General features: G+C 35.6%; 6 protein-coding genes, 2 long non-coding RNA genes and 1 pseudogene across 10 annotated transcripts; 2 read left to right on the top strand and 7 right to left on the bottom strand.

The window, feature by feature from the left end:
* Window positions 1–3,401: 3,401 nt before the first annotated feature.
* Window positions 3,402–4,048, top strand: LOC133834389 (uncharacterized). The gene is made up of 2 exons (XM_062263988.1): window positions 3,402–3,489; window positions 3,645–4,048. The coding sequence occupies exons 1-2, from the start codon at window positions 3,460–3,462 to the stop codon at window positions 3,954–3,956; spliced, it is 342 nt and encodes a 113-aa protein (XP_062119972.1). The 5' UTR covers window positions 3,402–3,459; the 3' UTR covers window positions 3,957–4,048.
* Window positions 4,049–12,997: 8,949 nt separating this feature from the next.
* LOC133834388 (uncharacterized) lies at window positions 12,998–19,266 on the bottom strand. The gene is made up of 5 exons (XR_009893347.1): window positions 18,280–19,266; window positions 18,089–18,170; window positions 17,801–17,914; window positions 17,649–17,685; window positions 12,998–15,220 (listed from the first exon to the last, which is right to left on the bottom strand). It is a non-coding gene; the product is annotated as an uncharacterized LOC133834388 (long non-coding RNA).
* Window positions 19,267–20,838: 1,572 nt separating this feature from the next.
* On the bottom strand, window positions 20,839–22,867 carry LOC133778830 (calcineurin B-like protein 9). The gene is made up of 4 exons (XM_062218851.1): window positions 22,769–22,867; window positions 22,080–22,124; window positions 21,082–21,141; window positions 20,839–20,952 (listed from the first exon to the last, which is right to left on the bottom strand). Exons 1-4 carry the CDS (start codon window positions 22,865–22,867, stop codon window positions 20,839–20,841), a joined length of 318 nt encoding a protein of 105 aa, XP_062074835.1.
* A 2,145-nt stretch (window positions 22,868–25,012) lies between these two features.
* On the bottom strand, window positions 25,013–27,032 carry LOC133834391 (calcineurin B-like protein 9; annotated as a pseudogene).
* A 4,877-nt stretch (window positions 27,033–31,909) lies between these two features.
* Window positions 31,910–32,556, top strand: LOC133834387 (uncharacterized). Its single transcript, XM_062263987.1, has 2 exons — window positions 31,910–31,997; window positions 32,153–32,556. Exons 1-2 carry the CDS (start codon window positions 31,968–31,970, stop codon window positions 32,462–32,464), a joined length of 342 nt encoding a protein of 113 aa, XP_062119971.1. The 5' UTR covers window positions 31,910–31,967; the 3' UTR covers window positions 32,465–32,556.
* An 8,934-nt stretch (window positions 32,557–41,490) lies between these two features.
* Window positions 41,491–47,770, bottom strand: LOC133834386 (uncharacterized). Its single transcript, XR_009893346.1, has 5 exons — window positions 46,784–47,770; window positions 46,593–46,674; window positions 46,305–46,418; window positions 46,153–46,189; window positions 41,491–43,724 (listed from the first exon to the last, which is right to left on the bottom strand). It is a non-coding gene; the product is annotated as an uncharacterized LOC133834386 (long non-coding RNA).
* A 1,572-nt stretch (window positions 47,771–49,342) lies between these two features.
* On the bottom strand, window positions 49,343–51,371 carry LOC133778829 (calcineurin B-like protein 9). Its single transcript, XM_062218850.1, has 4 exons — window positions 51,273–51,371; window positions 50,584–50,628; window positions 49,586–49,645; window positions 49,343–49,456 (listed from the first exon to the last, which is right to left on the bottom strand). The coding sequence occupies exons 1-4, from the start codon at window positions 51,369–51,371 to the stop codon at window positions 49,343–49,345; spliced, it is 318 nt and encodes a 105-aa protein (XP_062074834.1).
* A 564-nt stretch (window positions 51,372–51,935) lies between these two features.
* LOC133834393 (calcineurin B-like protein 9) lies at window positions 51,936–55,555 on the bottom strand. Of its 2 annotated transcripts, XR_009893348.1 has the most exons (11): window positions 55,419–55,555; window positions 55,258–55,323; window positions 55,040–55,122; window positions 54,660–54,719; window positions 54,422–54,530; window positions 54,283–54,335; window positions 54,124–54,204; window positions 53,932–54,050; window positions 53,692–53,849; window positions 52,468–52,568; window positions 51,936–52,169 (listed from the first exon to the last, which is right to left on the bottom strand). XR_009893348.1 is itself a non-coding variant. In XM_062263991.1 (9 exons), the coding sequence occupies exons 2-9, from the start codon at window positions 55,295–55,297 to the stop codon at window positions 53,792–53,794; spliced, it is 603 nt and encodes a 200-aa protein (XP_062119975.1). In that variant the 5' UTR covers window positions 55,298–55,323; window positions 55,419–55,555; the 3' UTR covers window positions 53,517–53,791. The 2 variants fall into 2 exon arrangements, 1 of the variants encoding a protein (XP_062119975.1); XM_062263991.1 differs by lacking the exons at window positions 51,936–52,169; window positions 52,468–52,568 and having other exon boundaries at window positions 53,517–53,849.
* Window positions 55,556–56,927: 1,372 nt separating this feature from the next.
* LOC133834390 (uncharacterized) lies at window positions 56,928–59,445 on the bottom strand. Of its 2 annotated transcripts, none has more exons than XM_062263989.1 (6): window positions 58,850–59,445; window positions 58,346–58,511; window positions 58,064–58,240; window positions 57,891–57,974; window positions 57,702–57,783; window positions 56,928–57,607 (listed from the first exon to the last, which is right to left on the bottom strand). In XM_062263989.1, the coding sequence occupies exons 1-6, from the start codon at window positions 59,128–59,130 to the stop codon at window positions 57,144–57,146; spliced, it is 1,254 nt and encodes a 417-aa protein (XP_062119973.1). In that variant the 5' UTR covers window positions 59,131–59,445; the 3' UTR covers window positions 56,928–57,143. The 2 variants fall into 2 exon arrangements, with proteins under 2 accessions (XP_062119973.1, XP_062119974.1); XM_062263990.1 differs by having other exon boundaries at window positions 58,346–58,508; window positions 58,850–59,444.
* Between the last annotated feature and the right edge of the window lie 12,135 nt (window positions 59,446–71,580).

The following is a 71,580-nucleotide window of genomic DNA, read 5'->3' as shown; positions in this document are numbered from 1 at the left end:
TTATCTGAATTCATTTCTGGATTTTTTTGTTAATTTTCGTACTCTCTAAGTATGGTCGAGGGTAGAAAATAAAAATCTTGGAGAGGTTATTGCTTATTTTCTATTTTTAGAAAATTCTTATTTGACTCAGGTATAAGTTGTCCCCGCAATTTTCATCAATAAAGAATATCATCAAATATTCTTGCTTTTATTGTGAATTCTTTCTTAGCCCTTCAGAGCATGAAATTGTTTCTACAAATAGGCTACTAGAGCTTTGAGAAAAATTGAACTCCTTGGTGTATTGTTTTGTTGAGTGAATTGTAATATTTGTGAGAGTTCATAGTTTGTATTCAAGGTCACACTGTTCACGTGATCTTGTAGTATATTGAGTGCTTAGTTTACGGTGTGTCTATGTCACATTCATCGTGAGCGAATACCGTTTGTAATTTGAACACAATTCTTAAGGTCTTCGAGAGGAGATTTTTCTAACTATTTAATAATAATATTAGCCAACAAAAAATCATAGTCAACTTCTATAAATAATAGGTAAAAGATGAATAATTTTTTTGTTTTAATTTAGATAATAATTGAATAAAAAAATTAATTGTAAGGTCAAATTTATAATAGAAGTAAAATTTTAGGATAAAACTAAAATATGTTTATCATCTAAGTGATATTTGGTTTTAGACAAAAAGTTTGTGGATAAATTTATATTAAGAAAATTAGTTATGAGGTAAAAGAAGACTAACTTTGTCATTTATGAGGCATTTGAAGACAATGTCAAAAATGATTTGACAAAATCATATTACTAACAAAAATGAGGAAGTAAATTGACTAATTGTTCTTCTATCTTTTATTGGTTGTTTTTTTAGCGGCTAATGAATTGATTTGTATGCCCTTTGGCTAAATAATCTTTTTAACTGGTTGTACTTTATCATTTCAATTTGATCACTTATATATATAAAAAAAGTTCATGTCAATTTTGCTTTAAATGTGTTAATAGTTTTATTTATTATGTTTTTATGTGATACAAAATAGAAATGTAACTTTGTTCCACATTAATAAGAGAGTAAACTTTTCTCACCGTTCTCTCTTATTTCTTTCTCATTTTGGGAATGGATGTAACTATTCCTTTTCTCATTAATTATTAAATAAAAATTATAAATTAATATAATGTTTGCTAATATGTTATAGATTAGTTTGTGTGCACTTCAATACAATGTCCCTATCCAAAAGAATAAAGCAGCAAAAATATGCTTGTGGAAACAGCCGTCCAACTGACGTGGCATTCATTTGTTTTTCAAAATTAAAAATATTGTATTTTGATTTATTAAGATTCTCATCTTTTTCTTTCCAAAGGTCAGATAACAAAAGCATCCATAAAAACTTTTTCTTCTATTCATATACACATCACCCAAAAAAAAATAAAAGTGACCCTTAAAAGAAAAAATAGACCATAGTATTCAAAATATCTGTTATCTAAGTATCTAACAGGTACCGTCCATCTGAAATAAAACTCAGCACAAAAGTATTTATCTCATGTTTATTATGCTCAACAAGATGTAATTATTTACCAATTTCGTTTCATATGCCACATCAATGATATGAACACATATATGTTACAATATTATTCGTCTTGTGGACCTTATACTCTTTCTTTCTTACTTACTAATTCTTGTTTCTTGCAAATGGTTGTCGCTATTGTTAAACAATCTAAAGAAACAACAGAAAAATCAAAGATAAATGAAAATTAGGATTTCTTATATATTGAAATATCATAATACAATCACCAACAATATTGAAATATCATTATGCAATCACATGTAATTAAAGTTCACAAAAATAAATTATATATTAGCCTAATAAAAGTAAATAATTTTAAATATCTAAAACTAAATAACCATGAATATCTTTGTTAAGGCATAATACAGGAGACTAATTAATATATATAAATTAGCAGTCTATTTGTCTAGGACAAGCCAGTAAGGGTGACCACGATTGTATGCTTTTTCCTTTTTTCACCTTTCTGTTTTGCCTTGTTATTTGTGCTTTCTATTACATAGCCGTTTGGCTCATTGCCACACGTCAGTAGGCTAGAGGCCTTCTCCTTGGTTGTAATGATTGTATTCCTCATACAAAGATATATATATACAGAGTACTCTGGCTCTCAATTCTTTGAGCTGAGTTTACAAATATTGTGTAAATACCATTTCTTAACTTGGTATCAGAGCAGAATTGCTCACGCAGCCATGTCGTCTGGGACCAGTCACTCTGCACCTGCTGTTTCGCCTGCTGCACCTCCTGCTGTTGGCACAGGCCCTGTCCCGACCAGCTCCCCCTTGGCCAGCTCTCCACCGACTGGACCAAGTGCTTTTCCATCTACACCTTTTGGTAATACCCTCTCTCAACCTTTTGGTTTTAAGTTGGATCGTAATAATTATACTCTGTGGAAAACAATGGTATCAACCATTATCAGGGGTCATCGGTTGGATGGCTATATCAATGGGCTGAAGCCGGCTCCTCCTGAATATGTTTCTGCTGGTGTTTCCTCTACTGAGGACCGTCCTGGGTTTGGTGTTTGTCCAAATCCTGCTTATGAACAGTGGGTTGTGTGTGATCAGTTACTCATGGGCTGGTTATATGGTTCCATGTCTGAATCTATTGCTACCGAAGTTATGGGTTGCACCTCGACTCGTACTCTCTGGGTTGCTCTCGAAAACTTGTTTGGTGCACATTCTAAGGCTAGAATGGATGAACTCCGAGATAAGATCCAACTCACTCCTAAAGGAGGAACCCCCATGGTCGACTATCTTCGTCAGAAAAGGACCTGGGCCGATATGCTTGCCTTGGCTGGGGACCCTTACCCAGAAACCCACCTTACAGCTAATGTTCTCCGGGGTCTTGATGTCGAATATCTTCCCATTACGGTTCAGATCGAGGCTCGGGAATCGATCTCTTGGCAGGAGCTTCAAGAACTCCTCCTTAGCTTCGACACGAAGCTGAAACGTCTTCAATCGCAGACTACCCGCTCTGCTCTCACATTGAACGTCGCTCCGTCGGCGAATCTTGCTCACAAGCCCTCTGACTCTCCCGTGTTTCCTGGTCGTCATCCTGGCACTCACTATCGTGGTGGCAGAGGCTCCACATCGAGGGGTGGTCAATACCGTGGCCGTCATCCTGGCGGTCGTGGATCTGGTAGAAACTCAAAACCCACTTGCCAGGTATGTGGTCGATATGGGCACTCTGCTGCATTTTGCTACAATCGGTATGACTCTAGCTTCATGGGTACTCCTCCTTCTAATGGTTTTTCTGGTCAAAGTGATGAGAAGAAAATGCCCTCTGCGTATATTGCTTCTCCTGAAACAGTGGATCATATGGGTTGGTATGCTGACAGTGGTGCGACTAATCATATCACAACTACTGGAGAGGATATGGTGCATCGATTCAGCTATGGAGGCAGTGATAAATTGACTGTGGGAAATGGTAATCAACTCCCCATTACTCATACAGGTTCAGGTTTACTAAACTCTTCTACTGGCTCTTCTCTTTTGTTGAAAGACATGCTTCATGTTCCTGCCATAACAAAGAATCTAATTAGTGTCTCTAAACTCACAGCAGATAATAAAGTGTTTATTGAGTTTTACTCTACTGTTTGTTATGTGAAGGACATCAAAACAAAGAGAGTAATACTGGAGGGGAGGCTTAGAGATGGATTGTATCAACTTGATGTTCCAACTACTAAAGCTTCTGAAGGACGTTTGGCCGAGGAAAATAAAGACAAGTTGGATTCTACGTTTTCTCCATTTGTTGCAATTTCTACCTCTGATGTAAATCATGTTTCAGATTGTATTTCAGTTAGAGACTTATGGCATAGACGATTGGGGCATCCCTCTCTTAGGATTCTCAATCAAGTTTTAAATTCTGCTAATGTAAAACTGTCAATGAATGTGATAATTATGCAAAGACACAATCCATAAAACCCAAATGAGAGATAGCAAAAAGATGAAGAGAGAAAAGGGAGGCTAGAGTGTATTGCAAAAATAGAGAGAATGTATTCTAGGTTACAAAACTTATAAGCCAAGCCTTTTATATAAGGCAAAAGATATAAAATAACAATAATTAAGAAAAGACTAAAATACCCTCAAATAATAACTCTAACACCCCCCCTCAAACTCACGATGCAGCAACAATAAGCATCGAGAGTTTGCCAACTAGAAATTGAAAACGAGAAATAGAATGAGACTTAGTAAAAAAGTCAGCAATCTGTAAAGAAGAAGGAACAAAAGGCAAAGTGATAGTGCCAAGCTTCAGGTGGTGACGAGTGAAGTGACAATCAATCTCAATGTGCTTGGTGCGTTCATGAAAAACTGAGTTGTGAGCAATCTGGATGGCACTCTGATTATCACAATACATAGGAGTGGGTTGAGAATGACATACACCCATATCTACAAGCAGCCATCTTAACCAAACAATTTCTTTGGTAGTAGATGACATAGCGCAGTACTCTGCTTCAGTGGAAGATTGGGAGACAACAGTTTGTTTCTTACTTTTCCAAGAAATAAGAGAATCACCCAAAAAGATACAGAAACCAGTAACAGACTTCCGATCCGTGGGATCACGACCATGATCAGCATCAGAGTATGCACGCAGCTCCAAGGAAGAAGTGGAGGGAAGCAAAAGGCTTTGGAAGATAGTACCCCGAAGATACCTCAAAATGCGAAGAACAGCTGCCCAGTGAACAGTAGTAGGAGAGGCAACAAATTGACTAACAATGTGAACAGCATATGCAATGTCGGGGCGAGTGATAGTGAGATAAACCAAACTGCCAACAATAGTGCGATACAAAGTAGGATCATGCAAGGGAGTGCCATCAGAAGGAGAATACTGAACATTGAGCTCAAAAGGAGTGGCAACTACTTTTGTATCTGTAAGACGAGCACGGTCAATAATGTCAGAAGTGTATTTTGACTGAGAAAGAAGATAGCCTTTTGGGGAGAAGACAACTTCAATACCCAGAAAATACCGAAGAGGCCCCAAATCCTTCATCTCAAACTGAGAAGCTAATTGAGACTTTAACACTGCAATTCCATCTAAATCATCACCAGTAATGATCATATCATCAACATATAAGGAAAGGAGAATACGACCTGCATTGGTACACTTAACAAATAGTGCTGAGTCATGATTACTTGAGAGAAACCCAAGAGAAGTAACAACATTGGAGAATTTCTCAAACCATGCTCGAGGAGCCTGTTTGAGACCATACAGAGCTTTCTTAAGCTTACAAACTTCTCCATGATTGTGAGGGACCCCAGGAGGAGGAACCATGTAGACCTCTTCATGTAAATCGCCATTCAAGAAAGCATTCTCAACATCCAACTGAGATATATTCCACTGACGAGCAGATGTAACTGCTATAAGAGCACGGACAGTAGTCATTTTTGCAACAGGAGCAAAAGTTTCCTCAAAATCCATACCATACTGTTGAGAAAATCCCTTAGCTACCAATCTAGCTTTGTAGCGTTCAACAGACCCATCAGACTTGGTCTTGATTTTATAAACCCAACGAGAACCAATTGTATGTTTACCAGGAGGTAAAGATACCAAATCCCAAGTATCTGTCTTGTGCAAAGCTGAAAGTTCCTCATTCATAGCATGCTGCCAAAGAGGGTCAGTAACTGCTTCTTTATAGGATAAAGGCTCAGAGAGATAATGAATAGACGCTAAAAACGAAGTGAAAGGGATAGAATAAGACGAATAAACAAAATGTGGTAGTTTAGTAGACTTACGAGTGCGCTGAGGATAGCGAGGAGGATCTACAGTATCAGAAGGATCTAGAACAGCTGTAGGCGGAGGTGTTTCAGAAATGTCAGCCTGCGAAATACCAGTATCAATAGCTCGAGACCTGCGAGAGTAATGACGTGGAAAAGGGACTATAGGAGCAGGAGAAGATTCAGACTCTACAATTTGAGGAACTTGAGGAGAAGAGGTACTTGTATGCTCGCAAAAAGGATCAATATGAATAAGATCTGATTTGGTCAAGTTGTGAGTAGTGCCAAGAATAGAAAAGAAGGGTATATGCTCAAGAAAAACAACATGGCGAGATACATATAATTTTTGAGAAGTTGGATCAAAACAACGATATCCTTTTTGGCCATCACCATAACCAAGGAACACACAAAGTGCAGAGCGTGATGACAGTTTTGTACGCTCTACACTAGGACGAAGAACAAAGCAAGTAGAACCAAAGACTCTCAAAGAAGAATAATCAGGAATATGTCCATATAGTTTTTCAAAAGGGGACAAACCTGAAGTGATTGAAGATGGAATCTTATTAATAAGATTGACTGCAGTGAGAACTGCTTCTCCCCAAAACTGACTAGGCACAGATGAGGACAACAAAAGAGAACGAGTAGTTTCAATAATGTGTCTATGCTTTCTTTCAGCAACACCATTTTGTTCAGGGGTATCTGTACAAGAAGTTTGATACACAGTTCCATCTAAAGCAAGCAAATTATAGAATTTATTTGAAGTATATTCACCACCTTGATCACATCTAAAACATTTAATAACAGAAGCATGTTGAGTTTTTACATAAGCTCGAAAACGATCATAAATATCATAGAAATCAGAACGACATTTCATTAGAAAAACCCAACAAAATCGAGTGTGATCATCAACAAAAGAGACATAATATCTAGACCCTCCTTTTGTAGCAATAGGAGAGGGTCCCCACACATCAGAATGAACTAAGTCAAAAGGTGCAACAGAACATGAAGTACTTTTACTGAAAGGTAAAGCAGAAAATTTTGCAAGTTTACAACCACTACAATCAGAAATATCATGAACTTGCAAATCTCCTAAGGTTCCTGTAGAAGCTAAGAATCTTAAACGGGAAGCTGAAACATGACCAAGGCGAGAGTGCCATAAATAAAAACTAGACGATGATGGAGACAATCGAAAGGAAGACAGATCAACACTAGGAGCTGCAAATACTGGTAATTTCAGCTCATCCAAAACATATAAACCCCCCCGCCTACGGCCGGTCCCAATCAGCTTCTGAGACTGCGGATCCTGCACATGACAAGAAGTAGAAGAAAAAGACACTGAGTAACCAGAATCACACAATTGACCAACAGATACAAGGTTTAGTGAAAGCTTAGGAATATGGTAAACATTAGGAAACGATAAATGATGACTGACAACAGAACCAACACCTGCTAATGGCATAGGAGTACCATCAGCAGTCATGACAGGCATAGATGATGCAGGACACAAGGAAACAAAAGATTTCGAATGTGGAGACATATGGTGCGAGGCTCCAGAATCTAAAATCCATGTAGAGGATGTCATACCTAAAGAGCTAGTAGGGGGCTGACCTACCGAAGAAGAGGCGGACATGGCATTTGGCTGCATGGTAAGAAACTTCTGAAATTGTTCTGAGAGGGCAGCAAGAGCAGGATTGGAAGATGAGGCCCCAAAATCATACGAGTCAGATGGAGGTACAGTAGCAGCGGCATTAAATTGCGGAGGACGGTATGGTCGAGGTTGTGAGTGGTTGCCAAACTGTGGTTGGCTACCATAATGAGGCGGTTGATTACCGAATTGAGGAGGTCTGAGTTGATGTCTTTGTTGCTGGGGTGCATGATTTACTAATTTAGGACACTGAGCCTTCCAGTGACCTTTTTGTTTGCAAAAGCTGCATTCATCAACTCCAACCTTTGTGTGAGGTTTATTCTCATGGTGAGTAAAGTGTCGAGGAGGAACTACCAAAATAGAGGGACTGGGTGCTGGGAGGATGCCTTTTCCTGCTTGAGACTTAAGACGAATTTCATCTGCCAATAGTTCACTAACTACTGAATCAACCGAAGGAAGTGGAGAACGATGCAAAATAGAGCCACGGAGTCCCTCAAAGTCATCACGAAGTGCCATCAAAAACTGAACCAATCGTTGTTCCTCCCTACGAGCAATATATGGTGCAAAAGCTCGTAATTCTGCAGATTCAGTAAGGGCCAATTGATCCCATAGATCTGTCATAACTGAATAGAACTCTTGAATACTCATATCTTTCTGTTCAAGAGCTCTAATATCTGATTCTAATTGATATTGCTTTGCAAAGTTAGACTGAGTATACAGCCTTGCAAGATGGTCCCAAACTTCCTTCGCTGTTTCATACTTGGCTAGTTAGGTACCTATGGAGTGTTCTACAGAGTTGTTTATCCAAGTAATAATTTTTGAATTATCCACTTCCCAATTTTCTAGCAAAGTTGCATAATCCGCTTTGTCATTTGTTGGTTTAACCAAAGTTCCAGAAACATAACTCCACATCTTTTTCCCTTTCAAATTTTTTTTCATCACATAGTTCCAATAAGAATAATTCTTTCCATCTAACCTCACACTAATGGATTGAAGGGAATCATCTCTATTACTTGCCATTTCAGAAACAAATTTCCAAATGTTATCTCAGACAAAAGTTCCCAAATTCTGCAATATGACGAAACCCTAAAATTTCAGAATGAACACGAAAATCACATACCGAGTTACTGCAAAGATGCTTCGACCCAATTTGCTGCAATACGAAGGAGACCCAAGCCAAAAGCTATGGTTACGCTTAAGAAATTCAATTCCATAAACCCTTCTCTGATACCATGATAATTATGCAAAGACACAATCCATAAAACCCAAATGAGAGATAGCAAAAAGATGAAGAGAGAAAAGGGAGGCTAGAGTGTATTGCAAAAATAGAGAGAATGTATTCTAGGTTACAAAACTTATAAGCCAAGCCTTTTATATAAGGCAAAAGATATAAAATAACAATAATTAAGAAAAGACTAAAATACCCTCAAATAATAACTCTAACAGAATGAACAGTCAATGTTTTGTGAAGCATGTCAGTTTGGGAAATCACACTCTTTGCCATTTTCATTGTCTAATTTCAGAGCCAAGAACTTATTGGATCTTATTCACACTGACATTTGGGGGCCAGCACCTATTATGTCTAATACAAACTTAAGATATTATGTGCATTTCATTGATGATTACACAAGGTATACATGGATTTTCCCTATTAAAGCCAAGTCTGATGCATTAGCTGTGTTCACTCATTTTAAAAGTCTGGTTGAGAACCAATTTGATAGAAAAATAAAGGCTGTTCGCACGGACTCAGGTGGAGAATATCAGTCTTTCAAACCATTTCTACAGAAACATGGCATAGTATTACAGCTATCTTGCCCACATACGTCTGCACAAAACGGTCGTGCTGAAAGAAAGCATCGGCACATCACAGAGATGGGACTTACACTTCTTGCACAGGCGAGCATGCCATTGAAGTATTGGGTTGACGCGTTCCAATCTGCAGTATACCTCATAAACCGCCTTCCTACACCAGTTCTGAATGGGCAGTCACCGTATGAAGTCCTCTTTGCCAGAAAGCCAGATTATAACTTCCTAAAAACTTTCGGTACTGCGTGTTATCCATGCTTGAGACCTTTTCAAACTCAAAAATTTCAGTTCCACACGACCAAATGTGTGAATCTTGGCTATAGTGATACCCATAAAGGGTACAAATGTCTGAGTTCGACTGGGAGGCTATATATCTCACGAAACGTTGTCTTTAATGAAGCAGACTTTCCATTCAAATCTGGTTTCCTGAACATGTATCAACGAGAAGCAGAAATACAAGTCCCAACTCCAGTATCATGGTTCACTCTACCAATCCAGCAACCTGAATCACAAGCACCAGGAAGTACTCAATCGAAGGATTCCAGATCACCATCACGGGGTGATTCGAGTTCTTCAGCTCCCTTCAATTCAAATCGATCCTCGACAAACCCAAACAATACATCATCAGGTTCTGCCTCTCCTTCTCAACCTGTCGATATCTCATCTAATTTGTTTGTTGATTCAAATATTGCAACAGATGCTGGTGCTTCAGAAAGTCAGCCGCCTATTCAGAATAGTGAACCGAACAATAATCAAGAAGCTCAGTCCACACATCCAATGATTACACGGTCAAAAACTGGGTCTCTTAAACCCAAAGTTTATCTTGGTGAGGCAAAATGGGTAAACAATGCGTATGAACCAGCAACAATTACTCAAGCTCTAGAACATCCTGGTTGGAAGAGTGCCATGGATGCTGAATTTAATGCCCTTACACAAAACAAAACCTGGGTTCTTGTACCACGAGTGGAATCATACAATGTTGTGGGAAACAAATGGGTCTTCAAGGCCAAGTTCAATGCAGATGGGAGTTTTCAGAGCTACAAAGCTCGTCTGGTGGCAAAGGGGTTTCACCAAAGACCCGGTATTGATTTTGGGGAGACGTTCAGTCCAGTGGTGAAAGCTTCCACTATTCGAATCATCCTAACCATTGCAGTAACTAAAAGCTGGACAGTGAGACAACTTGACATAAACAATGCATTTTTAAATGGTTTTCTGGAAGAGGCCGTGTATATGGAGCAGCCCGAAGGCTATGAAGACAAGCATAATCCCACGCATGTGTGCAAGCTGCAGAAATCGTTATATGGCTTAAAACAAGCTCCTAGAGCCTGGTTTGACAGTTTAAAGGCAACTTTGATTCGCTGGGGCTTTGTTATTTCAAAAGCAGATAACTCATTCTTTATCCTCAAGAAGCAGAAATTTGTAGTTATGGTGTTAATATATGTGGATGACATTATTGTCACAGGCAACAATAATACAGAGTTACAGGAGTTCATTGGCAGACTGAATAAAGTCTTCTCATTGAAGGATTTGGGTGATTTGCACTATTTTCTGGGTATTGAAGTGTTTAGAGACTCAACTGGTATTTACTTGAATCAAGGAAAATATATCAGTGAAATGCTCCATAAACTTAATATGCAGAGCCTAAAACCTGTTCCTACGCCCATGGTCGCTGGAAGACCACTTTCAGCAGAGGATGGCGAAAAGTTAGAGAATCCCACGTTTTACAGGAGCATCATTGGAGGATTACAGTATCTTACGCATACACGACCCGACATAGCGTTTGCAGTGAATAAGTTGAGCCAATTTCTCAAGAGTCCAACCACATGTCATTGGAATGCCACTAAGAGGATTCTGCGATATTTAAAGGGTACTATAAACTGTGGCTTACATATTGGGGTCAGTGAAAACTTGAACTTAGTGGGTTATTCAGATGCAGATTGGGCATGTTGCCCAGATGATAGAAAATCTATTGGGGGATACTGTGTTTACTTTGGTGAAACACTCGTTTCTTGGTCTTCAAAGAAGCAAACGGTGGTGTCTCGATCTAGTACTGAATCCGAGTATAGAGCACTTGCTCAGGTGACTGCAGAAATTGTTTGGATTGAATCACTTCTCAGTGAGATAGAATTTCGGCCACAACTTGTGCCTGTGATTTGGTGTGACAATATGAGTGCAGCAGCATTGGCGTCTAACCCTGTTTATCATGCTCGTACCAAACATATAGAGCTAGATGTCCACTTTGTTCGAGATCGAGTTCTGCAGAAGAAAATCGAAGTTCGCTACATCTCCACTTTTGACCAAATTGCAGACTGTTTAACCAAGGGACTACCGCCTGCCAGATTCAAATTTCTTGCAGAAAAACTGGGCATTACAAACTCACCCTTAGGCTTGAGGGGTGGTGTTAAGGCATAATACAGGAGACTAATTAATATATATAAATTAGCTGTCTATTTGTCTAGGACAAGCCAGTAAGGGTGGCCACGATTGTAACCACGATTGTATGCTTTTTCCTTTTTCACCTTTTTGTTTTGCCTTGTTATTTGTGCTTTCTGTTACACAACCGTTTGGCTCATTGCCACACGTCAGTAGGCTAGAGGCCTTCTCCTTGGTTGTAATGATTGTATTCCTCATACAAAGATATATATACAGAGTACTCTGGCTCTCAATTCTTTGAGCTGAGTTTACAAATATTGTGTAAATACCATTTCTTAACTATCTTAACATCTTCCTTCAAACTCGTGATGTGGCAACTATAAGCATGGAGAGTTTGCCAACTAAAAAATTAAGACGGGAAGTAGAATGTGAATTTGTAAAAAAATCTACATTATGCAAATAAGAAGAAACAAAGTGCAAAGTGATAGTGTCGCACTTGAGATAAACGTGTAAGGTGACAGTCGATCTCAATGTGCTTGGATTGTTCATGCGAGTCTGAGTTATGAGCAATTTAAATAACACTCTTGTTGTCACAATACATAGGAGTGAAATTAGAAAGAAAAACTATCATATATGTAAGTAACTAAATTAACTAAAAAAAACTCTATAAGATGCCATAACATGATATTCCGATTCAATTGAAGATTGAGACATAATAGTTTGTTTCAAAACACTTCCAAGAAATAAGATAATCATCCAAAAAGATATCAAAACTAGTAATAGACTTGCGACTTGTGGGATCACTGCCTTGATCAACATCATATATTCACGCAACTCTAAGGAAGAAATGGATGAAAGTAGAAAACTCTGATACTGTGGTGTGGATGACCTATTTTTTAAAGTCATTTTTCATTCTAGCCTAGTTTTAATAATTTTTTGCAAAATAGTCTCTCATAATTTAGACAGCTGGTCAAAAAATTCAAACAGCTGGTTGAAAATTTTAGACGGTTGGTCGAAAAATTTAGACAACTGGTCGAATTTTAGACAGAGACTATTTTACAAAAAATTATCAAAAGTATGCCAGATTGCAAAATCACATAAAAAAATAGAGGTAATTTTCACCAATTTCTCTAATTTTTAATAAAAATGGGTGTACTAAATAAATTTATTTGGAGTGCAAATAATGACCATGTTTGATTTTTTTAGGAAATAAATATATATTTTTTAATTTGGAAGTAAAGATATTTGATTTCATATATATAACCAATTTCATATTTTTTTAAAGTGATATTTTAAAATATTTTACTAATTATTCTTATCATATATGAATACAAAATTATTAAATTATAAATATTTAACACATTGAAAAAAATAATTTTTCAAAAAAACTCTGGAGAGTTAATTCAAATACTAAAGAAAGTCATTCCAATATTACTTGTCATAGGTTAAGACCACGTGATCAATGTATAATACGAAGAAAAAAAATTATTTGATACTATCCTCCCTATAATAACAATTTGTTCCACACCCCACACAACCAATAGAATCCACCAAAAACAGGTGTACCTGTGCGGTCGTTTCGTACAACTGCACCAAAGAATTTATCTATATATATATATATATATATGTATAAAAAGGAGGTAGGGTAATGGACTCAAAACAGAGGTACGTATGCATAGGGTGCATTGTACGTAGTGTAGTGGACGCTCAAAATAAAGGTACGTACGTACAGGGGTGCAGTGTATGCCTGATGCAGTGGTGGAACACGCCGTATGCGTAGTGTTTCTACAGTGGTGCACTGTTTTGCTACGTATGTTAAAACGAGGAACAAAGTGAGACCCATTTCCGAAAAATAGAGGCAAAATTTTGGACTTGGAACAAGGACAGACAGTGGGGCGTGGGCTCGATTGCACAGAAAAGAAAGAAAAATAAAATAAATAAACCCAAAATACTCAAGACAAGACAATAATACCCCAACCAACCTGATACCCTCTCACTCTCACTCACTCACCCTCCTTCTTGTCTCTTCATATACTCAAGACAATACAATACCCCAACCAACCCAATACCCTCTCACTCTCACCCTCCTTCTTGTCTCTTCATATACTCAAGACAAGACAAGCCCAGCCCTAGCTAGCTGCCACTACCCATAACCACCATCGTCCTTCTCCCATCACCATCTCCATCCCCAAGATCCAGGCCGAACCTCCGACCTCGATCGCTCCACGATTCGAGGAACCCAGGCGCGATTCTTTCAGCGCCACTCTTCCCGTCGCCCTAAATCAAGCCAAGCCCAAAAGACCCATACCTGTTGCACAGCCTAAACCGAGCCCAGGCGCACCCAACCCAAATCTGAGAGCCCCTAGCTAGTGCGCTCCACCACCAAGTGCGATTCCACCTCCACAACACAAATACACCCAGACCCATCAATTCACTGCTACTCCGTAAGTATATATATATAATTATAAATACATCATAATTACTTATCTACTTACCTTATTACTGTTTGTCAATGTCTAGAAGGTTTGAAATGGATTCTAGAAGGTTTGAAATCGATTTGGAAGGAGAAACTGCTACTGATGAGGTACTTACTTTATTACTGTTTGTCAATATACATTTCAAACCTTACTCATCGGTAGCAGCTTCTCCTTCCAAATCGATTTCAAACCTTCTAGAATCCATTTCAAACCTTCTAGACATTGACAAACAGTAATAAAGTAAGTAGATAAGTAATTATGATGTATTTATAATTATATATATACTTACGGAGTAGCAGTGGATTGATGGGTCTGGGTGTATTTGTGTTGCAGAGGTGGAATCGTGCCGGGTGGTGGAGCGCACTAGCTAGAGGCTCTCAGATTTGGGTTGGGTGCGCCTGGGCTCGGTTTAGGCTGTGCAACAGGTATGGGTCTTTTGGGCTTGGCTCGATTTAGGGCGACGGGAAGAGTGACGCTGAAAGAATCATGCCTGGGTTCTTCGAATCATGGCGCGATCGAGGTCGGAGGTTCGACCTGGGTCTTGGGGATGGAGATGGTGATGGGAGAAGGACGATGGTGGTTATAGGTAGTGGCAGCTAGCTAGGGCTGGGCTTGTCTTGAGTATATGAAGAACCAAGAAGGAGGGTGAGAGTGAGAGTGAGAGGGTATCGGGTTGGTTGAGGTATTGTATTGTCTTGAGTATATGAAGAGACAAGGAGGGTGAGTGAGTGAGTGAGAGTGAGAGGGTATCGGGTTGGTTGGGGTATTGTCCTGTAGTATTTTGGGTTTATTTATTTTATTTTTCTTTCTTTTCCGTGCAATCGAGCCCACGCCCCACTGTCTGTCCTTGTTCCAAGTCAAGAATTTTGCCTCTATTTTTCAGAAATGGGTCTCACTTTGTTCCTCGTTTTAACGTATGTAGCAAAACACTGCCCACTACTCTTTGTACCACTGCATCAGGCAAGCGTACACTGCCCATTACTCTACACTACGTACACTGCATGCACCTGGTCCTAATAAGCATGCGTTCATGTATGTAAATGGCATGAAATGGCAATTGCTGCTGTAAATGGCAATTCTTTTTAAATCCTTGCATGGAGGTACGTACGTAGGCCTCCCAGAGTGGTCCCAGAGTGGCCAAGGCAGCTAGCTCGTCCTTGTGAGACAATCTGCGCATGCATGGTGACATTTTTTATAATTAACAAGTGTTTATATATATATATAAATGAAAATAAATCTAATTAATAATTAAACAGCCTTTCAATCTAGCTAGCTAATAATATAAATTCAATCAGTTCCAGTAAAAAACCACTAGACTTTATGGAATCTTGTATGCATATAAACTACAATAGCATTCATATGATTGATAGCATAAGGATTATTATTATATATATATAGTAAGAATTCATTTTATATATTTTAATATATATATATATATATGTTAGTCCTTGTTTAGAGTTTGTCTGATCGATCATTTTTTATTTTGGTTTGATAGAACTACCTACTGTTCTTTAGAGGTAACACTATACTAGAAAGTGTTAAATTACAGGCGGAATAATTAGAGGCGGACTTAGTCTGCCATTAATGAACGGGTTATTAATAGCAGACTTAGTAGTCCGCCGCTAATAATGTGGAATTTTTTTTATTAGCGGCGGACTTACCAATTATTAGCAGCGGGTATTTTCCCTTAGTAGATGCAGATCTATCCGCCACTAATACTATTAGCGGCGGGTAAATATCCGCCGGTAATAAGACTATTATCGGCGGGATATATTAATAGCAGCGGGTCCCACCGCTAGTAGTTTATTACCGACGGGATAATATTAATAGCAGTAGGTCCCCGCCTCTAATAATCTTACATATTGAAAAAATTTCACATCGTCTCGTCCGTTCCTCTAACTTCTCTTCTCTCCCCCTCTCAGACGCACTCTTCTCCTAGTCCACCCCTCTGTCCGAGCACCACCACCGCCCCTTTGTCTGAGACCTCCTTGTCCAAGCACCACCACCACCCCTCTATCTCAGCACCACCATCGCCCCTCTATCCAAGAGCACCACCACTAGTGTATATATATATTTTTAATGATATTGGTTTCATAATATTTATTAAAACAATTGTTTTGGTCTTATTAAAAAAAATAGATTCATGTGTTGTATTATATTGTATTTAATTTACTGTTAAGAGAATGAGATTGATTATTAAAAAATTTAAAATTAAAAAAAAATATTAGTATGTTGCTTTATTTTTTTTAGCAGAGCATCAAACTTTTGAAAGAAAAAAACCATATTATTAATGTATGTTGTTATTGTTTTTTTTTTTGTTTGTATTAATCATATTATGGTTTATGTTGATTTGTGTTGTAATATTATTTTAATAAATATTCTGTTGTTCTAGTTATTCTAGGTTTGTTGTTTGGAGATTTTAAATTTTGGGATATGACAAATTTAAGTTGTTATGTTGTCAAAATTTAAAAAAAAAAACTATATATCTTATAATAAATGTTCTGGGATTTTCTGAGTGCAGGATTTAAAATTTTTTGAAACGATCGTATTAATCTATTATGCTGTCAAATTTTTTTTGACATTTTATTAAGTAAAATAGTTTTAGTTTTTTTTTGTTATATGTTATGTCAACATAATGAAAATTGTAATGAATATTATTTAATTTAATTAATTAGTATTATTATAATTAATTGAAAATTATTAGTATTTAATTAGAAGTTAATTTATTTTTTTTGTTCCGGTATACTTATGATTGATGGTTGTTGACTACAACCATAAATTATTGGGATATCGACATATAAGATATTATAATATTACATAAGGTTTCAATTTGTGACTTTGGGGATTCATCGCAGCAGCAACAACCGCAGCACAGACATAGTCAATTTGTGAGTTCGTCGCAGCAGCAGAGGTATGGTCAGTTTGAGAGTTTATTGCATCAGTCTCTCTCGACACGACCACATACTCGACAATTTGGATCATCTTCGCAGCAGTAGTCTCCACAAGCTTATTACCCTTCACCACCACCACCACCACCACCATAGTTTGCTTCACCACCATTTCTCGCTTGGTTGGCCCGATCCAAACAATAATAATTAGTTTACGTTTTTTAATTAAATTAAGACAATTGATATTTTATGATAAATTTATATGTAACTAAATTAAGACAATTTATATTTTTATTATGTTAATTTTATGGTTAGTTTTTATGTAATTTTGTTTGATGAATATTAATTGTGTTATTAATAATTAATTTTAATTTATGTTAAATTTTATTATCTTTAAATAAGTATTATATGTATATTTATTATTAAATAAAATCAAACGAATTATTATATTTTAATATTATTAATTTATTATCGACGGATTAATAAGGGCGGGACCCGCTATTAAATAAAATCAAACGAATTATTATATTTTATATATTTTTAATTTCATTCATTCACTTAATGATAAATTGGTTACTTAGAAAGAAAAAAATTAATTCAATAAAAATATATAATAAATTTATTTATTTATTGATAACTATTTTTTAACAATAACTAGGTTACTCTAAAAACATAAAAAATAAAATAAAATAAAAAAGCAAGATAGCACCTGAAATTTTTGTGATACGCTCAAATCTGGCTTGCACCTGAGAAAATAAATCATACATGAATAGTTACACAAATATATAGTACGATTATATACAATGATTCTTAATTAATTGAAAGCCAAAATAGTATACTATAATATCGATTAATATTTACCTCATTCTTTATAAATTATTACTCCTAATCTTGAAGCAATTTCTTTATCCTTTGTGATCAAGTGATGATTCTTCCAACTTCTTCTTCAAATAGTGTATAATTTTTTAAATAAAACTAGAGTAAATAACACAAAAACAAATAAATAATATTAATAAGTAGGACAGAGGTAGGTCTTAACTCCAAGGTGCCAAAAGATTAAAATAAATTATGAAGGGCTTAAATACAAATTTTTATTTAAGAAATTTGGGAACTAAGAGCACATATAGCATTTTATATAGAGTAACTTACACTGGTATTTTGGGAAAGAAAGATCTTGGTTCAGAATAAATGACAATAATTCCATCATGGCCAGAGATTAGGATTTCTTTTCCTACACCGGGTAAAAGCATAGTGACATTCAAGTTCTGTTGTGAAACTCTTGAAAAATTGTTGACATTTTGAACATCAAGTCATGCAAATAAGTCTAGCCTAATTCTTACCTATGCTTTGATATGTTTTATCTTTGTAGGTTTTTGATGAAAAGAGAAATGGGGTTAATGAATTTGTAAATATACTCAGTATCTTTCATCCCTTTCCTCCTATAGAAGAAAAAATCAACGGTAAGTGCTCTCAAGAAGAATTTCAATCACAAAATGCAAAACAAAAACACTAAACTACTAGATAAACCAAATTAATAATTGTCTAATAAATAAATAAAAAAATCAATAGAGCACTGCATCTAAACAAGCATGATCCTCCACAACCATCAAATAGGACTCAGAACTACGATTTCATGATCCTATAAAGATAATCAATAATAAAGATATTAGTTAAACTACTAATAATAAAATCAAATTTATAAATAAGAAAGAAATACTAACCTGACAATATTTATGAAAGGCTGATATGTTTCCACCCGTCATCATAGCTATGGCAAATAAAAATATGATGATTAAAAGTATAGAGTAATGTTCCAAATACTTGTACTTAAGTGTACTTTCTGTGAAAACATTTTCTTTCCCGTGCAAAATGGAAGGTATAAATAACCTATTATTATATCCAAAGATATTACTAAAATTCTTATATATATTTTTCCAAATGTTTGCAATATTTTTCATTTGTATTAACATTGCAAGTAAGCCACTTGCACAGCTAGCTGCAAGCATTAATTGCAATACTGACATACTAATATGTCAGGTCAAGTTAGCATAATGGTAAAAAAGACATCTTCTATAGTAAGAAAAAGTCTTCCTACATCTAGTATTTTTTCTTCTAATTCATCAATTCGACTTATTTCTTTATTAAATATTTCAATTAAGTTTTCTACCTGCAAATAAAATAAAAAATAAGACTAAGTAAATTATTTTAAAATATATCTAAAACTAATTTAATTAATGCTTATATATATACTATTTCATATGTGACCATATATATATTTTTTTATTTTAATGTTATATATAACTAATTATTTCTATAATATAATATATAAAAAGACAAAGCTTATAATTATATATCATAGTAATAAATTATTTTAAAATATATCTAAACCAATTTTTATTATTTGGTATGTATTGTAATAACTTGAGAAGTCTTCCATATATATATATATAAATATATATACTTAAATTTATCTTTATTCATATATACTTAAGATAAGTATAATATATATAATTGATTATATTAATCTTTTATGTATATATATAAGTACAATATATAACAAATAATAAAAATTAATTTAGATATATTTTAAAATAATCTACTAATATGATATATAATTATAAATTTTGTGTTCTTTTATAATTATATTATAAAAGTAATCAGTTATATATAACATAAAAATTACAAAAACAAAAAATATATATATGGGCACCTCTAAACTAATATATAAAAGAATTGATTAAATTAGTTTTAGATACATTTTAAAATAATTTATTTATCCTTTTTTTTTTTAGGTAGAAAACTTAATTGAGATATTTAATAAAGAAATGAGTAGAATGGATGGATTAGAAGAAAAAATACTAGATATTAGAAGATTTTTTCTTACCATAGAAGCTGTCTTTTTTACCATTATGCTAACTAGACCTGTCATATTAGTATGTAAGTATTATCCTTTGCCTTTTCTCATTACAAATAATGCTTGCAGCTAGTTATGCAAGTAACTTACTTGCAATATTAATACAAATGAAAAATGTTGCAAACATTTGGAAAAATATATATAAGAATTTGGGATATTTGCGGCATAAGTACCCAATGTTTGGATTTTGTACGCGGCATAGACCCAATATTTATTTTTAGTGGCAAAAGTACCTAAAGTCAGTAAAACTGTAATTCCGTCAGCCTCCTCTGTTAGGTTCCGTTTCGTGATGACTGGACCAACACGTGTCACTTCGTGATTGGTCCAACTCAATAATATTTTAAAAATAATTATGATTTGGACCAATAAAAACGTGACACGTGTCTGCCTAACGGAGGAGGCTGACGAAATTACAGTTTTATAGACTTTTAGTACTTTTGCCACTAAAAATAAACATTGGGTCTATGCCGCGTACAAAACCCAAACATTGGGTACTTATGCCGCGATTATCCCTAAGAATTTTAGTGATATCTTTGTAGATAATAATAGATTATTTACACTTTCCATTTTGCAATGGAAAGAAAATGTTTGGAACATTACTCTATACTTTCAATCATCATATTCTATTTGTCATAGCAATAATAGCTATGATGATGGGTGGAAACATATCAACATTTCATAAATATTGCCAGATTAATATTTCTTTCTTATCATTAGCTTAATTATAAATTTAATTTTATTATTAATAATTTAACTAATATCTTTATTATTGATTCTCTTTTTAGGATCATGAAATCGCAATTCCGAGTCCAAGCCCTATTGGATAGTTGTGGAGGATCAATTTTTTTTATCAAGCTTTGGCATGCTTGCTTAGATGCCGAGCTCTATTGATTTTTTTTATTAGACAATTATTAACTTAGTTTATCATGTAGTAGTTTAGTGTTTCTGTTTTGCATTTTAGGATTAAAATTCTTCTTGAGAGCACTTACAGTCGATTTTTTCTTCTAATAGGAGCACAGGAATGAAAGATACCGAGTGCATGTACAAATTCATCAAAGTCAACAACACCATTTCTCTTTTCATCAACAAGATCAAAAACCTACAGAGACAAAGCAGATCGAAGCATAGGTAAGAGTTAGGCTACATTGATTTGCATGACTAGATGTTCAAAATATCAACAATTTTTCAAGAGTTTCACAACAGAACTTGAATGTCACTATGCTTTTACCCGGTCTAGGAAAAGATTTTCGCCATGTGGAGTTTGGAACAGCGCCAATTGAAGCTCTTCCTACAAAGATAGCAAAGGTTTAAAATTCATAACCAACAAAACTTTCACCTCAAAATCAAAATTCTTTCTGTATATCACTATATATATATATATATTATATACTATCAAGTATGTACACAGTATGACCTCTTCCTACATTAGCCATTACCTCAGGTTTTTTCTTTAGCAATGACTGATTTTTAGTTTAATATAAACAAAAAAAAAACATCATAAATATAAAGAGTATTTGGAAAAATATATACACTTTCCTTCTCAAATTATCAAAAAGCGTACTATAGCAAAATGACATTGAATTTAAAAATGTCAATAAATTGAGATTTTTGAGATTAATCCTCCAAGTCCTTTTGTTGAGATTTTTTAAAGTGCTTTTCAGTTAGATTTTCACTTAAAGAAGTCTCTTCTATACAAAGGCTTGTTCTATTAGATACATAGTTTTTGATTAAGGGGGCCAAAATATAAGAAGTTTATATAAGGGGGCCAAATTCGTAATTTTTGAAAAAAAATGGGAATTATTTATAAAATGGGAAGAAGAAGAAGAAGAAAAGGGGTGTCTGGTTGTCCTTCATGATTCAGATTCCAGATTCCAGCTTCCAGATGCAAAGTTCGAGAGGAAGGGTCATTCAAAAAATGCAAAGTAGTGGTGGAAACAAAAGGAACAATTACGTAATAATTTGAAGAGTAATGATATGTGTACTCAAAATATGCACTCAAATATTATATATAGTGATATGTCACTAGCAACCAACCATATGCCAATATCAATTCAAACAACACACAAGTTTTTTTCTGTATCTCCGCAGCACACAAATTTCTCCGATCCTACTTCACTAAAACACACAAGTTCTGAACCTTCCGTTATCACCGCAGCACACAGTAACAATCCCAGAACCTACTACACTATGGATGAATATTTAAGATATTCAAAGTTAGAGGCATACCTCTTGCAAACTATTGCCACAAAAGTTTCTTTGAAGTTCGTCTACCTTTATAATGTAATAAGATATAATAAAAGTAAGTCAAATTTGAATTAAATAATTAAATAATAATGGAAAAAGGGAAAAATAAAATCTAATTAAGGTATGAATGGTAATATTAAAAGTTTATATACATTTTGTTTTTTTAAAATTGAAAATTAATATAAAGGTATGAATAATAGTGAGTCAATAAATATAAATTTAAATAATTAATGATAACATGTCTTTCGATCAATGATAGTGAGAGCATACTAGCTTGCAAGTGTACCAAACTATAATTAGAATGAAAGTGACCTTTCTTTTTCTTCTGTCTAAATTCAATATGAGAGAGCTTAATTATAATGCTAAATACAACATGTGATTAACAAGAATTATATCATCATGTGAAACATAAAAAAAAAACTTTTGATATTCTATTTTGGATTAGACCTGACTTTTCTTCTCTTGAATATTAAATAACTATTCATGTAACACAGAAATATTAATAACTAGAGAACACAGTGATCATTTAATTTATTTACCATGAACCATAATATTTGTGATGAAGACCAAAAGGGGCAAGGATTTAGGATTCAGTGCATATAGTTTTCTTGGCAACCAAACATGGGAAGCTATATTAAAACTAAAAAAAAAAAAAACACATCCATTAATACTAACGAGATAGCAGAAAACTCACCATCTCCATCCTTGTCAAAAAGACAAAAAGCTTCTTTAAACTCAACAATCTGTTCCTCACTTAGTACATCTGCCATGTTATTTCCCATGAAAACTTAATCAGGACACTCAACCTTTTAGAGAGAAAGAGAGAAAGAGAGAGAGAGAGGATTGGGAGAGAAAGGGTAATAATAATAGTATATGTTATGATATTGTTGAGTGTAGTGGTTTATACGATTGGTTTTAGGGGCTACTACCACAAACAAACTGAATTAAATCAATGATTTAATGCCTCTGAGCCTTCTGAAATTCTTTCAGAATTGACTGAAAATCATTAGCTAGCTAGGCATATGCAATTGTCTTGTCAATTTGCAATTTATTAACAAAAAAAAATCAAAATCAAATGAGAAAGAAGAGAGATTAAAGACTTTCCATGAATTAAAAATAATAATAAGACTTAGTAATTTGATTATTATGTAAGTGATCGGCCTCACTGGCTTGCCTGAGTTTGGATGAAGTCTCCTTCACCAATTGTGTGATATGGTTCCTCGTTTTGTGTCTGTTTTTTTAAAAAAAAAAACATAATTAGTAAAAATTGAGAAATCAGAAGATGATAATGAAGATGGTATATATTAATAAAGAGGAAAGGCTTTGTTTACAACTTTTCTCGAAGTTGAAGAGTATCTTAGAGGGTGCCAAGGGAACTGACGAGGCGGAAGAAGGAAGAGACGACGATGTTGATTTGGAAAATCCCCAAAGCCAAAACCTGAGATGAGATGGATGATCGTGGAGAGGATAATCAGAGGCGTACAACACTGATCGGAGAAGCCCGACGACTGATCGGAGGAGGCGATGATGACCTAGGTCGTATGGTCATCTGGAAATGTCACGCTTTGCTACAGTATAAGAAAAAGGCCAAATAGTTAAAAGGCCCAATTTTACTGACTTCTTACTTATAAGCAGCCCATTTAGCAACTATTTTATTACTGGCCAAATCAGTATTACCGTGTGTTTAGTTTTAGGTTATTAGCCCATTTTTTAATAATAACAATTCGTTAAAAATGTCATTTTTTCAATGTGATATATACTCACAATTGTTGTAGTGACACCATTATTGACACTGCTCATTAGCTCAAGTTTTTTCAGCAATAACTTATTTATAGTTTAATATAAAGAAGAAGAAGAAGAACAAACCTCATAATATCATAGTGTAAAACTATATGTTAGGCAGCTGATGTATAAAGCTTATTATTTGAGTACAATAGTGCAAGAGTAACACCTATAGCTTCCATTGCCTGTCTCACATGAAACATATATAAGATAATGACAAAAATTACAACTTAACATATATCACATGAATTATATATCCTCATCCATATTTTTTTCATTAAAACAATTGAATTTGTTAGACATTATTAAGTCAAATTAGAGGTGCCTTAGCTGACTTTTAGTATAACAGAGAACTGTGAATTTTTATCAATTGTTCAACCTTCCTTTCCACCCCATATGCAAATGATCAAATCTTCAATTACAAGGCAAAAAGACTTTCACTAAGGTAATTAAAATTTAAAAGCAACCCATGCACGTGCACTTAACAACACATAAATAGAAAGAAAATATCAAAAACAAAATAGAGTATTCAACCATTACATCAAGAAGCAGCTTAGATTATATGCTATATGTTTTGAAAAAAAAAAGAGCAAGACAAAATTGAAATGCTATATGTTGAATTATTATAATAATTATTCTTATAAATAATATACTAGCTGAAAACATAAAAGAAAGCCCACTAAGAATGTACATGGCATTTTTAAATAGCATTAGAAACATTATTTAAAATTCATGAACTCAGATCGGCAAAAATGAAAACATATCTAAAGAAAATGAGACAGAACAGAAATGATGGCATGATCTACTGCATCATAAAAAATTAAATAATATTTAAATTCAATAATTGTGGTAAAGAACACTAATGATAACAAAACAACCAGATTATTAAATTGAAAAAGGCAATGACACAACAAAAAACCAAAACTCTAATCCTAGGTTTATAAGATAATGACAGTACATTAAAGAAATGACATAAACTATCATCTAAAAACTCCAAATATGTATTTTCTTTTTAAATTAATTAAGACTTACAAAAAGAAGTCTAAAATGGGTCTACATTTATACACTGTTAGATTATCTTCACTTGTCTTAATATCAAGTAATTAATTACTATAGTTTTTTTCTTCATCAAATATCAAACAAAATTACCTGCTCTAGAAAATACATATACAAACATTCAAAGCTTTTACAAAAACCTTGGTTGGCAAGTTCCTTTTCACAAAATGAAAAGGAAAAAAAAAAATTGCACATTGTACAGCCTAGGAATATGATATGAATTCATATATACAAATTTTGATTAAAAAGGACCTGGTATGGCAGGCAATGCAGCCTTGCTTAAAGGGTAAAAAGGGCCAATTCTCTTCATTTTAATCTAGTGGATGCAACTGAGGGAAACCCCAAAAAATGATCAGTCTTCGACCTCGGTGTTGAAAATGAAGCTTGGAAATACTGTGGTGATGTCTCTGCATATTGAAAGAGTTTCAATAAAAGGCTTTAAATTGCTTGCAATGCAAAGAAACATGGGGTAGCTAGCTGCATATACTTACTTCAAGTAAGGAAGAATCATGTTCTTCAAGAGAGTGGGATGTCGAATGGCGAATGCTTTCCATTCTTCTTTGTTGATCCTACCGTCCTTGTCTGCATCAGCATCAGCATCAGCAAATGTCTGCAAGAACATGTTTGAAACTTGTTACTATTGAGTTCTTAAGAAGATGACAGTTGATTGAATTGAGACTTGCCTTGTCAATAATGGCCTCTAGAAGATCATCTGATAATTTCATATCACATTCCATCATTATTGCAACTACCATTTGCTTAACCTGGGGGAGTCAAAGAGAGAGGCCATTATTAGCCAAAACACCATACATAATTTACTACTGTTGTCGCTCAATGAATCCAGTTTGTCTCAGGTCATATAGCCGGAATGCAACTGCCAAGAGAAGAAAAGTAACCGAAAATAGGATTAGTGTTTCTGTTTTGCATTTTAGGATTGAAATTCTTCTTGAACACACTTACAGTCGATTTTTTCTTCTATAGGAGCACAGGGATGAAAGATAATGAGTGCATGTACAAATTCATCAAAGTCAATAACACCATTTCTCTTTTCATCAAAAAGATCAAAAACCTACAAAGACAGAACAGATCGAAGCATAGGTAAGAATTAGGCTAGACTGATTTGCATGACTTGATGTCCAAAATATCAATAATTTTTCAAGAGTTTCACAACAGAACTTGAATGTCACTATGCTTTTACCCGGTCTAGGAAAAGATTTTCGCCATGTGGAGTTTGGAACAGCACCAATTGAAGCTCTTCCTACAAAGATAGCAAAGCTCTTCCAATAAAACTTTCACCTCAGAATCAAAATTCTTTCTGTATATCACTACATATATATGATATATACTATCAAGTATGTACACAGTATGACACTGCTCATTAGCTCAAGTTTCTTCAGCAATGACTAATTTATAGTTTAATATAAATAAGAAGAAGAAGAAGAAGAAACACAATTAGCAGAAAGACTCTTTGGCAGAATATATCAATATTTTCCTTCTCAAATTATCAAAAAAAAAAAAAACATTAAGCAAACTGACATTGAATTCAAAAATGATAATTCCCTAAATAATTTGGCATACCTTGTGAATAGACCCATCATCAATGATTGAACTGCTCAACTTCTTAAAGAGCTCATACAAGGCCTCCACTTCATTCACAGAAACTGCAATCATTTCCATTTTTGAAAAAGCCCCAAAAATCAAACACCCATTACAGTCAAAATTAGGGATTTGAGATTGAGAGACTCAAACGCAATGAAACAGAAAATAAAAGAGGATTTTCGGTAAAGACGAAATACATCGGGTCTCATCGGCGAGGCGAGCGAGGCACAGATCCATTCTCCCATCGTCAAAGAGCTCGATCTCTGTTCATTCATACAACCATTATTACCACCACCACCAAGCTTTACTCTACAAAAACCAAAATTCAAATTGGAAAAAGAAAAGAAAGAAGAATGACCATGGATGAGAAGCTGCGTGCGGTTGATGAAAACTTCTCAGTTTCAATGGCGGATTTTGGTTATTTTGTTGAGTTGGGTTGATTCTTGATTGTACTGAAAAGGAGATGAAGATGAAGATTTCTCTAGAAGAGCGAAGAGAGTAGCTTCGTCTCGTCTGCGTTTGTATTAATGAAGAGATGAAACCAAACAGGTCAGTCTTCGTCCGTATGTATTAATTGCAGTGATGCAGTGCAGTACTGTTTGAGTTGACTGATCATCAGAGAGAGAAGACTGGTCCTGAGCATGCGTTGGGCTCTGAATTGGCCAAGCTTAACATGTCTTTTCGTCCTTAATATTCTTTCAAGCTATATATTGCTGTAAATGGCGACAATGGTGGGTATTGCTGCAGCTACTGAATACTTGTCCTCCCAAAATGGCCAAGACAGCTGGTCCTTTCTTCACCAACAGAGAAGGACTTCCTTATACATGTATGTTTCTCCATTACTGAATTATTGTCCTCCCAAAGTGGCCATGGCATCTGGTTCTTTCTCCACAAACAGAGAAGGACTTCCTTATCCATGTATGTTTCTCCATGCGTGGTCAGACAATCTGCACATTCAAAAGCATGCATGATCACATTGTTGATTCACCGCTATTGGATTCTTGGTCCACTTTTTTGAATCAACAAGTATTTTTTCTTAGCTTCTGTCCTTCATTTTCACTTTTCTTGATTAACAAGTTAGCTCATATTCCTTTGCTTTACTCTAATAATTTCTCCATATAAAGGCAATCCGTCATTGAAAGAATATCATTAACTCTCTTATTCTTATCTCATCACTGTGTTAAACTAACAAATTAAGAAGAAGAGGTAGCTCTATAGGCTGCAATGGCTGCTGGTACAGTATCTATAACTCTCCCTGTTGTGGCTGCTGTTGTTGGTCTTTACTTATGTGATAGAAGCCCTTTCAAGACTAATAAGGTAACCAAAAAAGAAAGAAGCAATTTGTATTTCACTATTATACATCATTTCTTTTGGTAACATGGATTTTCATACTTGTAATGTTCAGGAATCTGGAGATGGGATTCGAAGTTCGATCGAAACTATTGTGTCTAAAGCAAGATTAATGGAGGTTAAAACTACTAAGATGCCAAAGTTTGCTCCACAGTTTGATGGGTTGGATTGCTTTGAGACTTTTGTTGCTTGATAAATATTTAGTTATGTTATTTGGTTGTTGGGATGAAGAGATCCTGCAGACAAAGAAATTGTGTCACCATCTCATGGATGGTGTTTGGGAACATGATATATGTGTGTATATATGTGATTTATTTTTTAAGATTATCATTGAAGAGATGTAATTTCTTATGGATTATGCAATGAAAAGCTTAGTATTAAACTCAATAACAAGTTAGTTCATATTCTTTGTTGGGTTCTTTGTCTTCATTGTAATATATTAAATTGGCAAATTTATGAAAATATATTTTTTATTTAAAAGTTGTTTTAATTTATTTTATTGTGATTCCAAGGTTTAAATATCTTGGATTATTTGGTGGGATTTGTAAATATTCATTATTTATATTCACAATATATTTATAAAATGAATTTTTATCTTGGTTTTATAAAGAAAATATTACGTGACTTATCTGAATTCATTTCTGGATTTTTTTGTTAATTTTCGTACTCTCTAAGTATGGTCGAGGGTAGAAAATAAAAATCTTGGAGAGGTTATTGCTTATTTTCTATTTTTAGAAAATTCTTATTTGACTCAGGTATAAGTTGTCCCCGCAATTTTCATCAATAAAGAATATCATCAAATATTCTTGCTTTTATTGTGAATTCTTTCTTAGCCCTTCAGAGCATGAAATTGTTTCTACAAATAGGCTACTAGAGCTTTGAGAAAAATTGAACTCCTTGGTGTATTGTTTTGTTGAGTGAATTGTAATATTTGTGAGAGTTCATAGTTTGTATTCAAGGTCACACTGTTCACGTGATCTTGTAGTATATTGAGTGCTTAGTTTACGGTGTGTCTATGTCACATTCATCGTGAGCGAATACCGTTTGTAATTTGAACACAATTCTTAAGGTCTTCGAGAGGAGATTTTTCTAACTATTTAATAATAATATTAGCCAACAAAAAATCATAGTCAACTTCTATAAATAATAGGTAAAAGATGAATAATTTTTTTGTTTTAATTTAGATAATAATTGAATAAAAAAATTAATTGTAAGGTCAAATTTATAATAGAAGTAAAATTTTAGGATAAAACTAAAATATGTTTATCATCTAAGTGATATTTGGTTTTAGACAAAAAGTTTGTGGATAAATTTATATTAAGAAAATTAGTTATGAGGTAAAAGAAGACTAACTTTGTCATTTATGAGGCATTTGAAGACAATGTCAAAAATGATTTGACAAAATCATATTACTAACAAAAATGAGGAAGTAAATTGACTAATTGTTCTTCTATCTTTTATTGGTTGTTTTTTTAGCGGCTAATGAATTGATTTGTATGCCCTTTGGCTAAATAATCTTTTTAACTGGTTGTACTTTATCATTTCAATTTGATCACTTATATATATAAAAAAAGTTCATGTCAATTTTGCTTTAAATGTGTTAATAGTTTTATTTATTATGTTTTTATGTGATACAAAATAGAAATGTAACTTTGTTCCACATTAATAAGAGAGTAAACTTTTCTCACCGTTCTCTCTTATTTCTTTCTCATTTTGGGAATGGATGTAACTATTCCTTTTCTCATTAATTATTAAATAAAAATTATAAATTAATATAATGTTTGCTAATATGTTATAGATTAGTTTGTGTGCACTTCAATACAATGTCCCTATCCAAAAGAATAAAGCAGCAAAAATATGCTTGTGGAAACAGCCGTCCAACTGACGTGGCATTCATTTGTTTTTCAAAATTAAAAATATTGTATTTTGATTTATTAAGATTCTCATCTTTTTCTTTCCAAAGGTCAGATAACAAAAGCATCCATAAAAACTTTTTCTTCTATTCATATACACATCACCCAAAAAAAATAAAAGTGACCCTTAAAAGAAAAAATAGACCATAGTATTCAAAATATCTGTTATCTAAGTATCTAACAGGTACCGTCCATCTGAAATAAAACTCAGCACAAAAGTATTTATCTCATGTTTATTATGCTCAACAAGATGTAATTATTTACCAATTTCGTTTCATATGCCACATCAATGATATGAACACATATATGTTACAATATTATTCGTCTTGTGGACCTTATACTCTTTCTTTCTTACTTACTAATTCTTGTTTCTTGCAAATGGTTGTCGCTATTGTTAAACAATCTAAAGAAACAACAGAAAAATCAAAGATAAATGAAAATTAGGATTTCTTATATATTGAAATATCATAATACAATCACCAACAATATTGAAATATCATTATGCAATCACATGTAATTAAAGTTCACAAAAATAAATTATATATTAGCCTAATAAAAGTAAATAATTTTAAATATCTAAAACTAAATAACCATGAATATCTTTGTTAAGGCATAATACAGGAGACTAATTAATATATATAAATTAGCAGTCTATTTGTCTAGGACAAGCCAGTAAGGGTGACCACGATTGTATGCTTTTTCCTTTTTTCACCTTTCTGTTTTGCCTTGTTATTTGTGCTTTCTATTACATAGCCGTTTGGCTCATTGCCACACGTCAGTAGGCTAGAGGCCTTCTCCTTGGTTGTAATGATTGTATTCCTCATACAAAGATATATATATACAGAGTACTCTGGCTCTCAATTCTTTGAGCTGAGTTTACAAATATTGTGTAAATACCATTTCTTAACTTGGTATCAGAGCAGAATTGCTCACGCAGCCATGTCGTCTGGGACCAGTCACTCTGCACCTGCTGTTTCGCCTGCTGCACCTCCTGCTGTTGGCACAGGCCCTGTCCCGACCAGCTCCCCCTTGGCCAGCTCTCCACCGACTGGACCAAGTGCTTTTCCATCTACACCTTTTGGTAATACCCTCTCTCAACCTTTTGGTTTTAAGTTGGATCGTAATAATTATACTCTGTGGAAAACAATGGTATCAACCATTATCAGGGGTCATCGGTTGGATGGCTATATCAATGGGCTGAAGCCGGCTCCTCCTGAATATGTTTCTGCTGGTGTTTCCTCTACTGAGGACCGTCCTGGGTTTGGTGTTTGTCCAAATCCTGCTTATGAACAGTGGGTTGTGTGTGATCAGTTACTCATGGGCTGGTTATATGGTTCCATGTCTGAATCTATTGCTACCGAAGTTATGGGTTGCACCTCGACTCGTACTCTCTGGGTTGCTCTCGAAAACTTGTTTGGTGCACATTCTAAGGCTAGAATGGATGAACTCCGAGATAAGATCCAACTCACTCCTAAAGGAGGAACCCCCATGGTCGACTATCTTCGTCAGAAAAGGACCTGGGCCGATATGCTTGCCTTGGCTGGGGACCCTTACCCAGAAACCCACCTTACAGCTAATGTTCTCCGGGGTCTTGATGTCGAATATCTTCCCATTACGGTTTAGATCGAGGCTCGGGAATCGATCTCTTGGCAGGAGCTTCAAGAACTCCTCCTTAGCTTCGACACGAAGCTGAAACGTCTTCAATCGCAGACTACCCGCTCTGCTCTCACATTGAACGTCGCTCCGTCGGCGAATCTTGCTCACAAGCCCTCTGACTCTCCCGTGTTTCCTGGTCGTCATCCTGGCACTCACTATCGTGGTGGCAGAGGCTCCACATCGAGGGGTGGTCAATACCGTGGCCGTCATCCTGGCGGTCGTGGATCTGGTAGAAACTCAAAACCCACTTGCCAGGTATGTGGTCGATATGGGCACTCTGCTGCATTTTGCTACAATCGGTATGACTCTAGCTTCATGGGTACTCCTCCTTCTAATGGTTTTTCTGGTCAAAGTGATGAGAAGAAAATGCCCTCTGCGTATATTGCTTCTCCTGAAACAGTGGATCATATGGGTTGGTATGCTGACAGTGGTGCGACTAATCATATCACAACTACTGGAGAGGATATGGTGCATCGATTCAGCTATGGAGGCAGTGATAAATTGACTGTGGGAAATGGTAATCAACTCCCCATTACTCATACAGGTTCAGGTTTACTAAACTCTTCTACTGGCTCTTCTCTTTTGTTGAAAGACATGCTTCATGTTCCTGCCATAACAAAGAATCTAATTAGTGTCTCTAAACTCACAGCAGATAATAAAGTGTTTATTGAGTTTTACTCTACTGTTTGTTATGTGAAGGACATCAAAACAAAGAGAGTAATACTGGAGGGGAGGCTTAGAGATGGATTGTATCAACTTGATGTTCCAACTACTAAAGCTTCTGAAGGACGTTTGGCCGAGGAAAATAAAGACAAGTTGGATTCTACGTTTTCTCCATTTGTTGCAATTTCTACCTCTGATGTAAATCATGTTTCAGATTGTATTTCAGTTAGAGACTTATGGCATAGACGATTGGGGCATCCCTCTCTTAGGATTCTCAATCAAGTTTTAAATTCTGCTAATGTAAAACTGTCAATGAATGTGATAATTATGCAAAGACACAATCCATAAAACCCAAATGAGAGATAGCAAAAAGATGAAGAGAGAAAAGGGAGGCTAGAGTGTATTGCAAAAATAGAGAGAATGTATTCTAGGTTACAAAACTTATAAGCCAAGCCTTTTATATAAGGCAAAAGATATAAAATAACAATAATTAAGAAAAGACTAAAATACCCTCAAATAATAACTCTAACACCCCCCCTCAAACTCACGATGCAGCAACAATAAGCATCGAGAGTTTGCCAACTAGAAATTGAAAACGAGAAATAGAATGAGACTTAGTAAAAAAGTCAGCAATCTGTAAAGAAGAAGGAACAAAAGGCAAAGTGATAGTGCCAAGCTTCAGGTGGTGACGAGTGAAGTGACAATCAATCTCAATGTGCTTGGTGCGTTCATGAAAAACTGAGTTGTGAGCAATCTGGATGGCACTCTGATTATCACAATACATAGGAGTGGGTTGAGAATGACATACACCCATATCTACAAGCAGCCATCTTAACCAAACAATTTCTTTGGTAGTAGATGACATAGCGCAGTACTCTGCTTCAGTGGAAGATTGGGAGACAACAGTTTGTTTCTTACTTTTCCAAGAAATAAGAGAATCACCCAAAAAGATACAGAAACCAGTAACAGACTTCCGATCCGTGGGATCACGACCATGATCAGCATCAGAGTATGCACGCAGCTCCAAGGAAGAAGTGGAGGGAAGCAAAAGGCTTTGGAAGATAGTACCCCGAAGATACCTCAAAATGCGAAGAACAGCTGCCCAGTGAACAGTAGTAGGAGAGGCAACAAATTGACTAACAATGTGAACAGCATATGCAATGTCGGGGCGAGTGATAGTGAGATAAACCAAACTGCCAACAATAGTGCGATACAAAGTAGGATCATGCAAGGGAGTGCCATCAGAAGGAGAATACTGAACATTGAGCTCAAAAGGAGTGGCAACTACTTTTGTATCTGTAAGACGAGCACGGTCAATAATGTCAGAAGTGTATTTTGACTGAGAAAGAAGATAGCCTTTTGGGGAGAAGACAACTTCAATACCCAGAAAATACCGAAGAGGCCCCAAATCCTTCATCTCAAACTGAGAAGCTAATTGAGACTTTAACACTGCAATTCCATCTAAATCATCACCAGTAATGATCATATCATCAACATATAAGGAAAGGAGAATACGACCTGCATTGGTACACTTAACAAATAGTGCTGAGTCATGATTACTTGAGAGAAACCCAAGAGAAGTAACAACATTGGAGAATTTCTCAAACCATGCTCGAGGAGCCTGTTTGAGACCATACAGAGCTTTCTTAAGCTTACAAACTTCTCCATGATTGTGAGGGACCCCAGGAGGAGGAACCATGTAGACCTCTTCATGTAAATCGCCATTCAAGAAAGCATTCTCAACATCCAACTGAGATATATTCCACTGACGAGCAGATGTAACTGCTATAAGAGCACGGACAGTAGTCATTTTTGCAACAGGAGCAAAAGTTTCCTCAAAATCCATACCATACTGTTGAGAAAATCCCTTAGCTACCAATCTAGCTTTGTAGCGTTCAACAGACCCATCAGACTTGGTCTTGATTTTATAAACCCAACGAGAACCAATTGTATGTTTACCAGGAGGTAAAGATACCAAATCCCAAGTATCTGTCTTGTGCAAAGCTGAAAGTTCCTCATTCATAGCATGCTGCCAAAGAGGGTCAGTAACTGCTTCTTTATAGGATAAAGGCTCAGAGAGATAATGAATAGACGCTAAAAACGAAGTGAAAGGGATAGAATAAGACGAATAAACAAAATGTGGTAGTTTAGTAGACTTACGAGTGCGCTGAGGATAGCGAGGAGGATCTACAGTATCAGAAGGATCTAGAACAGCTGTAGGCGGAGGTGTTTCAGAAATGTCAGCCTGCGAAATACCAGTATCAATAGCTCGAGACCTGCGAGAGTAATGACGTGGAAAAGGGACTATAGGAGCAGGAGAAGATTCAGACTCTACAATTTGAGGAACTTGAGGAGAAGAGGTACTTGTATGCTCGCAAAAAGGATCAATATGAATAAGATCTGATTTGGTCAAGTTGTGAGTAGTGCCAAGAATAGAAAAGAAGGGTATATGCTCAAGAAAAACAACATGGCGAGATACATATAATTTTTGAGAAGTTGGATCAAAACAACGATATCCTTTTTGGCCATCACCATAACCAAGGAACACACAAAGTGCAGAGCGTGATGACAGTTTTGTACGCTCTACACTAGGACGAAGAACAAAGCAAGTAGAACCAAAGACTCTCAAAGAAGAATAATCAGGAATATGTCCATATAGTTTTTCAAAAGGGGACAAACCTGAAGTGATTGAAGATGGAATCTTATTAATAAGATTGACTGCAGTGAGAACTGCTTCTCCCCAAAACTGACTAGGCACAGATGAGGACAACAAAAGAGAACGAGTAGTTTCAATAATGTGTCTATGCTTTCTTTCAGCAACACCATTTTGTTCAGGGGTATCTGTACAAGAAGTTTGATACACAGTTCCATCTAAAGCAAGCAAATTATAGAATTTATTTGAAGTATATTCACCACCTTGATCACATCTAAAACATTTAATAACAGAAGCATGTTGAGTTTTTACATAAGCTCGAAAACGATCATAAATATCATAGAAATCAGAACGACATTTCATTAGAAAAACCCAACAAAATCGAGTGTGATCATCAACAAAAGAGACATAATATCTAGACCCTCCTTTTGTAGCAATAGGAGAGGGTCCCCACACATCAGAATGAACTAAGTCAAAAGGTGCAACAGAACATGAAGTACTTTTACTGAAAGGTAAAGCAGAAAATTTTGCAAGTTTACAACCACTACAATCAGAAATATCATGAACTTGCAAATCTCCTAAGGTTCCTGTAGAAGCTAAGAATCTTAAACGGGAAGCTGAAACATGACCAAGGCGAGAGTGCCATAAATAAAAACTAGACGATGATGGAGACAATCGAAAGGAAGACAGATCAACACTAGGAGCTGCAAATACTGGTAATTTCAGCTCATCCAAAACATATAAACCCCCCCGCCTACGGCCGGTCCCAATCAGCTTCTGAGACTGCGGATCCTGCACATGACAAGAAGTAGAAGAAAAAGACACTGAGTAACCAGAATCACACAATTGACCAACAGATACAAGGTTTAGTGAAAGCTTAGGAATATGGTAAACATTAGGAAACGATAAATGATGACTGACAACAGAACCAACACCTGCTAATGGCATAGGAGTACCATCAGCAGTCATGACAGGCATAGATGATGCAGGACACAAGGAAACAAAAGATTTCGAATGTGGAGACATATGGTGCGAGGCTCCAGAATCTAAAATCCATGTAGAGGATGTCATACCTGAAGAGCTAGTAGGGGGCTGACCTACCGAAGAAGAGGCGGACATGGCATTTGGCTGCATGGTAAGAAACTTCTGAAATTGTTCTGAGAGGGCAGCAAGAGCAGGATTGGAAGATGAGGCCCCAAAATCATACGAGTCAGATGGAGGTACAGTAGCAGCGGCATTAAATTGCGGAGGACGGTATGGTCGAGGTTGTGAGTGGTTGCCAAACTGTGGTTGGCTACCATAATGAGGCGGTTGATTACCGAATTGAGGAGGTCTGAGTTGATGTCTTTGTTGCTGGGGTGCATGATTTACTAATTTAGGACACTGAGCCTTCCAGTGACCTTTTTGTTTGCAAAAGCTGCATTCATCAACTCCAACCTTTGTGTGAGGTTTATTCTCATGGTGAGTAAAGTGTCGAGGAGGAACTACCAAAATAGAGGGACTGGGTGCTGGGAGGATGCCTTTTCCTGCTTGAGACTTAAGACGAATTTCATCTGCCAATAGTTCACTAACTACTGAATCAACCGAAGGAAGTGGAGAACGATGCAAAATAGAGCCACGGAGTCCCTCAAAGTCATCACGAAGTGCCATCAAAAACTGAACCAATCGTTGTTCCTCCCTACGAGCAATATATGGTGCAAAAGCTCGTAATTCTGCAGATTCAGTAAGGGCCAATTGATCCCATAGATCTGTCATAACTGAATAGAACTCTTGAATACTCATATCTTTCTGTTCAAGAGCTCTAATATCTGATTCTAATTGATATTGCTTTGCAAAGTTAGACTGAGTATACAGCCTTGCAAGATGGTCCCAAACTTCCTTCGCTGTTTCATACTTGGCTAGTTAGGTACCTATGGAGTGTTCTACAGAGTTGTTTATCCAAGTAATAATTTTTGAATTATCCACTTCCCAATTTTCTAGCAAAGTTGCATAATCCGCTTTGTCATTTGTTGGTTTAACCAAAGTTCCAGAAACATAACTCCACATCTTTTTCCCTTTCAAATTTTTTTTCATCACATAGTTCCAATAAGAATAATTCTTTCCATCTAACCTCACACTAATGGATTGAAGGGAATCATCTCTATTACTTGCCATTTCAGAAACAAATTTCCAAATGTTATCTCAGACAAAAGTTCCCAAATTCTGCAATATGACGAAACCCTAAAATTTCAGAATGAACACGAAAATCACATACCGAGTTACTGCAAAGATGCTTCGACCCAATTTGCTGCAATACGAAGGAGACCCAAGCCAAAAGCTATGGTTACGCTTAAGAAATTCAATTCCATAAACCCTTCTCTGATACCATGATAATTATGCAAAGACACAATCCATAAAACCCAAATGAGAGATAGCAAAAAGATGAAGAGAGAAAAGGGAGGCTAGAGTGTATTGCAAAAATAGAGAGAATGTATTCTAGGTTACAAAACTTATAAGCCAAGCCTTTTATATAAGGCAAAAGATATAAAATAACAATAATTAAGAAAAGACTAAAATACCCTCAAATAATAACTCTAACAGAATGAACAGTCAATGTTTTGTGAAGCATGTCAGTTTGGGAAATCACACTCTTTGCCATTTTCATTGTCTAATTTCAGAGCCAAGAACTTATTGGATCTTATTCACACTGACATTTGGGGGCCAGCACCTATTATGTCTAATACAAACTTAAGATATTATGTGCATTTCATTGATGATTACACAAGGTATACATGGATTTTCCCTATTAAAGCCAAGTCTGATGCATTAGCTGTGTTCACTCATTTTAAAAGTCTGGTTGAGAACCAATTTGATAGAAAAATAAAGGCTGTTCGCACGGACTCAGGTGGAGAATATCAGTCTTTCAAACCATTTCTACAGAAACATGGCATAGTATTACAGCTATCTTGCCCACATACGTCTGCACAAAACGGTCGTGCTGAAAGAAAGCATCGGCACATCACAGAGATGGGACTTACACTTCTTGCACAGGCGAGCATGCCATTGAAGTATTGGGTTGACGCGTTCCAATCTGCAGTATACCTCATAAACCGCCTTCCTACACCAGTTCTGAATGGGCAGTCACCGTATGAAGTCCTCTTTGCCAGAAAGCCAGATTATAACTTCCTAAAAACTTTCGGTACTGCGTGTTATCCATGCTTGAGACCTTTTCAAACTCAAAAATTTCAGTTCCACACGACCAAATGTGTGAATCTTGGCTATAGTGATACCCATAAAGGGTACAAATGTCTGAGTTCGACTGGGAGGCTATATATCTCACGAAACGTTGTCTTTAATGAAGCAGACTTTCCATTCAAATCTGGTTTCCTGAACATGTATCAACGAGAAGCAGAAATACAAGTCCCAACTCCAGTATCATGGTTCACTCTACCAATCCAGCAACCTGAATCACAAGCACCAGGAAGTACTCAATCGAAGGATTCCAGATCACCATCACGGGGTGATTCGAGTTCTTCAGCTCCCTTCAATTCAAATCGATCCTCGACAAACCCAAACAATACATCATCAGGTTCTGCCTCTCCTTCTCAACCTGTCGATATCTCATCTAATTTGTTTGTTGATTCAAATATTGCAACAGATGCTGGTGCTTCAGAAAGTCAGCCGCCTATTCAGAATAGTGAACCGAACAATAATCAAGAAGCTCAGTCCACACATCCAATGATTACACGGTCAAAAACTGGGTCTCTTAAACCCAAAGTTTATCTTGGTGAGGCAAAATGGGTAAACAATGCGTATGAACCAGCAACAATTACTCAAGCTCTAGAACATCCTGGTTGGAAGAGTGCCATGGATGCTGAATTTAATGCCCTTACACAGAACAAAACCTGGGTTCTTGTACCACGAGTGGAATCATACAATGTTGTGGGAAACAAATGGGTCTTCAAGGCCAAGTTCAATGCAGATGGGAGTTTTCAGAGCTACAAAGCTCGTCTGGTGGCAAAGGGGTTTCACCAAAGACCCGGTATTGATTTTGGGGAGACGTTCAGTCCAGTGGTGAAAGCTTCCACTATTCGAATCATCCTAACCATTGCAGTAACTAAAAGCTGGACAGTGAGACAACTTGACATAAACAATGCATTTTTAAATGGTTTTCTGGAAGAGGCCGTGTATATGGAGCAGCCCGAAGGCTATGAAGACAAGCATAATCCCACGCATGTGTGCAAGCTGCAGAAATCGTTATATGGCTTAAAACAAGCTCCTAGAGCCTGGTTTGACAGTTTAAAGGCAACTTTGATTCGCTGGGGCTTTGTTATTTCAAAAGCAGATAACTCATTCTTTATCCTCAAGAAGCAGAAATTTGTAGTTATGGTGTTAATATATGTGGATGACATTATTGTCACAGGCAACAATAATACAGAGTTACAGGAGTTCATTGGCAGACTGAATAAAGTCTTCTCATTGAAGGATTTGGGTGATTTGCACTATTTTCTGGGTATTGAAGTGTTTAGAGACTCAACTGGTATTTACTTGAATCAAGGAAAATATATCAGTGAAATGCTCCATAAACTTAATATGCAGAGCCTAAAACCTGTTCCTACGCCCATGGTCGCTGGAAGACCACTTTCAGCAGAGGATGGCGAAAAGTTAGAGAATCCCACGTTTTACAGGAGCATCATTGGAGGATTACAGTATCTTACGCATACACGACCCGACATAGCGTTTGCAGTGAATAAGTTGAGCCAATTTCTCAAGAGTCCAACCACATGTCATTGGAATGCCACTAAGAGGATTCTGCGATATTTAAAGGGTACTATAAACTGTGGCTTACATATTGGGGTCAGTGAAAACTTGAACTTAGTGGGTTATTCAGATGCAGATTGGGCATGTTGCCCAGATGATAGAAAATCTATTGGGGGATACTGTGTTTACTTTGGTGAAACACTCGTTTCTTGGTCTTCAAAGAAGCAAACGGTGGTGTCTCGATCTAGTACTGAATCCGAGTATAGAGCACTTGCTCAGGTGACTGCAGAAATTGTTTGGATTGAATCACTTCTCAGTGAGATAGAATTTCGGCCACAACTTGTGCCTGTGATTTGGTGTGACAATATGAGTGCAGCAGCATTGGCGTCTAACCCTGTTTATCATGCTCGTACCAAACATATAGAGCTAGATGTCCACTTTGTTCGAGATCGAGTTCTGCAGAAGAAAATCGAAGTTCGCTACATCTCCACTTTTGACCAAATTGCAGACTGTTTAACCAAGGGACTACCGCCTGCCAGATTCAAATTTCTTGCAGAAAAACTGGGCATTACAAACTCACCCTTAGGCTTGAGGGGTGGTGTTAAGGCATAATACAGGAGACTAATTAATATATATAAATTAGCTGTCTATTTGTCTAGGACAAGCCAGTAAGGGTGGCCACGATTGTAACCACGATTGTATGCTTTTTCCTTTTTCACCTTTTTGTTTTGCCTTGTTATTTGTGCTTTCTGTTACACAACCGTTTGGCTCATTGCCACACGTCAGTAGGCTAGAGGCCTTCTCCTTGGTTGTAATGATTGTATTCCTCATACAAAGATATATATACAGAGTACTCTGGCTCTCAATTCTTTGAGCTGAGTTTACAAATATTGTGTAAATACCATTTCTTAACTATCTTAACATCTTCCTTCAAACTCGTGATGTGGCAACTATAAGCATGGAGAGTTTGCCAACTAAAAAATTAAGACGGGAAGTAGAATGTGAATTTGTAAAAAAATCTACATTATGCAAATAAGAAGAAACAAAGTGCAAAGTGATAGTGTCGCACTTGAGATAAACGTGTAAGGTGACAGTCGATCTCAATGTGCTTGGATTGTTCATGCGAGTCTGAGTTATGAGCAATTTAAATAACACTCTTGTTGTCACAATACATAGGAGTGAAATTAGAAAGAAAAACTATCATATATGTAAGTAACTAAATTAACTAAAAAAAACTCTATAAGATGCCATAACATGATATTCCGATTCAATTGAAGATTGAGACATAATAGTTTGTTTCAAAACACTTCCAAGAAATAAGATAATCATCCAAAAAGATATCAAAACTAGTAATAGACTTGCGACTTGTGGGATCACTGCCTTGATCAACATCATATATTCACGCAACTCTAAGGAAGAAATGGATGAAAGTAGAAAACTCTGATACTGTGGTGTGGATGACCTATTTTTTAAAGTCATTTTTCATTCTAGCCTAGTTTTAATAATTTTTTGCAAAATAGTCTCTCATAATTTAGACAGCTGGTCAAAAAATTCAAACAGCTGGTTGAAAATTTTAGACGGTTGGTCGAAAAATTTAGACAACTGGTCGAATTTTAGACAGAGACTATTTTACAAAAAATTATCAAAAGTATGCCAGATTGCAAAATCACATAAAAAAATAGAGGTAATTTTCACCAATTTCTCTAATTTTTAATAAAAATGGGTGTACTAAATAAATTTATTTGGAGTGCAAATAATGACCATGTTTGATTTTTTTAGGAAATAAATATATATTTTTTAATTTGGAAGTAAAGATATTTGATTTCATATATATAACCAATTTCATATTTTTTTAAAGTGATATTTTAAAATATTTTACTAATTATTCTTATCATATATGAATACAAAATTATTAAATTATAAATATTTAACACATTGAAAAAAATAATTTTTCAAAAAAACTCTGGAGAGTTAATTCAAATACTAAAGAAAGTCATTCCAATATTACTTGTCATAGGTTAAGACCACGTGATCAATGTATAATACAAAGAAAAAAAATTATTTGATACTATCCTCCCTATAATAACAATTTGTTCCACACCCCACACAACCAATAGAATCCACCAAAAACAGGTGTACCTGTGCGGTCGTTTCGTACAACTGCACCAAAGAATTTATCTATATATATATATATATGTATAAAAAGGAGGTAGGGTAATGGACTCAAAACAGAGGTACGTATGCATAGGGTGCATTGTACGTAGTGTAGTGGACGCTCAAAATAAAGGTACGTACGTACAGGGGTGCAGTGTATGCCTGATGCAGTGGTGGAACACGCCGTATGCGTAGTGTTTCTACAGTGGTGCACTGTTTTGCTACGTATGTTAAAACGAGGAACAAAGTGAGACCCATTTCCGAAAAATAGAGGCAAAATTTTGGACTTGGAACAAGGACAGACAGTGGGGCGTGGGCTCGATTGCACAGAAAAGAAAGAAAAATAAAATAAATAAACCCAAAATACTCAAGACAAGACAATAATACCCCAACCAACCTGATACCCTCTCACTCTCACTCACTCACCCTCCTTCTTGTCTCTTCATATACTCAAGACAATACAATACCCCAACCAACCCAATACCCTCTCACTCTCACCCTCCTTCTTGTCTCTTCATATACTCAAGACAAGACAAGCCCAGCCCTAGCTAGCTGCCACTACCCATAACCACCATCGTCCTTCTCCCATCACCATCTCCATCCCCAAGATCCAGGCCGAACCTCCGACCTCGATCGCTCCACGATTCGAGGAACCCAGGCGCGATTCTTTCAGCGCCACTCTTCCCGTCGCCCTAAATCAAGCCAAGCCCAAAAGACCCATACCTGTTGCACAGCCTAAACCGAGCCCAGGCGCACCCAACCCAAATCTGAGAGCCCCTAGCTAGTGCGCTCCACCACCAAGTGCGATTCCACCTCCACAACACAAATACACCCAGACCCATCAATTCACTGCTACTCCGTAAGTATATATATATAATTATAAATACATCATAATTACTTATCTACTTACCTTATTACTGTTTGTCAATGTCTAGAAGGTTTGAAATGGATTCTAGAAGGTTTGAAATCGATTTGGAAGGAGAAACTGCTACTGATGAGGTACTTACTTTATTACTGTTTGTCAATATACATTTCAAACCTTACTCATCGGTAGCAGCTTCTCCTTCCAAATCGATTTCAAACCTTCTAGAATCCATTTCAAACCTTCTAGACATTGACAAACAGTAATAAAGTAAGTAGATAAGTAATTATGATGTATTTATAATTATATATATACTTACGGAGTAGCAGTGGATTGATGGGTCTGGGTGTATTTGTGTTGCAGAGGTGGAATCGTGCCGGGTGGTGGAGCGCACTAGCTAGAGGCTCTCAGATTTGGGTTGGGTGCGCCTGGGCTCGGTTTAGGCTGTGCAACAGGTATGGGTCTTTTGGGCTTGGCTCGATTTAGGGCGACGGGAAGAGTGACGCTGAAAGAATCATGCCTGGGTTCTTCGAATCATGGCGCGATCGAGGTCGGAGGTTCGACCTGGGTCTTGGGGATGGAGATGGTGATGGGAGAAGGACGATGGTGGTTATAGGTAGTGGCAGCTAGCTAGGGCTGGGCTTGTCTTGAGTATATGAAGAACCAAGAAGGAGGGTGAGAGTGAGAGTGAGAGGGTATCGGGTTGGTTGAGGTATTGTATTGTCTTGAGTATATGAAGAGACAAGGAGGGTGAGTGAGTGAGTGAGAGTGAGAGGGTATCGGGTTGGTTGGGGTATTGTCCTGTAGTATTTTGGGTTTATTTATTTTATTTTTCTTTCTTTTCCGTGCAATCGAGCCCACGCCCCACTGTCTGTCCTTGTTCCAAGTCAAGAATTTTGCCTCTATTTTTCAGAAATGGGTCTCACTTTGTTCCTCGTTTTAACGTATGTAGCAAAACACTGCCCACTACTCTTTGTACCACTGCATCAGGCAAGCGTACACTGCCCATTACTCTACACTACGTACACTGCATGCACCTGGTCCTAATAAGCATGCGTTCATGTATGTAAATGGCATGAAATGGCAATTGCTGCTGTAAATGGCAATTCTTTTTAAATCCTTGCATGGAGGTACGTACGTAGGCCTCCCAGAGTGGTCCCAGAGTGGCCAAGGCAGCTAGCTCGTCCTTGTGAGACAATCTGCGCATGCATGGTGACATTTTTTATAATTAACAAGTGTTTATATATATATATAAATGAAAATAAATCTAATTAATAATTAAACAGCCTTTCAATCTAGCTAGCTAATAATATAAATTCAATCAGTTCCAGTAAAAAACCACTAGACTTTATGGAATCTTGTATGCATATAAACTACAATAGCATTCATATGATTGATAGCATAAGGATTATTATTATATATATATAGTAAGAATTCATTTTATATATTTTAATATATATATATATATATGTTAGTCCTTGTTTAGAGTTTGTCTGATCGATCATTTTTTATTTTGGTTTGATAGAACTACCTACTGTTCTTTAGAGGTAACACTATACTAGAAAGTGTTAAATTACAGGCGGAATAATTAGAGGCGGACTTAGTCTGCCATTAATGAACGGGTTATTAATAGCAGACTTAGTAGTCCGCCGCTAATAATGTGGAATTTTTTTTATTAGCGGCGGACTTACCAATTATTAGCAGCGGGTATTTTCCCTTAGTAGATGCAGATCTATCCGCCACTAATACTATTAGCGGCGGGTAAATATCCGCCGGTAATAAGACTATTATCGGCGGGATATATTAATAGCAGCGGGTCCCACCGCTAGTAGTTTATTACCGACGGGATAATATTAATAGCAGTAGGTCCCCGCCTCTAATAATCTTACATATTGAAAAAATTTCACATCGTCTCGTCCGTTCCTCTAACTTCTCTTCTCTCCCCCTCTCAGACGCACTCTTCTCCTAGTCCACCCCTCTGTCCGAGCACCACCACCGCCCCTTTGTCTGAGACCTCCTTGTCCAAGCACCACCACCACCCCTCTATCTCAGCACCACCATCGCCCCTCTATCCAAGAGCACCACCACTAGTGTATATATATATTTTTAATGATATTGGTTTCATAATATTTATTAAAACAATTGTTTTGGTCTTATTAAAAAAAATAGATTCATGTGTTGTATTATATTGTATTTAATTTACTGTTAAGAGAATGAGATTGATTATTAAAAAATTTAAAATTAAAAAAAAATATTAGTATGTTGCTTTATTTTTTTTAGCAGAGCATCAAACTTTTGAAAGAAAAAAACCATATTATTAATGTATGTTGTTATTGTTTTTTTTTTTGTTTGTATTAATCATATTATGGTTTATGTTGATTTGTGTTGTAATATTATTTTAATAAATATTCTGTTGTTCTAGTTATTCTAGGTTTGTTGTTTGGAGATTTTAAATTTTGGGATATGACAAATTTAAGTTGTTATGTTGTCAAAATTTAAAAAAAAAAACTATATATCTTATAATAAATGTTCTGGGATTTTCTGAGTGCAGGATTTAAAATTTTTTGAAACGATCGTATTAATCTATTATGCTGTCAAATTTTTTTTGACATTTTATTAAGTAAAATAGTTTTAGTTTTTTTTTGTTATATGTTATGTCAACATAATGAAAATTGTAATGAATATTATTTAATTTAATTAATTAGTATTATTATAATTAATTGAAAATTATTAGTATTTAATTAGAAGTTAATTTATTTTTTTTGTTCCGGTATACTTATGATTGATGGTTGTTGACTACAACCATAAATTATTGGGATATCGACATATAAGATATTATAATATTACATAAGGTTTCAATTTGTGACTTTGGGGATTCATCGCAGCAGCAACAACCGCAGCACAGACATAGTCAATTTGTGAGTTCGTCGCAGCAGCAGAGGTATGGTCAGTTTGAGAGTTTATTGCATCAGTCTCTCTCGACACGACCACATACTCGACAATTTGGATCATCTTCGCAGCAGTAGTCTCCACAAGCTTATTACCCTTCACCACCACCACCACCACCACCATAGTTTGCTTCACCACCATTTCTCGCTTGGTTGGCCCGATCCAAACAATAATAATTAGTTTACGTTTTTTAATTAAATTAAGACAATTGATATTTTATGATAAATTTATATGTAACTAAATTAAGACAATTTATATTTTTATTATGTTAATTTTATGGTTAGTTTTTATGTAATTTTGTTTGATGAATATTAATTGTGTTATTAATAATTAATTTTAATTTATGTTAAATTTTATTATCTTTAAATAAGTATTATATGTATATTTATTATTAAATAAAATCAAACGAATTATTATATTTTAATATTATTAATTTATTATCGACGGATTAATAAGGGCGGGACCCGCTATTAAATAAAATCAAACGAATTATTATATTTTATATATTTTTAATTTCATTCATTCACTTAATGATAAATTGGTTACTTAGAAAGAAAAAAATTAATTCAATAAAAATATATAATAAATTTATTTATTTATTGATAACTATTTTTTAACAATAACTAGGTTACTCTAAAAACATAAAAAATAAAATAAAATAAAAAAGCAAGATAGCACCTGAAATTTTTGTGATACGCTCAAATCTGGCTTGCACCTGAGAAAATAAATCATACATGAATAGTTACACAAATATATAGTACGATTATATACAATGATTCTTAATTAATTGAAAGCCAAAATAGTATACTATAATATCGATTAATATTTACCTCATTCTTTATAAATTATTACTCCTAATCTTGAAGCAATTTCTTTATCCTTTGTGATCAAGTGATGATTCTTCCAACTTCTTCTTCAAATAGTGTATAATTTTTTAAATAAAACTAGAGTAAATAACACAAAAACAAATAAATAATATTAATAAGTAGGACAGAGGTAGGTCTTAACTCCAAGGTGCCAAAAGATTAAAATAAATTATGAAGGGCTTAAATACAAATTTTTATTTAAGAAATTTGGGAACTAAGAGCACATATAGCATTTTATATAGAGTAACTTACACTGGTATTTTGGGAAAGAAAGATCTTGGTTCAGAATAAATGACAATAATTCCATCATGGCCAGAGATTAGGATTTCTTTTCCTACACCGGGTAAAAGCATAGTGACATTCAAGTTCTGTTGTGAAACTCTTGAAAAATTGTTGACATTTTGAACATCAAGTCATGCAAATAAGTCTAGCCTAATTCTTACCTATGCTTTGATATGTTTTATCTTTGTAGGTTTTTGATGAAAAGAGAAATGGGGTTAATGAATTTGTAAATATACTCAGTATCTTTCATCCCTTTCCTCCTATAGAAGAAAAAATCAACGGTAAGTGCTCTCAAGAAGAATTTCAATCACAAAATGCAAAACAAAAACACTAAACTACTAGATAAACCAAATTAATAATTGTCTAATAAATAAATAAAAAAATCAATAGAGCACTGCATCTAAACAAGCATGATCCTCCACAACCATCAAATAGGACTCAGAACTACGATTTCATGATCCTATAAAGATAATCAATAATAAAGATATTAGTTAAACTACTAATAATAAAATCAAATTTATAAATAAGAAAGAAATACTAACCTGACAATATTTATGAAAGGCTGATATGTTTCCACCCGTCATCATAGCTATGGCAAATAAAAATATGATGATTAAAAGTATAGAGTAATGTTCCAAATACTTGTACTTAAGTGTACTTTCTGTGAAAACATTTTCTTTCCCGTGCAAAATGGAAGGTATAAATAACCTATTATTATATCCAAAGATATTACTAAAATTCTTATATATATTTTTCCAAATGTTTGCAATATTTTTCATTTGTATTAACATTGCAAGTAAGCCACTTGCACAGCTAGCTGCAAGCATTAATTGCAATACTGACATACTAATATGTCAGGTCAAGTTAGCATAATGGTAAAAAAGACATCTTCTATAGTAAGAAAAAGTCTTCCTACATCTAGTATTTTTTCTTCTAATTCATCAATTCGACTTATTTCTTTATTAAATATTTCAATTAAGTTTTCTACCTGCAAATAAAATAAAAAATAAGACTAAGTAAATTATTTTAAAATATATCTAAAACTAATTTAATTAATGCTTATATATATACTATTTCATATGTGACCATATATATATTTTTTTATTTTAATGTTATATATAACTAATTATTTCTATAATATAATATATAAAAAGACAAAGCTTATAATTATATATCATAGTAATAAATTATTTTAAAATATATCTAAACCAATTTTTATTATTTGGTATGTATTGTAATAACTTGAGAAGTCTTCCATATATATATATATAAATATATATACTTAAATTTATCTTTATTCATATATACTTAAGATAAGTATAATATATATAATTGATTATATTAATCTTTTATGTATATATATAAGTACAATATATAACAAATAATAAAAATTAATTTAGATATATTTTAAAATAATCTACTAATATGATATATAATTATAAATTTTGTGTTCTTTTATAATTATATTATAAAAGTAATCAGTTATATATAACATAAAAATTACAAAAACAAAAAATATATATATGGGCACCTCTAAACTAATATATAAAAGAATTGATTAAATTAGTTTTAGATACATTTTAAAATAATTTATTTATCCTTTTTTTTTTTAGGTAGAAAACTTAATTGAGATATTTAATAAAGAAATGAGTAGAATGGATGGATTAGAAGAAAAAATACTAGATATTAGAAGATTTTTTCTTACCATAGAAGCTGTCTTTTTTACCATTATGCTAACTAGACCTGTCATATTAGTATGTAAGTATTATCCTTTGCCTTTTCTCATTACAAATAATGCTTGCAGCTAGTTATGCAAGTAACTTACTTGCAATATTAATACAAATGAAAAATGTTGCAAACATTTGGAAAAATATATATAAGAATTTGGGATATTTGCGGCATAAGTACCCAATGTTTGGATTTTGTACGCGGCATAGACCCAATATTTATTTTTAGTGGCAAAAGTACCTAAAGTCAGTAAAACTGTAATTCCGTCAGCCTCCTCTGTTAGGTTCCGTTTCGTGATGACTGGACCAACACGTGTCACTTCGTGATTGGTCCAACTCAATAATATTTTAAAAATAATTATGATTTGGACCAATAAAAACGTGACACGTGTCTGCCTAACGGAGGAGGCTGACGAAATTACAGTTTTATAGACTTTTAGTACTTTTGCCACTAAAAATAAACATTGGGTCTATGCCGCGTACAAAACCCAAACATTGGGTACTTATGCCGCGATTATCCCTAAGAATTTTAGTGATATCTTTGTAGATAATAATAGATTATTTACACTTTCCATTTTGCAATGGAAAGAAAATGTTTGGAACATTACTCTATACTTTCAATCATCATATTCTATTTGTCATAGCAATAATAGCTATGATGATGGGTGGAAACATATCAACATTTCATAAATATTGCCAGATTAATATTTCTTTCTTATCATTAGCTTAATTATAAATTTAATTTTATTATTAATAATTTAACTAATATCTTTATTATTGATTCTCTTTTTAGGATCATGAAATCGCAATTCCGAGTCCAAGCCCTATTGGATAGTTGTGGAGGATCAATTTTTTTTATCAAGCTTTGGCATGCTTGCTTAGATGCCGAGCTCTATTGATTTTTTTTATTAGACAATTATTAACTTAGTTTATCATGTAGTAGTTTAGTGTTTCTGTTTTGCATTTTAGGATTAAAATTCTTCTTGAGAGCACTTACAGTCGATTTTTTCTTCTAATAGGAGCACAGGAATGAAAGATACCGAGTGCATGTACAAATTCATCAAAGTCAACAACACCATTTCTCTTTTCATCAACAAGATCAAAAACCTACAGAGACAAAGCAGATCGAAGCATAGGTAAGAGTTAGGCTACATTGATTTGCATGACTAGATGTTCAAAATATCAACAATTTTTCAAGAGTTTCACAACAGAACTTGAATGTCACTATGCTTTTACCCGGTCTAGGAAAAGATTTTCGCCATGTGGAGTTTGGAACAGCGCCAATTGAAGCTCTTCCTACAAAGATAGCAAAGGTTTAAAATTCATAACCAACAAAACTTTCACCTCAAAATCAAAATTCTTTCTGTATATCACTATATATATATATATATTATATACTATCAAGTATGTACACAGTATGACCTCTTCCTACATTAGCCATTACCTCAGGTTTTTTCTTTAGCAATGACTGATTTTTAGTTTAATATAAACAAAAAAAAAACATCATAAATATAAAGAGTATTTGGAAAAATATATACACTTTCCTTCTCAAATTATCAAAAAGCGTACTATAGCAAAATGACATTGAATTTAAAAATGTCAATAAATTGAGATTTTTGAGATTAATCCTCCAAGTCCTTTTGTTGAGATTTTTTAAAGTGCTTTTCAGTTAGATTTTCACTTAAAGAAGTCTCTTCTATACAAAGGCTTGTTCTATTAGATACATAGTTTTTGATTAAGGGGGCCAAAATATAAGAAGTTTATATAAGGGGGCCAAATTCGTAATTTTTGAAAAAAAATGGGAATTATTTATAAAATGGGAAGAAGAAGAAGAAGAAAAGGGGTGTCTGGTTGTCCTTCATGATTCAGATTCCAGATTCCAGCTTCCAGATGCAAAGTTCGAGAGGAAGGGTCATTCAAAAAATGCAAAGTAGTGGTGGAAACAAAAGGAACAATTACGTAATAATTTGAAGAGTAATGATATGTGTACTCAAAATATGCACTCAAATATTATATATAGTGATATGTCACTAGCAACCAACCATATGCCAATATCAATTCAAACAACACACAAGTTTTTTTCTGTATCTCCGCAGCACACAAATTTCTCCGATCCTACTTCACTAAAACACACAAGTTCTGAACCTTCCGTTATCACCGCAGCACACAGTAACAATCCCAGAACCTACTACACTATGGATGAATATTTAAGATATTCAAAGTTAGAGGCATACCTCTTGCAAACTATTGCCACAAAAGTTTCTTTGAAGTTCGTCTACCTTTATAATGTAATAAGATATAATAAAAGTAAGTCAAATTTGAATTAAATAATTAAATAATAATGGAAAAAGGGAAAAATAAAATCTAATTAAGGTATGAATGGTAATATTAAAAGTTTATATACATTTTGTTTTTTTAAAATTGAAAATTAATATAAAGGTATGAATAATAGTGAGTCAATAAATATAAATTTAAATAATTAATGATAACATGTCTTTCGATCAATGATAGTGAGAGCATACTAGCTTGCAAGTGTACCAAACTATAATTAGAATGAAAGTGACCTTTCTTTTTCTTCTGTCTAAATTCAATATGAGAGAGCTTAATTATAATGCTAAATACAACATGTGATTAACAAGAATTATATCATCATGTGAAACATAAAAAAAAAACTTTTGATATTCTATTTTGGATTAGACCTGACTTTTCTTCTCTTGAATATTAAATAACTATTCATGTAACACAGAAATATTAATAACTAGAGAACACAGTGATCATTTAATTTATTTACCATGAACCATAATATTTGTGATGAAGACCAAAAGGGGCAAGGATTTAGGATTCAGTGCATATAGTTTTCTTGGCAACCAAACATGGGAAGCTATATTAAAACTAAAAAAAAAAAAAACACATCCATTAATACTAACGAGATAGCAGAAAACTCACCATCTCCATCCTTGTCAAAAAGACAAAAAGCTTCTTTAAACTCAACAATCTGTTCCTCACTTAGTACATCTGCCATGTTATTTCCCATGAAAACTTAATCAGGACACTCAACCTTTTAGAGAGAAAGAGAGAAAGAGAGAGAGAGAGGATTGGGAGAGAAAGGGTAATAATAATAGTATATGTTATGATATTGTTGAGTGTAGTGGTTTATACGATTGGTTTTAGGGGCTACTACCACAAACAAACTGAATTAAATCAATGATTTAATGCCTCTGAGCCTTCTGAAATTCTTTCAGAATTGACTGAAAATCATTAGCTAGCTAGGCATATGCAATTGTCTTGTCAATTTGCAATTTATTAACAAAAAAAAATCAAAATCAAATGAGAAAGAAGAGAGATTAAAGACTTTCCATGAATTAAAAATAATAATAAGACTTAGTAATTTGATTATTATGTAAGTGATCGGCCTCACTGGCTTGCCTGAGTTTGGATGAAGTCTCCTTCACCAATTGTGTGATATGGTTCCTCGTTTTGTGTCTGTTTTTTTAAAAAAAAAAACATAATTAGTAAAAATTGAGAAATCAGAAGATGATAATGAAGATGGTATATATTAATAAAGAGGAAAGGCTTTGTTTACAACTTTTCTCGAAGTTGAAGAGTATCTTAGAGGGTGCCAAGGGAACTGACGAGGCGGAAGAAGGAAGAGACGACGATGTTGATTTGGAAAATCCCCAAAGCCAAAACCTGAGATGAGATGGATGATCGTGGAGAGGATAATCAGAGGCGTACAACACTGATCGGAGAAGCCCGACGACTGATCGGAGGAGGCGATGATGACCTAGGTCGTATGGTCATCTGGAAATGTCACGCTTTGCTACAGTATAAGAAAAAGGCCAAATAGTTAAAAGGCCCAATTTTACTGACTTCTTACTTATAAGCAGCCCATTTAGCAACTATTTTATTACTGGCCAAATCAGTATTACCGTGTGTTTAGTTTTAGGTTATTAGCCCATTTTTTAATAATAACAATTCGTTAAAAATGTCATTTTTTCAATGTGATATATACTCACAATTGTTGTAGTGACACCATTATTGACACTGCTCATTAGCTCAAGTTTTTTCAGCAATAACTTATTTATAGTTTAATATAAAGAAGAAGAAGAAGAACAAACCTCATAATATCATAGTGTAAAACTATATGTTAGGCAGCTGATGTATAAAGCTTATTATTTGAGTACAATAGTGCAAGAGTAACACCTATAGCTTCCATTGCCTGTCTCACATGAAACATATATAAGATAATGACAAAAATTACAACTTAACATATATCACATGAATTATATATCCTCATCCATATTTTTTTCATTAAAACAATTGAATTTGTTAGACATTATTAAGTCAAATTAGAGGTGCCTTAGCTGACTTTTAGTATAACAGAGAACTGTGAATTTTTATCTGTTGTTCAACCTTCCTTTCCACCCCATATGCAAATGATCAAATCTTCAATTACAAGGCAAAAAGACTTTCACTAAGGTAATTAAAATTTAAAAGCAACCCATGCACGTGCACTTAACAACACATAAATAGAAAGAAAATATCAAAAACAAAATAGAGTATTCAACCATTACATCAAGAAGCAGCTTAGATTATATGCTATATGTTTTGAAAAAAAAAAGAGCAAGACAAAATTGAAATGCTATATGTTGAATTATTATAATAATTATTCTTATAAATAATATACTAGCTGAAAACATAAAAGAAAGCCCACTAAGAATGTACATGGCATTTTTAAATAGCATTAGAAACATTATTTAAAATTCATGAACTCAGATCGGCAAAAATGAAAACATATCTAAAGAAAATGAGACAGAACAGAAATGATGGCATGATCTACTGCATCATAAAAAATTAAATAATATTTAAATTCAATAATTGTGGTAAAGAACACTAATGATAACAAAACAACCAGATTATTAAATTGAAAAAGGCAATGACACAACAAAAAACCAAAACTCTAATCCTAGGTTTATAAGATAATGACAGTACATTAAAGAAATGACATAAACTATCATCTAAAAACTCCAAATATGTATTTTCTTTTTAAATTAATTAAGACTTACAAAAAGAAGTCTAAAATGGGTCTACATTTATACACTGTTAGATTATCTTCACTTGTCTTAATATCAAGTAATTAATTACTATAGTTTTTTTCTTCATCAAATATCAAACAAAATTACCTGCTCTAGAAAATACATATACAAACATTCAAAGCTTTTACAAAAACCTTGGTTGGCAAGTTCCTTTTCACAAAATGAAAAGGAAAAAAAAAAATTGCACATTGTACAGCCTAGGAATATGATATGAATTCATATATACAAATTTTGATTAAAAAGGACCTGGTATGGCAGGCAATGCAGCCTTGCTTAAAGGGTAAAAAGGGCCAATTCTCTTCATTTTAATCTAGTGGATGCAACTGAGGGAAACCCCAAAAAATGATCAGTCTTCTTCGACCTCGGTGTTGAAAATGAAGCTTGGAAATACTGTGGTGATGTCTCTGCATATTGAAAGAGTTTCAATAAGGCTTTAAATTGCTTGCAATGCAAAGAAACATGGGGCAGCTAGCTGCATATACTTACTTCAAGTAAGGAAGAGTCATGTTCTTCAAGAGGGTGGGATGTCGAATGGCGAATGCTTTCCATTCTTCTTTGTTGATCCTACCGTCCTTGTCTGCATCAGCATCAGCATCAGCAAATGTCTGCAAGAACATGTTTGAAACTTGTTACTATTGAGTTCTTAAGAAGATGACAGTTGATTGAATTGAGACTTGCCTTGTCAATAATGGCCTCTAGAAGATCATCTGATAATTTCATATCACATTCCATCATTATTGCAACTGCCATTTGCTTAACCTGGAGGAGTCAAAGAGAGGCCATTATTAGCCAAAACACCATACATAATTTACTACTGTTGCAGAAGAATATGCTTACTTCTTCTCGCTCAATGAATCCAGTTTGTCTCAGGTCATATAGCCGGAATGCAACTGCCAAGAGAAGAAAAGTAACCGAAAATAGGATTAGTGTTTCTGTTTTGCATTTTAGGATTGAAATTCTTCTTGAACACACTTACAGTCGATTTTTTCTTCTATAGGAGCACAGGGACGAAAGATACCGAGTGCATGTACAAATTCATCAAAGTCAATAACACCATTTCTCTTTTCATCAAAAAGATCAAAAACCTACAAAGACAGAACAGATCGAAGCATAGGTAAGAATTAGGCTAGACTGATTTGCATGACTTGATGTCCAAAATATCAATAATTTTTCAAGAGTTTCACAACAGAACTTGAATGTCACTATGCTTTTACCCGGTCTAGGAAAAGATTTTCGCCATGTGGAGTTTGGAACAGCACCAATTGAAGCTCTTCCTACAAAGATAGCAAAGCTCTTCCAATAAAACTTTCACCTCAGAATCAAAATTCTTTCTGTATATCACTACATATATATGATATATACTATCAAGTATGTACACAGTATGACACTGCTCATTAGCTCAAGTTTCTTCAGCAATGACTAATTTATAGTTTAATATAAATAAGAAGAAGAAGAAGAAGAAACACAATTAGCAGAAAGACTCTTTGGCAGAATATATCAATATTTTCCTTCTCAAATTATCAAAAAAAAAAAAAACATTAAGCAAACTGACATTGAATTCAAAAATGATAATTCCCTAAATAATTTGGCATACCTTGTGAATAGACCCATCATCAATGATTGAACTGCTCAACTTCTTAAAGAGCTCATACAAGGCCTCCACTTCATTCACAGAAACTGCAATCATTTCCATTTTTGAAAAAGCCCCAAAAATCAAACACCCATTACAGTCAAAATTAGGGATTTGAGATTGAGAGACTCAAACGCAATGAAACAGAAAATAAAAGAGGATTTTCGGTAAAGACGAAATACATCGGGTCTCATCGGCGAGGCGAGCGAGGCACAGATCCATTCTCCCATCGTCAAAGAGCTCGATCTCTGTTCATTCATACAACCATTATTACCACCACCACCAAGCTTTACTCTACAAAAACCAAAATTCAAATTGGAAAAAGAAAAGAAAGAAGAATGACCATGGATGAGAAGCTGCGTGCGGTTGATGAAGGCTTCTCAGTTTCAATGGCGGATTTTGGTTATTTTGTTGAGTTGGGTTGATTCTTGATTGTACTGAAAAGGAGATGAAGATGAAGATTTCTCTAGAAGAGAGAAGAGAGTAGCTTCGTCTCGTCTGCGTTTGTATTAATGAAGAGATGAAACCAAACAGGTCAGTCTTCGTCCGTATGTATTAATTGCAGTGATGCAGTGCAGTACTGTTTGAGTTGACTGATCATCAGAGAGAGAAGACTGGTCCTGAGCATGCGTTGGGCTCTGAATTGGCCAAGCTTAACATGTCTTTTCGTCCTTAATATTCTTTCAAGCTATATATTGCTGTAAATGGCAACAATGGTGGGTATTGCTGCAGCTACTGAATACTTGTCCTCCCAAAATGGCCAAGACAGCTGGTCCTTTCTTCACCAACAGAGAAGGACTTCTTTATACATGTATGTTTCTCCATTACTGAATTATTGTCCTCCCAAAGTGGCCATGGCAGCTGGTTCTTTCTCCACAAACAGAGAAGGACTTCCTTATCCATGTATGTTTCTCCATGCGTGGTCAGACAATCTGCACATTCATAAGCATGCATGATCACATTGTTGATTCACCGCTATTGGATTCTTGGTCCACTTTTTTGAATCAACAAGTATTTTTTCTTAGCTTCTGTCCTTCATTTTCACTTTTCTTGATTAACAAGTTAGCTCATATTCCTTTGCTTTACTCTAATAATTTCTCCATATAAAGGCAATCCGTCATTGAAAGAATATCATTAACTCTCTTATTCTTATCTCATCACTGTGTTAAACTAACAAATTAAGAAGAAGAGGTAGCTCTATAGGCTGCAATGGCTGCTGGTACAGTATCTATAACTCTCCCTGTTGTGGCTGCTGTTGTTGGTCTTTACTTATGTGATAGAAGCCCTTTCAAGACTAATAAGGTAACCAAAAAAGAAAGAAGCAATTTGTATTTCACTATTATACATCATTTCTTTTGGTAACATGGATTTTCATACTTGTAATGTTCAGGAATCTGGAGATGGGATTCGAAGTTCGATCGAAACTATTGTGTCTAAAGCAAGATTAATGGAAGTTAAAACTACTAAGATGCCAAAGTTTGCTCCACAGTTTGATGGGTTGGATTGCTTTGAGACTTTTGTTGCTTGATAAATATAAAGTTCTGTTATTTGGTTGTTGGGATGAAGAGATCCTCATGCACACAAGAGATTGCTACATCATGGATGGTGTTTATGTTTAGGAACATCATATATGTATATATTTATATGTACTGTTAGTTCATATTCCTTTGTTGTCTTCAGCAAGTTTAACTCTTTGAAAATATCCTTGATTGGGATAGATTATATGACTTCCTTGTCATCATAATCTTCTTATGGTTTAATCCCATTATGAATTAAACTGGAAAGAAATTCATATGAAAGAGAAATATCTGATTGGTGTTGTACAAGGCATTGAGTAGACACAGAGAAAGAATAATGCAAATTCTGCAAGAGAAGGCATTGTGAAATTCTAATTTAAGTATTTACAACAGTAGACAATGTCTTATTATTCTGAATAGATCAGGGTGACAGACATTGTAAACATACAAACAACTCTCATCTATCTAAAAAGAGTCAACTGGCAAAAAAATTGAGAAGAATCTCTCTTCCATGGAAGACTAGATGACAAGAGTTTTTAAGCCTTTGCAGCTCACAATCTCTTTCTCACATTTGAAAATCTTCTTGCCACCCCAAATATAACTGCCTTTGTTAGAAGTCCTTGGTCAAAAGTGCAAGCAAAGATAATAGCCCCACCAAGAATTAGCAGCTTTGGTATATTCCTACCCTGTGGTTTCTCAGATGAAGTATCTACTTGAGTCTCTGATGAATCATCATCATCATCATCATCATCACCATCTACCAACAAGGATCTCATGTAATCAGGATTGATTTTGCTGTTGATATTAGCCATAAAAGCCGGCCGAGAGGGTGACACTCCTGATGCTCTTTCTTTCTGGTATGCCCTGAAACCAGTGTCCATGTTCTTAACAGTACCCCACATTCCTTTCTTCACTCCAATCTTAGCAATTTCCCATGGAATTCCCATGTCTTCATGATGGAAGAGCAGCACTTCACAGGCGTTTAGCTGACCATCACCACTCGTTGATTCCACGGCTTCATACAACATGAAAACAAGAGATTACAACAGTGATTGATCAAACACTTCAAAAAATCAAGTGAGAATTTGAAGTAGAGCAGCATAGCTTACCTGGTCGGATACACCAACTCGAGTAATACAAATCAACTCGTCTTGGTTTGTCACGCCTTGGGATGGAAGAACAGGCAACACCCTATAAACAGAAAAGGGAAAAAACAACATCAGATTGGTACTACTCAATACTTTCAAGGTAAAAAAATAACTGGTTGTAGAGTACAAAACTAGTTCTTTCACTTTCACCTTTGTTATGCAGTAGTATGACCTTCCTATTTCCCATATGCGACGACCAATTATGTATTCTCTGTCTTTACAGAAAAATGGAAACTGTATGGCCATAACAGAGTTTCCAAAGTAAGCATAGTTCGCAAAAATGAAAAGAATTAGATTGAGTGAAAGTTACTCTCATATTATACCTTTCTTATCCAATGAACAAGCATGGTTCCTGTGGTTGGACACTCTTTTAGAGTTTTGGAATATGCAAGCATGTCATCCCACTTCGATCGAAATTCATCATCCCAGAAAAAGTCCCTAACTATTTCAGGCGCGGCATTCTCAAACACAGTGCTGGTACGATATTGAGGAGGACCAGTCTAACCAAAAACAAAGGCAGTGCATAAATTATAGAGTTAAACATATATTTGGTCTCAAAGACTAATCTCAAGTGAAGGCAAATCTTAAAAGGAAAATACTCTCACTTTGCGATCTCTTCGCCATGCTTTGTAGCTCGTCGTTGGGGTGGAACGATTCATCATCGGTATCCAAGTAGGACCTCCATCTTTCATCTCCACAAGTTGGCAAAGATGTTCCAAATCCTCCACAGTTACCAGATTAGAATCCTCTTCATCCAACTCCAACACACTACTACCACAGTTCAAGAAAAGCTAATGAGAAATTTGATTGCAATTCAAGTACTAAATACACTCTCTATAAACAAGACAACCACATGGCCTAAAGTTTCTAAGAATTGCAATGTTATTTGGGTGAATTTAATTCCTATGAAATGCCACCAAAAAATTAGCTAAAACCATTAAACATGCTTACTGAGTAACTACATATCAATTATTATAAGTGTTAAAAAGAGTTCATATTGTAATGTGAAGTATTACAAATCCAGAGAACAAGGGTATTCCTACAAATGAACCAATAATAGTTTAAATGCAATTTTGATATTAGTAATTTTAGATAAAGATTTTAATTACCGCAATTCATCATCTTCAGATTGGGATAAAGATAACCCTTTTTCTGGTGAGTTATTTGGCAGCTGATATGGTGTAGAAGGTAAAGTTGAGACCAAAGAATTTGAAGAGAAGCTTAAAAGGTCTTTTCCAAAGCTTGCCCATCTGGGTTTCCATGCCCAGCCAACCATTACACCTACAAGAAAAGCAACCCAAATAGGAGAAAGAAGTATAAACATCCCTGTACACACTCCCACCATTGTGGGTCTCTCTAAGATTCTCTCAAAACACTCAGCAAGAGCCATAACACCAGAAGCAACTGAAAACCCAGAAAAGGAAAACCAAAAACACTAATGGGAATTCTTCTTCTTCATCATCATCATCATCATCATCACCACTTTGATGGTGGCCAAAAACATAGGTACAGACAAATAAAAATTGGAACTTTACATTTTGATTGAGAAGAATGAATATGACCAAAGCTATCTGACAAAGAAAAAACAGTATGATGATTGAGACATGAGAAGTCGTTTAAGAAAGGTTTCGTCTTTTTGAGTAATGATGAGACGGCGTCGTTTCAATGGCTTTGTCAAAGAATAAAGCTTTGATTTTGATTCAAAGAATATGAAAAGGAATATGTTAAAGAGAGAGAGAGATAGATTCGCGGTTCATATCCTACGTTGATATATTATATAAAAATAAAAATAAAAATAAAAATCATTGTAAAATCCATATAACTACACATAATAATTAATAAGCCTTCTTACTTGGAAACATAGAATTTGTTTTTTGAAGATTTTTGTGGTTGTATTGTATTGATCGAGGTTTCTTGATACATACGTCTGTTCTTTTTTTCTTCTTCTTTCTTTTTTGGATTAAATTCTTGATTTTAACGTTCATCTAACAACGTTGTTGACTATGTCTTTGGATTATTGTACATGTACTTTGAGAGAAATTAGGTTTTATTTAAGAGGAAAAAGAGATTAGATCTTGTTGTTGTAATAAAATAATAACAATAAATGTTGTGTTATGGTTGTAATAAGAAGTATTATTGTATATAACCACTCTTTATTAGTTGTTATTATCCTATTTTTAGAGTTTAGACTTTGATTAAACATTAGTCATTATCATACCTACCACTAATTAAAAAAATATATATAAGAATATATGTTGTTTGATAACTAATAATGATCTAATTTTTGGGGTTAGGTAATATAGGGAAGTGGGTATTTGTATTGCAAAACCTTTTTTTATTTAATTAAAAAAAGAGTGAAAATATAGGACTAGCCTTAAGTTAATATACTTAGTCCTATATTAAAGACTTGGTTAGGAAGGGTCCCATTAGTAATTTCATAACCTGTCACATTATGAGAGACATTTAGAAAAATAAAAAATTATTTTATAAAGTCAATAAATATATATAAATTAGAAATATTGATAGTGATAATACTTAAATTTTTTCAAAAGTTACATTTTAATTCTCAATTTTTTTTGGTTATAATACATAAATCTACAATTTTAGTGCAACCGTTAGTACTTATCGTTAATTGCCCCTTAAGTATCTATGTGACACATTTTTGTACTCGTAAATTTAGGTATTAAAGTGTAACTTTATAAATGATTTGATATTATTGTCGCCTATATCATTAAATTCTTTAAATACTATAAAGATCATTTTAAATTTTAAAAATCTAAAAGATTCTTAGAAAGTAATTAATAAAACTAAAATATGCAAATTCGAAACAATCAAAATTAAAATTGAAACTAAAAACCATCCCAAAATCGATATTATTATCTAGATTTTAATAATTTTTTAGATTTTTTAAATTTAAAATGATTTTTATAATATTTAAATAATTTAGTCTAAAATCATCCCAAAATCTATGTGTTACGTGGATACTTAACGGGTAGTTCATGGTGAGTACTAATGGTTGCACAAAAATTGTAGATTTAGGTATTACTGCAAAAAAAAAAATTGGGTACTAAAGTGTAACTTTTGAAAAGATTTGGGTATTATCGTCGTCAATTAGACTAATAAAAATGTGTCACGTGGATACTTAACGGGCAATTAACGGTGAATACTAACGAATGCACCAAAACTATAGATTTAAGTATTATTACCGCCAAAAAAAAATTTGAGTATTAAAGTACAACTTTTGAAATTTTTTGGGTATTATTGCCCCCAATATCCCTATAAATTAATTTATATACTTGGTGTATCTTAAAATATTCCATACACTACAAATAAATGTACTTTTTAGTAATTACATTTTAGTCACAGCATATATTTTGTGTGACTAAATTTTACTTTTAGTATCTATTACTTTTAGTGATAAAGTTTGTTATGACTAAAAATACATTTAGTGACAACAAATTGTGATTTTATAACCAATACACTTAGCCACAAGTGATACTTTCAACTGAATAAACATAAACTTAATTGTACACACATGATAGCAACTTGATTTTTTTTTGGTATCTCTTGTTGAATAGCTTTTCTAGATATACTATATTGAGTTTTTCTTAAGTTGGATATTAAATTTGCAAACGTTATTAGTGGAGTTCCCAAACGTCATTATACTTTGGTGCTTGATTTTCTTTTCTCTATATATTATATTATTAGACAATTAGATTATTAATTGTCTTTGAAATATTTTACATCTTACCTTCTCATTATTTTCCATTTTATTATCCATCTAATTTAATAATCTAATACTAAAAACAATATCAATTTGAACCTCTTCCTATAACACCCAATGTAGTAGCACTAATGATTATAATAATGATTAGTTATTATTATTTAATGAGTATTTATCGTTATAGATAGAAAACTCAAATATGAAAAGCGGATACTTTAACAAATTAGTTATATATAGAGGACAATTTTTTGATAGGGGCTTCACTTTAAGCCTTATTGGTAGGGCTCTTAGTGTTTCTCGACCCATGAACAGTTTTCGGCGCGACTTTTTTTTATGAGCGTGTATATTGTAGCTATTTAGAGCATCCTGCAAATTTTCAGAAAATTCCTAATAGTTTACAGTACCGAAAACTAGGTTCAAACATGTTGTTTTCCACGCGCATAAAAAAAATTAGTCACGCGTGCAACAACATGTTTGAACCTAGTTTTCGGTACTGTAAATTATTTGAAATTTTCTGAAAATTTGCAGTATGCTCTAAATAGCTACAATATACACGGTCATAAAAAAAAATCACGCCGAAAACTGTTCACGGGTTGAGAACACTGAGGGCCCTACCGGTAAAGCTTAAAGTGAAGCCCCTAAAGAGAATTCCCCTATATATATATAAATATATATATCTTTTATATAAAAAGAGCACTTTTTGTTTTAATGGTTTTTTTTTCTTGTTAACTTTAAACAAATATTTTTATATTCAACAGAATATTTTTATATTTAAAAAAATTAAATAAATAAATAATTAAACAAATTAAAATAAGATATTTTTGAGATATTACAATAATGATTATTTAAAAATAATAAAACCATATATTTTATAACTAATAAAATTTAATTAAACTTAAACTTAATATTATATTAAACATATTATATATAATATTTTGTTGTCACTGCTGTACGCCCTTATTTTCCCGCGGGCTGATTAGAGAGCTGAGCTGCGGCCTAATCAGGATTATCTTGTGGAATCCCCAAGTCCGGAGCTTTCGTCATAAGGTCGTACCTCCTTAGCTCGAGGCAACCCAAGGGTTCGCCAGGATTGCCTAAGACTTGAGTCCGGACTTTGAAGGCCAAAGGTCGAGTTAAGTGTCCAGCTCGTGGTGCGAGCTGGATATGGAGGCTACAACCCCTTTTGTAAAGTCAACACACGCAAGGTAAACGTGCATATATCAGACATCACGTGTCTGATATGCCCCTGACTTCTCGGACACGCAGCAGGAACGTGCGTGTTCAGACACCCACGACTGGGTTGGGTCGTGTGGCCCATTATCTCCTTACCTATTGATTTGACCACACTCATATGTCAGGTTTATGAATTAATCATGAATGTCACAGAGTTGATACGATAGGTAAGAATGACTCTTCTTACCAACTCCCAAGTGCCTTCTCCTATAAATATGGAGACCCTGGGAGTTGATAGGGGTTGGATTATCTCTTGTAAAAAATATCCTGTAATCATATACCCATAATAGAGCAATAATATCGACTAGTGGAGTAGAAGGATTTTAACATTTGAACCACTTAAAAACCGTGTATTGAGTCACCATTTCATTTTCTAAGATCACATATCTGTTTCGGTTCATTATTAGCACTAATCCCTTTCTCTTCTTTTCTTAAATTACCTGTTGGCAAAAAACCGCGTCAACAACTGCCAAATTCAAAAACTAGAACAAATATAAACTTAAACAAAAATAAATTAATTAATTGAAAAATGATATTTTTAAGATATTTTATGATAATTTAAATAGTTAAATCATATTTATTTAAAAATAATAAAGTCATACATAATTTTTTTATCTTATAAATTTGTGTGATAGTTTGTTTTTTATCAAGTGATTGAAGCTCTTTTTATTCATCAAATTTATCAAAGGACATTATGAGATACATTAGAAACTAAAAATAGTCGAGCATGTATACTACGGTCTACATTGTGACTTTTTCTATTCTTATTTTATTTCTATTATTAATTTCTTTTTAAATATTATTGTATTTTATATATATGTCATGTAACCATGTAAATATATATCTATGTCAATATTGTGTTTAGATGTCATATATATGCAGAGATTATTGATATAAATATTTATATATACTATAGAATTATAATTCAATCTATTATATATATATTTTTTTTTTAAAAATAGTAATCCATTTTTTATTAAAATTATAGACAATATTTACAACTTTAAAACTAAGCAAACGTGAATTGCACGTTGTTTGTATCTAGTATATATATATATATATGAGAATTCTCCTATAGGGGCTTCACTTTAAGCTCTACTGGTGGGGCTCTCAGTGTTCTCGACCAGTGAATAGTTTTCGGCGCAATTTTTTTTATGACTGTGTATATTGTAGCTATTTAGAGCATCTTGCAAATTTTCAAAAAATTCAGAATAATTTACAGTACCGAAAATTAGGTTCAAACATGTTGTTGCACGCGTGACTAATTTTTTTATGCGAGTGGAAAACAACATGTTTGAACTTAGTTTTCGATACTGTAAACTATTTGGAATTTTCTGAAAATTTGCTGGATGCTCTAAATAGCTACAATATACACGGTCATATAAAAAAATCGCGCTGAAAACTGTTCACGGGTCGAGAAACACTAAGAGCCCCACCGGTAAGGCTTAAAGTGAAGCTCATATAGAAGAATTGTCCTATATATATATTTCAGAAAATTCCGAATAGTTTACAGTACCGAAAACTATGATCAAACATGTTGCTTTACACGCGCATAAAAAAATTAGTCATGTGTGCAACAATATGTTTAAACCTAGTTTTCGGTACTGTAAATTATTCGGAATTTTCTGAAAATTTGTAGGATGCTCTAAATAGCCACAATATACACGGTCATAAAAAATAAATCGCGCCGAAAATCGTTCACGGGTCGAGAACACTGAGAGCCCCACCGGTAGGGCTTAAAGTGAAACCCCTATAGGAGAATTCTCATATATATATATATATATGTGTACGCCCTGATTTTCCAACGAGCTATTAGCGAGATGAGATATGGCCTAATTATATCAGCCACATGGATACCCCGTGACCGGAGCTGCCGTCGTCAAGTCCTACCTCTTTACCTCGAGGTAGCCAAAGGTTCGCCAAGATTACTCAAGGGCCGAGTCAGGACTATGAAGGCCGCAAGTCGAGAAGGCATCCAGTTCGGGATACGAGCTGGATGGGGAAGCTATGACCTTTTATAAAGTCAACCACGCAATGTAAACATGCATATATCAGACATCACGTGTCTGATATATCCCTGAATTCTCGGACACGCAGCATGAACGTGCGTATTCAGGCACCCACGACTGGGTTGGGCCGTGCGGCCCATTATCCCCTTTACCTGTTGATTAGACCACACTTCATTTGTCAGGTTTTAGGAATTAATCATGAATGTCACAGAAGTGACAAGAAGGGTAAGAAGGTCACAGGATGACCCCCCTTACCAACTCACAGGTGCCCTCTCCTATAAATATAGAGACCCTGGGAGTTGCAAAGGGTTGGATTCTATTGTGTAACGAAATATCCTGTAAAGAATACCAGAAATATAGCAATAATATTGGCTGGTGGAGTAGAATGATTTTAACCTTTGAACCACCTAAAAACGTAGCTGTGTCATCAGTCCATTTAAAGATCATTTATCTATTTCAGTTCATTATTAAGCACTAATCTCTTTCTCTTATTTTCTTAATTACCTGTTGGCGAAGAACCGCGTCAACAGTTTGGTGCTTTCATTGAGAGCTAGTTAGATTGGTGTTATCGCAAAAATTTCTCTGCTGACTTCAAAAGGGCATTCCGAGCCTCCCAGGCTACCCGCGTCAAGGCCGACTCCCTGGCTAACGTGAGGCAACAACCCGACGAGCCTTTGAAGGCTTACCTGAGCAGGTTCGCGAACGTCGCTGCTCGGGCCAGAGACGCAGATGACAGCTCCAAGCTCATGGCTTTGAGAACTGGAATCCTCGTCGGAGGGGGACTCTGGAATGAAATACAAAGGAAGGGAGTCAGCTCAGTAAACGAATTTCTAAATAGGGCCCAAGGATGGATCAACTTGGAGGAAGCACAAGCCTCAGCTGCAGGAACTAGCCAGGTCCCTAATCAGCCCGCTGGAGTGGGAACGAAGGTTGTGACTGCGACCCAGAACGTTACACAGAATAACCAGTTCGGTGGAGACAAAAGAAAGGGGAACGGCGAGGGCAACCAGCACGGCCCAAAGAAGAATAAGTCCGTAGAAAAATTTAAGCCAGTCTACGCGACTTATACAGAGCTCACCCACTCTAGGGAGAACATCTTCCTAGCGAACTCTGCTCGCCTCCCCTGGAAGAAGCCGGAGCCGTTAAAGCACCAGAAGAGGAAGAGAGACACCTCCAAGTTTTGCCGTTTCCACAACGACGTTGGCCACAATATTGATGATTGTAGGCATTTGAAAGATGAGATCGAAACTCTCATCAGAGTCGGCCCCTTGGCTCAGTACGCGCGGAACAGGAATCCAACAAGCCGACCTGCTCCGGAAGTCCCGGTCAATCAGCCCGGGTCTCGGGTCGATCAAGATGTCCCTCCTCCAGTGATAGGAGGAGAGATATCCACAATCTAAGGAGGTCTGCATTTGGCTGGTACGAGCAGGGGTGCCCAAAAGAGGTACGTAAACGAACTCAAAGCGCATAATGGAGTAGAGTTCGTCCCGGAGCAGCATCTGCCAAAGCAACATCGATTGGAGAGGCAACCAATCATTTTTACGGAAGAAGATGCTGGCCATGTTCAGTTCCCTCATAACGACCCCCTGGTCGTAGCAGTGTAGCTCGCTAATCGGAGGGTTAGGAGAGTGCTGATCGATAATGGGAGCTCGGTAAACCTTCTATTCCGGTCCACGCTGGAGAAGATGGGTTTGACTGTCGTTGAGCTGAAGGCGACCTCCATGATGCTGTATGGTTTTTCGGGTGAAGGATCAGCGGCTATAGGGACGATCGAGTTGGTGGTCACCTTAGGAGAGAGACCTCGGACAGTCTCAAAACTCCTCGAGTTCGTGGTCATCAACTGCCCCGCTGCATACAATGCTATTTTGGGCCGACCCACACTTATAGCTTTTGAAGCCATCACTTCCGTTCGCCATCTCGCGCTGAAATTCCCTTCTTCCACGGGGATATGCACGGTCCGTGGCGATCAGCTTGCTGCCAGGGAATGCTACAGCATTTCCATGAAGGGAAAATCGAAACCTGGGCAGCTAACGATGGCCATCCAAGGTGGAGGAGAGGAATCTCAAGAACCTTTAACTAATCCTGAGATTGAAAAACCTCAGAGCGGCCAGGGGGAAAGTATCATCTTAAGTGAGGATATCGACTCCCGAATAGGCGAGGACAAGCCCGAGCTCCAAGCTATTGAAAAGCTCGAGGAAGTAAACATCGATCCACAAAATCCTTCACGGATGGTCAAGCTCGGGAAAAACCTCTGTAGCAAGAGGAAAGCAGAGCTGATCAAGTTTCTGCAGGATAACTTGGATGTGTTTGCATGGTCACACGAGGACATGGTGGGAATCAGTCCAAATATCATCATGCACACCCTTCATTTGGATAAGAGCGTTCCTGCAAAGTCCCAGAAGCAGAAGCGCCTGGGAACAACTCGGGCTAAGGTCTTAGAAGAAGAAGTAGCCCGGCTCAAGAAATGTGACTTTATCTGTGAACCCCGTGCTATTCCCGAAGCCCAACGGGAAATGGCAGACCTGCATCGACTTCTCCGACCTGAATAAAGCATGCCCCAAAGATTGTTTTCCCTTGCCAAGGATTGATCAATTGGTGGATGCCACGGCGGGGCACGAGCTCATGTCCTTTATGGACGCGTACTCAGGCTATAATCAGATCGCCATGAATCCGGCGGACCAGGAGCACACCAGCTTCATGACCTCGACTAACGTCTATTGTTACAAGGTCATGCCATTCGGGCTGAAGAACGCCGGCGCTACATACCAGAGATTAGTGAATACCGCATGAGGCTTAACCCTCAGAAGTGCACTTTTGGGGTCGCGTCTGGAAAATTCCTGGGTTTCATTGTCAACACTAGAGGAATCGAGGCGAACCCGATAAGATCAGGTCATTGCTCGAGCTTCCCTCACCCAGGTCGCGTAAAGACGTCCAAGGCCTGACAGGAAGGGTGGCAGCCCTAAATCGGTTTATTTCAAAATCCACCGACAAGTGCCTGCCATTCTACAACCTACTCCGAGGAAATAAGAAATTCGAATGGACAGAGGAGTGCGAAAGTGCTTTCCTCGACTTGAAGGCACATCTGGCCGAGCCGCCCGTATTTTCCAAACCAAAGGCAGGAGAGCCCCTATTTCTCTACCTAGCTGTCATAGAGGATGCAGCTAGTGCTGTATTGGTCCGAGAAGAAGACCGGGTTCAAAAACCGGTCTACTACATTAGCAAGAGACTTCTCGGGGTTGAATCCCGATACCTGTTGATGGAAAAATTGGCGTTCTGTCTTATCACGACCTCCCGAAAGCTTAGGCCGTATTTCCAATTCCACTCAATACACGTCATGATCGATCAGCCTTTAAGGCAGGTTTTGCAAAAACCTGAAGCATCGGGACGCCTGTTAAAGTGGGCTATCGAACTCAGTCAGTTCAAAATTTTGTATACCCCACGAACTGCTATAAAAAGTCAAGCCCTAGCCGATTTTGTGGCAGAGTGCAAAGGATTCAGGGAGGATCCTGTGGAAGACTCACCCCAGGTCACCTCGGTCCAGACGTCTTGGAAGATCATCATGGATGGCTCATTCAATGAGAACGGCTGTAACGCCCTGGTTACCCCAGAACAGTTACGATGAACGGTGGATTGGAAATTTGACTCGCTACCCGAGTCCTTTGGTCAAAAACGTGCTCTAAGTGTAATTAACAGGTTAAGGTATAAAACCAATAAAAAGAAAATGGTTATTTTATTACAAACCGCTCTGTAGAGCTAATCAAAATATTTACAAGCTGTTCTCAGTACAAAATGGTAACTACTATTTTAAATTTACAATCCCGCCGACCTAAGCGGCAAAAATAGGGTAAACCCCCTAGTTCCTCTGAGAACTCCTTGGCCGTGGTGGTCAAGCGGCCGCATATGTACACAACACCACCTAAGCTCTCCACTCAAGGCTAGATGAGCTTTTCTTTTCCTTTACCTGCACCACATAGCATCCATGAGCCCAAAGCCCATCAAGAAAACATAGCATTGTATGTAAATATTGTCGAATGATTATCATTATAATCACACTGAGCATAAAGCTTTCAAACAAATGAGTGAATATCACTTGAGGTCCTGATAAACCACACTGAGTGACTGACAAGCATGTCACTATTTTAAATGGAAGAGTGGCTGCTAGGTAAGCCACTAGCCTTCAACAGGTTCTGGTAAACCATACTGAGTGACTGACAAGCATGTCACTGATTCAAGTGGGAGAGTGGCTGCTAGGTAAGCCACTAGCCTCCAAGCGCCTATTTCATTCATCGACCCTTGGGGTCGGTCTGGCATTAATGCTCTTTGATTCATTCAATGATGGTAGTCGATTAGATCTAATCTTTGTTGGCTTGCGTGATACACGCTAAGGCCGTTCTGACTAATAAGTCAGCGCGTGACCAGTGCCCAGTACCACTGCCGAACCTGACTAATAAGTCACAGCTTCACAGTTGATGCTAGCACCTTTGCCAAATCTGACTAATAAGTCAGTACCATTCACAAGTGAGCAACATATGCTAAGTATTCCACAATCCATTCATGTCCATATTCATTCAACCACATGCCTCATGAATAACCATGCATGTCACGTGTGGGGTGCAGTTTTCTTACCTCTGGTTCGAGCTAGAAATAATATAAGAACGACCCTGAGAACGATAAACCTTTTGGTCCTTTAGCGGTTACCTGGTCATAACCAATTATGGGATTCCATCAATAAAATGAATAATAAAATGTTCCCAAACCAAAAACTAACCTCCGGGACCTCAAACACTACTCAACCGGGTAGTAGGTTCAATCCCGAGGCCTTAGACTTGAATCCCCATGCTAGAAACCCCATTTTGGCCAAAAATGCCCTAAGGGCCGCGACCCACCCTAGCCGCGCCGTGGCGCGCCTCCAAACAGAGGCGGCCACCTCCTGACAGGCACCTTGGGCCGCGGCTCACCTATGCCAGGTCGCAGCTCAATACCTCTTTCAGCCAAAAACCAGCAACGCACCAGAAAACTCCCCTGCATTTTTCCTCTGAAATCAGTCCCTCAAATCAACCCAAAACACCAACCTAACACCCAATTTAACCTCTAAACATTACCCATAACTCTCCCTCATCATAACCCAAGTAAAACATCACAAAAACTCCCATTAATTCCAACTTTCCACACCAAAATCTAGAGCTGAAAAACTTAAAGGAAAACAGAGATAAACCATAAAGTAATGGCTAAAACTCACCTCAAATTCGAAATCAAACCCTCTTCAATGGCTGAACCAAGTCTACAACATTAGCCCCTTGATTTCCTAGCTTTATTCCACACTTTGAGCTCAAAACTCCAAAGAGGAAAAGGAGGAAGTGGATGTACGGGAAGGAGGATTTCTTTATCTGTTTTTGCTCTGTTTCTACAGCCATCCAAACCTCACATATATCCAAGCCAAATGACCAAAATACCCCTAGGTGTTTTAAAGCTTCTAAAACCACTTCAAGGGTAAAATTGACACTTTCCACTATTCCCGTTAATCATAATTAACGCTTCCCAATTCCCGCTAATCCCAATACTCTCAAACTCCAATAATTCACATCCCGTTACCCTTTAATGCCCGGTAACACTCTAATCATTAAAACACCCCGAGACTCACCCCGAGACTCACCCCGAGCCCCGAGCTTAAGCCTGTTATGACCAAACCGACATTTAACATCCCATGATCGTCTCATGCCAAATGGCTCAAACAAACCCACATCATAATATGGTCTCAAAATATATCATCGACATGCATCCAAATAAACAATTTACCCTCAACGGGCCAAATTACCATCACACCCTTGTAATTAAAAATATGGACTATCATGCATGCATTTCACATCATATTATAATATAATCAACATATACATGCATTTTATCAATTAATAACATAATTAAGCAAGTATGGCCCTCCCGGCCTACTATTCACGCCGTTAAACACAACGGAGAATTCGGGGCATTACAACTATCCCCTCCTTACTGAAATTTCGTCCTCGAAATTTACCTGAACAGCTCGGAATACTGACTCTGCATATCTGACTCCAGCTCCCAGGTCGCCTCCTCGACCTTGCTGTTCCTCCACAATACCTTAACCAAAGGTATTGTCTTATTCCTGAGGACTTTATCTTTCCTATCAAGTATCTGAACTGGCTGCTCCTCAAAGGAGAGATCTGGCTCAAGCTCCAGATCTTCATAACTCAGAATATGACCCACATCAGATACATACCTCCGAAGAGCTGATACATGTAATACATTATGCACGGCAGACAACGCCGGAGGCAAGGCCAATCTGTAAGCCACCTGACCAATCCTCTCCAGGATCTCAAATGGACCTACAAATCTAGAACTCAGCTTGCCTTTCTTCCCAAACCTTCTCACCCCTTTCCATGGCGAGACTCTGAGGAAAACATAGTTCCCTACCTGGAACTCCACGTTTCTACGCTTGGGATATGCATAGCTCTTCTGTCTACTCTGAGAAGCAAGCATTCTAGCTCCAATCTTCTCAATAGCCTCACTGGTCCTCTGAACTGCCTCAGGACCTAAGTATCTCCTTTCTCCTGTCTCATCCCAATGGATGGGAGATCTGCACTTCCTACCATACAGCATCTCATAAGGTGCTACTCCAATGGTAGATTGATAACTGTTGTTGTAGGAGAATTCTATCAAAGGCAGATACTTACTCCATGATCCACCAAAATCCAGCACACATGCTCTCAGCATGTCCTCCAAAATCTAGATCGTCCTCTCAGATTGCTCATCTGTCTGAGGATGATAAGCTGTACTGAACTTCAATTGTGTCCCCATGGCTTTCTGCAAACTTCCTCAGAACTTGGAAGTAAAAGTGGGGTCC

The sequence above is a fragment of the Humulus lupulus genome, chromosome 5 (genome assembly GCF_963169125.1).
Source record: "Humulus lupulus chromosome 5, drHumLupu1.1, whole genome shotgun sequence".
NCBI lineage: Eukaryota > Viridiplantae > Streptophyta > Magnoliopsida > Rosales > Cannabaceae > Humulus > Humulus lupulus.
Note: the sequence above shows the minus strand (reverse complement) of the source record. Positions and strands in the feature narration are given on the sequence as shown.

Bases quoted from the DNA above. Each gene is read 5' to 3' on its own strand.
- LOC133778830 (XM_062218851.1), bottom strand. From the start codon at position 22,867: ATGGCAGATGTACTAAGTGAGGAACAGATTGTTGAGTTTAAAGAAGCT. The intron at 21,142-22,079 runs GTATGCCTCTAA...CTATCTTTGTAG, and splicing joins GTGGCAATAGTTTGCAAGAG to GAAGAGCTTCAATTGGCGCT. The intron at 20,953-21,081 runs GTAAAAGCATAG...TTGTCTCTGTAG, and splicing joins AAAATCTTTTCCTAGACCGG to GTTTTTGATCTTGTTGATGA.
- LOC133834393 (XM_062263991.1), bottom strand. From the start codon at position 55,297: ATGGATCTGTGCCTCGCTCGCCTCGCCGATGAGACCCGAT. The intron at 54,051-54,123 runs GCAAGTCTCAAT...ATGTTCTTGCAG, and splicing joins TAGAGGCCATTATTGACAAG to ACATTTGCTGATGCTGATGC. The intron at 53,850-53,931 runs GTAAGTATATGC...TTCAATATGCAG, and splicing joins ATGACTCTTCCTTACTTGAA to AGACATCACCACAGTATTTC.
- LOC133834390 (XM_062263989.1), bottom strand. From the start codon at position 59,130: ATGGCTCTTGCTGAGTGTTTTGAGAGAATCTTAGAGAGACCCACAATG. The intron at 57,784-57,890 runs GTGAAAGTGAAA...TTCTGTTTATAG, and splicing joins CATACTACTGCATAACAAAG to GGTGTTGCCTGTTCTTCCAT. The intron at 57,608-57,701 runs GTAAGCTATGCT...TGTTGTATGAAG, and splicing joins GAGTTGGTGTATCCGACCAG to CCGTGGAATCAACGAGTGGT.
- LOC133834389 (XM_062263988.1), top strand. From the start codon at position 3,460: ATGGTAATCAACTCCCCATTACTCATACAG. The intron at 3,490-3,644 runs GTTCAGGTTTAC...TGTTATGTGAAG, and splicing joins ACTCCCCATTACTCATACAG to GACATCAAAACAAAGAGAGT.
- LOC133834387 (XM_062263987.1), top strand. From the start codon at position 31,968: ATGGTAATCAACTCCCCATTACTCATACAG. The intron at 31,998-32,152 runs GTTCAGGTTTAC...TGTTATGTGAAG, and splicing joins ACTCCCCATTACTCATACAG to GACATCAAAACAAAGAGAGT.
- LOC133778829 (XM_062218850.1), bottom strand. From the start codon at position 51,371: ATGGCAGATGTACTAAGTGAGGAACAGATTGTTGAGTTTAAAGAAGCT. The intron at 50,629-51,272 runs GTATTAATGGAT...TACATTATAAAG, and splicing joins AGTTTTCTGCTATCTCGTTA to GTAGACGAACTTCAAAGAAA. The intron at 49,457-49,585 runs GTAAAAGCATAG...TTGTCTCTGTAG, and splicing joins AAAATCTTTTCCTAGACCGG to GTTTTTGATCTTGTTGATGA.